Raw genomic sequence first — 72089 nt, 5'->3', positions numbered from 1 at the left:
AGTTCTCAGAAGAAAACTGACGTAGGTGCGCCGGGGCGGGTCTTATGTAACCTCACTGACGTCACGTATGCGGACGACGCCTGGGCGGAGTCGCGTGATGTCTCCCCGCCCCCGGCAGGCAGGGATGCTGCGCTTTCCATTGATGGATAGTAACAGCACACTGCTGTGATTCACTGAAGGATGGTCACTGGGATTGAGCTGCTGTTTTTCACTGAGTGGCGGTAAGTGGGACTACGCTACTGTGCTTTACTATGGGGTGGGGAGAGTATGCTGCTCTGGTTTATTGAGGGGTGGGAACTGGGAGCATGAGGCATAGTCATACGCTAAACTGCTGTGCTTCACTGAGCAGTGGTTACTGAGTATATGAGGGGTGGTTATGGACTACGCTGCTGTGCTGTTTTATTGAGCTCTTTTAACAGAGTACCCTTCTGTTCTTAACTGAAGGGTTGTAACTGAGTACACTGTTGTTCTTCATGGAGGGGTGATAAGTGTGAGAAGGTGGCTTGGTATATGCTGTCCACTAGTTAAAGTGGGCACCTTGTACCAGGCCACACGACCCTTACGATGTCTGTGGTCAAAGATAACCTTACTGAAAGCTTTCCTAGTGGTAGCTATGGAGAGCAGGCTTCATGCTTAATCTTGAAGGAATGTAAAGCAGCTTGTTTGACCAGAATATCACTTCCTAAATGATTACATGAAAGGAGAACCACACAGTGTTTATATAACAATATGTACACAAGACTAAGGCACAAAGCACACAATACTAGATAGAAATGGTATAACAACAACGACTTCAATAGGCACGCAGAATTGCTGGGACCCCAAGGAACCACCCAGAGGAGTGATGCAGGGAGCCCACGGAGGACGTGTGCAGTGAGCAAACTGACGCGTGCTCCGTACAACTCTATGGGAAGGTCTTGTGGTTAATCTACAAGTTAAGGACACTTCTAAGAGGACTTTGAGCAAACCCTTTGGTACTTAGAAGGTTCTATGGCCAACCCACCAGTGAGTGCCGAAGTACCCGTGTTATCTATTCCAGAGGAGCCAGGTGCATAGGGGTGGTTGGTGTCGGAAACCTTCGTCATTTTCAGTGGAGAGCTGCAAAGAAGTCCTGCTGCCAGGAGGGCGAAGAATATTCTGGTGGAATCCAAACCTGGATTCAAGGTGAGAAGAACCTGAAAGCAGAGGAGACAGAGTCTGGGTCACTTGAGGTGACCAGGGGCTCGGTTGTCGAATGCTTACTGATGTGGCTTGCTTCAGGGATGAAGAAGGATTGCTTGACTCTGCAGCCACGGGGACCAGAAGTCGAGGACGACCAAAGTCCGAAGGTGAGCTGTCCCACGAAGGATGTCGAGAGCTGAGGGGTCGATGTCTGACTGGAGCACCAGCAAGCCTTGGCAACTGCAACCCACGTGGTCAGAGGAAACAGGTTACGGTGTGGACCAGCAAGGTTCAGGGGACTCTCCAAGCAATGGAGAGTCAGGGCATGTCTGGAGCAACCAGGTAAGCCCAAGAATTAACAAGGTGACCCTCGCCAGGACCCACAGGCCAACGGACCATGGATCGCGAGGAGACCTCAAGCAAGTCTGCAAAGCACCAGCCCACAGGACCCTCGTGGAGTGGAGGCTGGAAATCTTCAGTGCAAATACTGCTCGGGGTCAGGACTACACGGAGTCCAAAGCACAGGCTCAGGAATCGTCCCTAAGCATATGCAACTGCTAATGTACGTGGTTCACAGGGGTTCGGGTTGCATAGTCCCCACGAGGAATTCTGGTCTCAGAATCACTGAGAGGGCAGATCACCTCGAGGCCCTTCGGGAACCCACCTCCTGTGTTGCTGAAATCTTCGGAGTACTCAGGAGCTTGGGAGAAGCAAACCGGTGAGATGCGTTTAGGTGCCTGCTTTTGCAGGGGAGTAACTCCTGTGCTGCAAGGGAGATTCTTCAGTCGTCCAGTGTCGTGCAGGCAGTCGCAGTACTTGGTTTCTTCTTGGCAAAATGTTGTTGACGAGGTAAAATTTAAAGTCCTGTGATCAGGTAACCCACTTTATACCTATGGGAAGGGGTTGGAAAGATTCTGTGCACCCTCTCAGGGGAGGGGCAGGACAGATGGGTGGCTACTCCCATGTCCTTTGTCCCGTTTTGCACCAGTGCAGGAGCAAATGGCTCCTGGAACTGGTTTGAGCTGGACGATGCACCAGGACACCAAATGTGCCCCCAGTGCAGACTTTCTGGCTCTCTTAGTGTACCTACCCAGCCCCAATCCACTAAATCCCATCTGGGAGGTGGTTACACCTCCCTGTGACAGGATGCCTATTGTCATGCCTTCCTCTGCGCGAGCTTGGCTCAGCAGCAGGTGTGCAGAATCGTGTCTGTGGCTGGCAGCATCTATTTTGTGCTGCCCAGGTCGAGAATGATGGTACCGGGTATACCGGTAACCCACATGTGTCCCTTCAGAAGGGTGGAATCATACCTTTCCCCCCCAGATACCGGTGGGGAGGTATGATTCCAAGGTGTTTGACACTAAATACTATCTGTTTCTAAGCAGACATTTTAAAGTTAGCATTTGCCGCAAGGTTATAATGCACTGAAACATATATGTCTGGCTGCATCAGATACAACCCCGGAGAATGGTCTCCGATGGCTGCAGAGGGGCTCTGCTCATGCAGGGGCACCCTCTCACGTAAAACCCAGCACCCTGCCTTCAGGGTTGTTAAGGCCTGCCATAGGGGTGACTGATAGGTTTTTGAGTGTAGTGATTTAGATAGATCTAGTGAAACTATATCTTAAGTAAGTGGGGCAAGCACCAGCTTACACAGTCTGCTGTAACAGGCAGGTCATGTCAATTTGGATGGCCTCTCAGGGGTGGCATAATACATGCTTCAGCCCATGGGAGGCCTCTGGGGTACGTATGCCCTGGGTACATGGTGTACCATATACTAGGGACTGATAAGGTTACCCTAGAATCAATCTGAAGTGTCCCTAAAGTACATGCATAACAATTTACAGGAGAAAGCAGATAGACTGGGGTCCTGGATAGCAGGATCCCAGTCAGACTAGGCCAGAAAGAGTGTGACATCAGCAAAAAGTGGGGGTAACCATAAGAAGCAGATACTACTTTCCTATGGTAAGAGTATGCTGTTGTGCTTCAGGAGGGGTGGTAACAGAGTATGTTGCTGTGCTTCATTGAGGAGTGATAACTAGCAATACACAACTGTTTCATAAAGGAGTGTTACTTCGAGTATGATACACTGGTGTCTTTATGAGGCAATCTTGCATACTTCTGACTTACTCTGTGCATTTGACTTCTCAGTACATGATACAGTAGTGTTTCCATTTTGCAATTTAGCATACTTCCGACTTACTCTGTGTAATTGACTTCTCACTTTGCTCTCTTCTACAGTGTTTCAAAGATAATGAGTGGAAGGCAGCTGAGTCCATACAAGTTCTCAACCAGAGAAATAGATAGAAATTAGGTGTTCCTGGAAAAATGCTGGTGAGTTGGATCTGTACCCCTTCCTCTCTTGGAACTTGCATCTAGCATTTACTTGAAGTGGACAGACTCATGCTGATGGTTCTGAGCTCGCTTGTCTCGTCAGCAACTGTATGTTTAGGGCTCCCTGTTTTATGGTATTTAAAATTTTTTTCACAATTGTCGGTATTTACCCATATTTATTTTTTGACCCTCTGATTAGTAGTTATCCATATTTATTTGGTGTTTTGAGGATTAAGGCATTCGTAAGAAGGTATAAATCCATATCTATTTAACTGATTAAGATGCACTCAAACAATGACGCCGACCACATTTTAGAAAACTGAGAAGCAAATATACCAAAACACTACATCCACAGATAAATATTAACAGTATATACAAGTGCATATTAAATGCCTATATTTAAGAAAAATGCCATACTGCGTTTTAACTACCCATGCTATCTATCTTTGCAGCAGTCAGCCTGGAATCCATAAATGACAGTGTGGAGAGTCTCTCACAAAAGGACAACTTTTCCTGAATTTTTCTGCTTCTAAATATACAAATAAGCATTTTTTTCTGTCTTTTTCTGTAAAAATCAGTAACAAAAGAAAACTGGGAGCCTTGCTTATGTTTTAGAGTGCTTAGAAGATCCTTTACGTTTTCATGCTCTAAATCGGGGTAAATACATGCTTTAGAGTAGGAACAAATGTCTATAAAATGGTAAATTTGTTCACTGAAAGGTCTTAAAAAGTGGTTATTCAACATGAGGAACTGTAAAAATGACTCTTTGAATGATTTTTTGTACAATCCCAAAAATCCAATTTCGAATGAAAAACAGTGACCTCGGACCTGAGAAACTTTCTCTGAATGGTTGGTAATGATTAGTTTTTATTCTTTCAACTACAAATGGCTGTCGGATGTGAATCATCAGTTTTGGAACTAAAAGGAGTGTGTTTAGTTATTTTCATGCTCGAAACCGGGCTAAATGACATGCTTTCGAGTAGGAAGAAAAGTCGATAAAACTTGCACTTTTGGTCACTGGGAGGCCTTAAATAGTAGTTATTCAACATAAGGCGTGATACAGTTGACATTTTGAATCATTTTTTGTACAGTCCATAAAATCAATTTTCTGATGGAAAAACAATGATCCTGGACCTGAGAAACTTTCTCTGAATGATCAGTAAAGGTGTTTTTTTAAAAGTTTTATTCTTTCGATTGTAAATGACTGTCGGTGTCATAAAATGTACCTCCTGTGTATCACGCTGTCCTGAGGGTCGTGCAGTATAATGCGGAAGACTGGAAACCTGGAAATGGGTTTCTAGAACTACAATTCCCATGATGCCGTAGGTAATTTCGATTCCTTTGATTTTCATTTGTGGAAGGATTGGCTGGGACTAGAAGGGGAATGACCGCGTGTCCACCCGCTGCAGATTATTCCTTAGCAGTGAGTGGAAGCGGAGCGGCAGTGCAACTTGTAGTTTGGTTGAGCAGAGAGACGTGGTATTTGCTGGAGTACAATCTCATGGGAGTTCGTGTTTGCGCATTCTTCTGGGATCCAGTAAGGCTGCCTGCACCGTGCTGTGAACAGTGTATTACTCGCTTTGGATTCGCGAGTAAAACTATTCAATAGAGCGTATGAATCAATCCCTTGCCTGTGAACTTGATTTTGACGTCCACGGCGGCGTTGTACTTGTTTGATTGCTGACGGCAACGTGGAGTTTGCCTTTTCAGCAGAGAAAGAAGTTGTGTCTGAATTGGCTTCTCTCAGGGTGTGGTGATTAACTGTCTAATTGGAATTGAAAATACTATTATTTGAGATAAGGAATGAAGGAGGGTGAAGTTTAACCTTCCTTCTTCTGAGCAACTGATGTTCATTATGTTTGGAGGTGTTTGTTAAAAGATGGCATTACAAAGTTAAACTCTTGTTTGATGTTCTGGAGTGATTCAGAACTTTAAGGATACACTAAAGACATGTTTAGTTAAGTAATTCTCTGCTGTTCTCATGTTTGCCTATTCACAGGGGGTCAGGACCCAGAGGTATTCTTCTCTACCCCAGTGAAGCTGGGCTTAACTAAGTTGTTGGTAGGTACTTTTTCAGGTATTGAGGGTAGGCTAACATATTCTATGTCCGCTCTTATGTGATGTTTACATTGAAGATAATGTCAACATTTTCTGTTTAGGTCTCCTTTACAGCTGTTCCCTTCCCGTCCTTCCCTCGCTTGATCTGATCATCATTCTGTGTTATTTACAATCAGAAGTGAAACGATCAAGAGGTGGATCAATTTTGAGCATCAACTCCGAGGTATCTACAAGCTGACAGTCGGATGTGAATCATCACTTTTGGAACTAAAATAAGTGTGTATATAGTCATTTTCATGCTTGAAATAAGGGCAAATACAAGCTTCTGAGTAGGATTAAAAGTATATAAAAATGGCAATTTGGTTCACAGGGAGGCCTCAAAAAGTGGTTATTCAACAAGCGGGGTGATACAATTGATATTTTGAATCATTTTTTGTACAGTCCAAAATATTAATTTTCTGATGAAAAACGATGACCCCGGACCGGAGTAGCTTTCTCCGCATGGTCAGTAAGGATGAATTTTTAATTTTTATTGTTTGGACTGTAAATGACTGTTGGATGTGAAGGATCACTTCTGGAACTGAAATCAGTGTGTTTATAGTCCTTTTCATGTCCGACATCAGGGAAAATACAAGCTTCTCAATAGGAGCAGAAGTCAGTGAAAATGGTAATTTTTGATTCTGGGAGGCCTTGAAAAGTGGTTATTCAACATAAGGCGTAATCAAATTGACATTTTGAATCATTGTTTGTACAATCCAAAAAAATCAATTTTCTAATGGAAAAACAATGACCCCGACGTTACGAACCTTCTCCAGATGGTCAGTAATAGTGATTATTGAATGTTTAATCCTTTGACTGTAAATGACTATTGCATGTGAATTATCACTTTTGGAACTAAAATAAGTGTATTTAGCGTCATTTTAATGCCTGAAATTGATCGAAATAGAAGCTTCTGAGTATGAAAAAATGTCTGTAAAAATGGCAATTTTGGTCACATTGAGGCTTTAAAAATAGTTATTCAAAATGAGGCACAATCCAAATGACATTTTGAATCAATTTTTCTACAGTCCAAAAATTCCATTTTCTGATGAAAAACGATGATCCGTGACCTGTCGAACTTTCTCCAGATGGTCAGAAATGGTAATTTTTTAATGTTTAATTTTTTGACTGTAAATGACTATTGCATGCGAATTATCTCTTTTGGAACTAAAACAAGTGTGTTTAGAGTCATTTTAATGCCTGAAATTGGATGAAATAGAAGTTTCAGAGTAGAAGAAAAAGTCTGTAAAAATGGCAATTTTGTTCACATTAAGGCTTTAAAAAGTAGTTATTCAACATGAAGCACAATCCAAATGACATTTTCAATCAATTTTTCTACAGAACAAAAAAACAATTTTCTGATGAAAAACGAGGACCCGTGACCTGTCGAACTTTCTCCAGATGGTCAGAAATGGTAATTTTTTAATGTTTAATTTTTTGACTGTAAATGACTATTGCATGCAAATGATCTCTTTTGGAACTAAAACAAGAGTGTTTAGAGTCATTTAATGCCTGAAATTGGTCGAAATAGAAGCTTCTGAGAAGAAGAAAAAGTCTGTCAAAATGGCAATTTTGGTCACATTGATGCTTTACAAAGGAGTTATTCAACATGAGGCACAATCCAAATGACATTTTCAATCAATTTTTCTACAGAACAAAAAAGCAATTTTCTGATGAAAAATGAGGACCTGTCGAACTTTCTCCAGATGGTCAGAAATGGTAATTTTTTAATGTTTAATTTTTTGACTGTAAATGACTATTGCATGCGAATTATCTCTTTTGGAACTAAAACAAGAGTGTTTAGAGTCATTTTAATGCCTGAAATTGGTTGAAATAGAAGCTTCTGAGAAGAAGAAAAAGTCTGTCAAAATGGCAATTTTGGTCACATTGAGGCTTTAAAAAGGAGTTATTCAACATGAGGCACAATCCAAATGACATTTTCAATCAATTTTTCTACAGAACAAAAAAGCAATTTTCTGATGAAAAACGAGGACCCGTGACCTGTCGAACTTTCTCCAGATGGTCTGGAATGGTAATTTTTTAATGTTTAATTTTTTGACTGTAAATGACTATTGCATGCGAATTATCTCTTTTGGAACTAAAACAAGAGTGTTTAGAGTCATTTTAATGCCTGAAATTGGTTGAAATAGAAGCTTCTGAGAAGAAGAAAAAGTCTGTCAAAATGGCAATTTTGGTCACATTGAGGCTTTAAAAAGGAGTTATTCAACATGAAGCACAATCCAAATGACATTTTCAATCAATTTTTCTACAGTCCAAAAAATCAATTTTCTGATGAAAAACGAGGACCCGTGACCTGTCGAACTTTCTCCAGATGGTCAGAAATGGTAATTTTTTAATGTTTAATTTTTTGACTGTAAATGACTATTGCATGCGTATTATTTCTTTTGGAACTAAAACAAGAGTGTTTAGGGTCATTTTAATGCCTGAAATTGGTTGAAATAGAAGCTTCTGAGAAGAAGAAAAAGTCTGTTAAAATGGCAATTTTGGTCACATTGAGGCTTTAAAAAGTAGTTATTCAACATGAGGCACAATCCAAATGACATTTTCAATCAATTTTTCTACAGTCCAAAAAATCAATTTTCTGATGAAAAACGAGGACCCGTGACCTGTCGAACTTTCTCCAGATGGTCAGAAATGGTAATTTTTTAATGTTTAATTTTTGGACTGTAAATGACTATTGCATGCGAATTATCACTTTTGGAACTAAAACAAGTGTGTTTAGAGTCATTTTAATGCCTGAAATTGGTTGAAATAGAAGATTCTGAGAAGAAGAAAAAGTCTGTAAAAATGGCAATTTTGGTCACATTGAGGCTTTAAAAAGGAGTTATTCAACATGAGGCACAATCCAAATGACAGTTTCAATCAATTTTTCTACAGAACAAAAAAGCAATTTTCTGATGAAAAATGAGGACCTGTCGAACTTTCTCCAGATGGTCAGAAATGGTAATTTTTTAATGTTTAATTTTTTGACTGTAAATGACTATTGCATGCAAATTATTACTTTTGGAACTAAAACAAGATTGTTTAGAGTCATTTAATGCCTGAAATTGGTCGAAATAGAAGCTTCTGAGTAGGAGAAAAAGTCTGTCAAAATGGCAATTTTGGTCACATTGATGCTTTACAAAGGAGTTATTCAACATGAGGTACAATCAACATGACATTTTCAAACAATTTTTCTACAGTCCAAAAAAACAATTTTCTGATGAAAAACGAGGACCCGTGACCTGTCAAACTTTCTCCAGATGGTCAGAAATGGTAATTTTTTAATGTTTAATTTTTGGACTGTAAATGACTATTGCATGCGAATTATCACTTTTGGAACTAAAACAAGTGTGTTTAGAGTCATTTTAATGCCTGAAATTGGTTGAAATAGAAGATTCTGAGAAGAAGAAAAAGTCTGTAAAAATGGCAATTTTGGTCACATTGAGGCTTTAAAAAGGAGTTATTCAACATGAGGCACAATCCAAATGACAGTTTCAATCAATTTTTCTACAGAACAAAAAAGCAATTTTCTGATGAAAAATGAGGACCTGTCGAACTTTCTCCAGATGGTCAGAAATGGTAATTTTTTAATGTTTAATTTTTTGACTGTAAATGACTATTGCATGCAAATTATTACTTTTGGAACTAAAACAAGAGTGTTTAGAGTCATTTTAATGCCTGAAATTGGTTGAAATAGAAGCTTCTGAGAAGAAGAAAAAGTCTGTCAAAATGGCAATTTTGGTCACATTGATGCTTTAAAAAGGAGTTATTCAACATGAGGCACAATCCAAATGACATTTTCAATCAATTTTTCTACAGAACAAAAAAACAATTTTCTGATGAAAAACGAGGACCCGTGACCTGTCGAACTTTCTCCAGATGGTCAGAAATGGTAATTTTTTAATGTTTAATTTTTTGACTGTAAATGACTATTGCATGCGAATTATCACTTTTGGAACTAAAACAAGATTGTTTAGAGTCATTTAATGCCTGAAATTGGTCGAAATAGAAGCTTCTGAGTAGGAGAAAAAGTCTATAAAAATGGCAATTTTGGTCACATTGATGCTTTACAAAGGAGTTATTCAACATGAGGCACAATCCAAATGACATTTTGAATCAATTTTTCTACAGTCCAAAAAATCAATTTTCTGATGAAAAACGAGGACCCGTGACCTGTCGAACTTTCTCCAGATGGTCAGAAATGGTAATTTTTTAATGTTTAATTTTTTGACTGTAAATGACTATTGCATGCAAATTATCTCTTTTGGAACTAAAACAAGAGTGTTTAGAGTCATTTTAATGCCTGAAATTGGTTGAAATAGAAGCTTCTGAGAAGAAGAAAAAGTCTTTCAAAATGGCAATTTTGGTCACATTGATGCTTTACAAAGGAGTTATTCAACATGAGGTACAATCAACATGACATTTTCAAACAATTTTTCTACAGTCCAAAAAAACAATTTTCTGATGAAAAACGAGGACCCGTGACCTGTCAAACTTTCTCCAGATGGTCAGAAATGGTAATTTTTTAATGTTTAATTTTTGGACTGTAAATGACTATTGCATGCGAATTATCACTTTTGGAACTAAAACAAGTGTGTTTAGAGTCATTTTAATGCCTGAAATTGGTTGAAATAGAAGCTTCTGAGAAGAAGAAAAAGTCTGTCAAAATGGCAATTTTGGTCACATTGATGCTTTAAAAAGGAGTTATTCAACATGAGGCACAATCCAAATGACATTTTCAATCAATTTTTCTACAGAACAAAAAAACAATTTTCTGATGAAAAATGAGGACCCGTGACCTGTCGAACTTTCTCCAGATGGTCAGAAATGGTAATTTTTTAATGTTTAATTTTTTGACTGTAAATGACTATTGCATGCAAATTATTACTTTTGGAACTAAAACAAGATTGTTTAGAGTCATTTAATGCCTGAAATTGGTCGAAATAGAAGCTTCTGAGAAGAAGAAAAAGTCTGTCAAAATGGCAATTTTGGTCACATTGATGCTTTACAAAGGAGTTCTTCAACATGAGGCACAATCCAAATGACATTTTCAATCAATTTTTCTACAGTCCAAAAAATCACTTTTCTGATGAAAAACGAGGACCCGTGACCTGTCGAACTTTCTCCAGATGGTCAGAAATGGTAATTTTTTAATGTTTAATTTTTTGACTGTAAATGACTATTGCATGCGAATTATCACTTTTGGAACTAAAACAAGATTGTTTAGAGTCATTTAATGCCTGAAATTGGTCGAAATAGAAGCTTCTGAGTAGGAGAAAAAGTCTGTCAAAATGGCAATTTTGGTCACATTGATGCTTTACAAAGGAGTTATTCAACATGAGGTACAATCAACATGACATTTTCAAACAATTTTTCTACAGTCCAAAAAAACAATTTTCTGATGAAAAACGAGGACCCGTGACCTGTCAAACTTTCTCCAGATGGTCAGAAATGGTAATTTTTTAATGTTTAATTTTTGGACTGTAAATGACTATTGCATGCGAATTATCACTTTTGGAACTAAAACAAGTGTGTTTAGAGTCATTTTAATGCCTGAAATTGGTTGAAATAGAAGATTCTGAGAAGAAGAAAAAGTCTGTAAAAATGGCAATTTTGGTCACATTGAGGCTTTAAAAAGGAGTTATTCAACATGAGGCACAATCCAAATGACAGTTTCAATCAATTTTTCTACAGAACAAAAAAGCAATTTTCTGATGAAAAATGAGGACCTGTCGAACTTTCTCCAGATGGTCAGAAATGGTAATTTTTTAATGTTTAATTTTTTGACTGTAAATGACTATTGCATGCAAATTATTACTTTTGGAACTAAAACAAGAGTGTTTAGAGTCATTTTAATGCCTGAAATTGGTTGAAATAGAAGCTTCTGAGAAGAAGAAAAAGTCTGTCAAAATGGCAATTTTGGTCACATTGATGCTTTAAAAAGGAGTTATTCAACATGAGGCACAATCCAAATGACATTTTCAATCAATTTTTCTACAGAACAAAAAAACAATTTTCTGATGAAAAACGAGGACCCGTGACCTGTCGAACTTTCTCCAGATGGTCAGAAATGGTAATTTTTTAATGTTTAATTTTTTGACTGTAAATGACTATTGCATGCGAATTATCACTTTTGGAACTAAAACAAGTGTGTTTAGAGTCATTTTAATGCCTGAAATTGGTTGAAATAGAAGCTTCTGAGAAGAAGAAAAAGTCTGTCAAAATGGCAATTTTGGTCACATTGAGGCTTTAAAAAGGAGTTATTCAACATGAAGCACAATCCAAATGACATTTTCAATCAATTTTTCTACAGTCCAAAAAATCAATTTTCTGATGAAAAACGAGGACCCGTGACCTGTCGAACTTTCTCCAGATGGTCAGAAATGGTAATTTTTTAATGTTTAATTTTTTGACTGTAAATGACTATTGCATGTGAATTATCACTTTTGGAACTAAAACAAGATTGTTTAGAGTCATTTAATGCCTGAAATTGGTCGAAATAGAAGCTTCTGAATAGGAGAAAAAGTCTATAAAAATGGCAATTTTGGTCACATTGATGCTTTACAAAGGAGTTATTCAACATGAGGCACAATCCAAATGACATTTTCAATCAATTTCTCTACAGAACAAAAAAACAATTTTCTGATGAAAAACGAGGACCCGTGACCTGTCGAACTTTCTCCAGATGGTCAGAAATGGTAATTTTTTAATGTTTAATTTTTTGACTGTAAATGACTATTGCATGCGAATTATCACTTTTGGAACTAAAACAAGTGTGTTTAGAGTCATTTTAATGCCTGAAATTGGTTGAAATAGAAGCTTCTGAGAAGAAGAAAAAGTCTGTCAAAATGGCAATTTTGGTCACATTGATGCTTTAAAAAGGAGTTATTCAACATGAGGCACAATCCAAATGACATTTTCAATCAATTTTTCTACAGAACAAAAAAACAATTTTCTGATGAAAAATGAGGACCCGTGACCTGTCGAACTTTCTCCAGATGGTCAGAAATGGTAATTTTTTAATGTTTAATTTTTTGACTGTAAAGGACTATTGCATGCGAATTATCACTTTTGGAACTAAAACAAGTGTGTTTAGAGTCATTTTAATGCCTGAAATTGGTTGAAATAGAAGCTTCTGAGAAGAAGAAAAAGTCTGTCAAAATGGCAATTTTGGTCACATTGATGCTTTAAAAAGGAGTTATTCAACATGAGGCACAATCCAAATGACATTTTCAATCAATTTTTCTACAGAACAAAAAAACAATTTTCTGATGAAAAATGAGGACCCGTGACCTGTCGAACTTTCTCCAGATGGTCAGAAATGGTAATTTTTTAATGTTTAATTTTTTGACTGTAAATGACTATTGCATGCAAATTATTACTTTTGGAACTAAAACAAGATTGTTTAGAGTCATTTAATGCCTGAAATTGGTCGAAATAGAAGCTTCTGAGAAGAAGAAAAAGTCTGTCAAAATGGCAATTTTGGTCACATTGATGCTTTACAAAGGAGTTCTTCAACATGAGGCACAATCCAAATGACATTTTCAATCAATTTTTCTACAGTCCAAAAAATCACTTTTCTGATGAAAAACGAGGACCCGTGACCTGTCGAACTTTCTCCAGATGGTCAGAAATGGTAATTTTTTAATGTTTAATTTTTTGACTGTAAATGACTATTGCATGCGAATTATCACTTTTGGAACTAAAACAAGATTGTTTAGAGTCATTTAATGCCTGAAATTGGTCGAAATAGAAGCTTCTGAGTAGGAGAAAAAGTCTATAAAAATGGCAATTTTGGTCACATTGATGCTTTACAAAGGAGTTATTCAACATGAGGCACAATCCAAATGACATTTTCAATCAATTTCTCTACAGAACAAAAAAACAATTTTCTGATGAAAAACGAGGACCCGTGACCTGTCGAACTTTCTCCAGATGGTCAGAAATGGTAATTTTTTAATGTTCAATTTTTGGACTGTAAATGACTATTGCATGCGAATTATCACTTTTGGAACTAAAACGAGTGTTTAGAGTCATTTTAATGCCTGAAATTGGATGAAATAGAAGCTTCAGAGTAGAAGAAAAAGTCTGTAAAAATGGCAATTTTGTTCACATTGAGGCTTTAAAAAGGAGTTATTCAACATGAGGCACAATCCAAATGACATTTTCAATCAATTTTTATACAGTCCAAAAAATCAATTTTCTGATGAAAAACGAGGACCCGTGACCTGTCGAACTTTCTCCAGATGGTCAGAAATGGTAATTTTTTAATGTTTAATTTTTTGACTGTAAATGACTATTGCATGCAAATTATCTCTTTTGGAACTAAAACAAGAGTGTTTAGAGTCATTTTAATGCCTGAAATTGGTTGAAATAGAAGCTTCTGAGAAGAAGAAAAAGTCTATCAAAATGGCAATTTTGGTCACATTAAGGCTTTAAGAAGTAGTTATTCAACATGAGGCACAATCCAAATGACATTTTGAATCAATTTTTCTACAGTCCAAAAAATCAATTTTCTGATGAAAAACGAGGACCCGTGACCTGTCGAACTTTCTCCAGATGGTCAGAAATGGTAATTTTTTAATGTTTAATTTTTTGACTGTAAATGACTATTGCATGCAAATTATCACTTTTGGAACTAAAACAAGTGTGTTTAGAGTCATTTTAATGCCTGAAATTGGTTGAAATAGAAGCTTCTGAGAAGAAGAAAAAGTCTGTCAAAATGGCAATTTTGGTCACATTGAGGCTTTAAAAAGGAGTTATTCAACATGAAGCACAATCCAAATGACATTTTCAATCAATTTTTCTACAGTCCAAAAAATTAATTTTCTGATGAAAAACGAGGACCCGTGATCTGTCGAACTTTCTCCAGATGGTCAGAAATGGTAATTTTTTAATGTTTAATTTTTTGACTGTAAATGACTATTGCATGCGAATTATCTCTTTTGGAACTAAAACAAGAGTGTTTAGAGTCATTTTAATGCCTGAAATTGGTTGAAATAGAAGCTTCTGAGAAGAAGAAAAAGTCTGTCAAAATGGCAATTTTGGTCACATTGATGCTTTACAAAGGAGTTCTTCAACATGAGGCACAATCCAAATGACATTTTCAATCAATTTTTCTACAGAACAAAAAAGCAATTTTCTGATGAAAAACGAGGACCCGTGACCTGTCGAACTTTCTCCAGATGGTCAGAAATGGTAATTTTTTTAATTTTTAATTTTTTGACTGTAAATGACTATTGTATGTGAATTATCACTTTCGAAACTAAAACAAGAGTGTTTAGTGTCATTTTAATGCCTGAAATTGGTTGAAATAGAAGCTTCTGAGAAGAAGAAAAAGTCTGTCAAAATGGCAATTTTGGTCACATTGAGGCTTTAAAAAGGAGTTATTCAACATGAGGCACAATCCACATGACATTTTCAAACCATTTTTCTACAGTCAAAAAAAACAATTTTCTGATGAAAAACGAGGACCCGTGACCTGTCAAACTTTCTCCAGATGGTCAGAAATGGTAATTTTTTAATGTTTAATTTTTGGACTGTAAATGACTATTGCATGCGAATTATCACTTTTGGAACTAAAACAAGTGTGTTTAGAGTCATTTTAATGCCTGAAATTGGTTGAAATAGAAGCTTCTGAGAAGAAGAAAAAGTCTGTAAAAATGGCAATTTTGGTCACATTGAGGCTTTAAAAAGGAGTTATTCAACATGAGGCACAATCCAAATGACATTTTCAATCAATTTTTCTACAGAACAAAAAAGCAATTTTCTGATGAAAAATGCGGACCTGTCGAACTTTCTCCAGATGGTCAGAAATGGTAATTTTTTATTGTTTAATTTTTTGACTGTAAATGACTATTGCATGCGAATTATCTCTTTTGGAACTAAAACAAGAGTGTTTAGAGTCATTTTAATGCCTGAAATTGGTTGAAATAGAAGCTTCTGAGAAGAAGAAAAAGTCTGTCAAAATGGCAATTTTGGTCACATTGAGGCTTTAAAAAGGAGTTATTCAACATGAAGCACAATCCAAATGACATTTTCAATCAATTTTTCTACAGTCCAAAAAATCAATTTTCTGATGAAAAACGAGGACCCGTGACCTGTCAAACTTTCTCCAGATGGTCAGAAATGGTAATTTTTTAATGTTTAATTTTTTGACTGTAAATGACTATTGCATGCGAATTATCACTTTTGGAACTAAAACAAGATTGTTTAGAGTCATTTAATGCCTGAAATTGGTCGAAATAGAAGCTTCTGAGTAGGAGAAAAAGTCTGTCAAAATGGCAATTTTGGTCACATTGATGCTTTACAAAGGAGTTATTCAACATGAGGTACAATCAACATGACATTTTCAAACAATTTTTCTACAGTCCAAAAAAACAATTTTCTGATGAAAAACGAGGACCCGTGACCTGTCAAACTTTCTCCAGATGGTCAGAAATGGTAATTTTTTAATGTTTAATTTTTGGACTGTAAATGACTATTGCATGCGAATTATCACTTTTGGAACTAAAACAAGTGTGTTTAGAGTCATTTTAATGCCTGAAATTGGTTGAAATAGAAGATTCTGAGAAGAAGAAAAAGTCTGTAAAAATGGCAATTTTGGTCACATTGAGGCTTTAAAAAGGAGTTATTCAACATGAGGCACAATCCAAATGACAGTTTCAATCAATTTTTCTACAGAACAAAAAAGCAATTTTCTGATGAAAAATGAGGACCTGTCGAACTTTCTCCAGATGGTCAGAAATGGTAATTTTTTAATGTTTAATTTTTTGACTGTAAATGACTATTGCATGCAAATTATTACTTTTGGAACTAAAACAAGAGTGTTTAGAGTCATTTTAATGCCTGAAATTGGTTGAAATAGAAGCTTCTGAGAAGAAGAAAAAGTCTGTCAAAATGGCAATTTTGGTCACATTGATGCTTTAAAAAGGAGTTATTCAACATGAGGCACAATCCAAATGACATTTTCAATCAATTTTTCTACAGAACAAAAAAACAATTTTCTGATGAAAAACGAGGACCCGTGACCTGTCGAACTTTCTCCAGATGGTCAGAAATGGTAATTTTTTAATGTTTAATTTTTGGACTGTAAATGACTATTGCATGCGAATTATCACTTTTGGAACTAAAACAAGTGTGTTTAGAGTCATTTTAATGCCTGAAATTGGTTGAAATAGAAGCTTCTGAGAAGAAGAAAAAGTCTGTCAAAATGGCAATTTTGGTCACATTGAGGCTTTAAAAAGGAGTTATTCAACATGAAGCACAATCCAAATGACATTTTCAATCAATTTTTCTACAGTCCAAAAAATCAATTTTCTGATGAAAAACGAGGACCCGTGATCTGTCGAACTTTCTCCAGATGGTCAGAAATGGTAATTTTTTAATGTTTAATTTTTTGACTGTAAATGACTATTGCATGCGAATTATCTCTTTTGGAACTAAAACAAGAGTGTTTAGAGTCATTTTAATGCCTGAAATTGGTTGAAATAGAAGCTTCTGAGAAGAAGAAAAAGTCTGTCAAAATGGCAATTTTGGTCACATTGATGCTTTACAAAGGAGTTCTTCAACATGAGGCACAATCCAAATGACATTTTCAATCAATTTTTCTACAGAACAAAAAAGCAATTTTCTGATGAAAAATGCGGACCTGTCGAACTTTCTCCAGATGGTCAGAAATGGTAATTTTTTATTGTTTAATTTTTTGACTGTAAATGACTATTGCATGCGAATTATCTCTTTTGGAACTAAAACAAGAGTGTTTAGAGTCATTTTAATGCCTGAAATTGGTTGAAATAGAAGCTTCTGAGAAGAAAAAAAAGTCTGTCAAAATGGCAATTTTGGTCACATTGAGGCTTTAAAAAGGAGTTATTCAACAGGAAGCACAATCCAAATGACATTTTCAATCAATTTTTCTACAGTCCAAAAAATCAATTTTCTGATGAAAAACGAGGACCCGTGACCTGTCGAACTTTCTCCAGATGGTCAGAAATGGTAATTTTTTAATGTTTAATTTTTTGACTGTAAATGACTATTGCATGCGAATTATCACTTTTGGAACTAAAACAAGATTGTTTAGAGTCATTTAATGCCTGAAATTGGTCGAAATAGAAGCTTCTGAGTAGGAGAAAAAGTCTATAAAAATGGCAATTTTGGTCACATTGAGGCTTTAAAAAGGAGTTATTCAACATGAGGCACAATCCAAATGACATTTTCAATCATTTTTTCTACAGAATAAAAAAGCAATTTTCTGATGAAAAATGAGGACCTGTTGAACTTTCTCCAGATGGTCAGAAATGGTAATTTTTTAATGTTTAATTTTTTGACTGTAAATGACTATTGCATGCGAATTATCTCTTTTGGAACTAAAACAAGTGTGTTTAGTGTCATTTTAATGCCTGAAATTGGTTGGAATAGAAGCTTCTGAGAAGAAGAAAAAGTCTATAAAAATGGCAATTTTGGTCACATTGAGGCTTTAAAAAGGAGTTATTCAACATGAGGCACAATCCAAATGACATTTTCAATCAATTTTATCTACAGAACAAAAAAGCAATTTTCTGATGAAATATGAGGAGCTGTCGAACTTTCTAAAGATGGTCAGAAATGGTAATTTTTTAATGTTTAATTTTTTGACTGTAAATGACTATTGCATGCGAATTATCACTTTTGGAACTAAAACAAGTGTGTTTAGAGTCATTTTAATGCCTGAAATTGGATGAAATAGAAGCTTCAGAGTAGAAGAAAAAGTCTGTAAAAATGGCAATTTTGTTCACATTGAGGCTTTAAAAAGTAGTTATTCAACATGAGGCACAATCCAAATGACATTTTCAATCAATTTTTCTACAGTCCAAAAAATCAATTTTCTGATGAAAAACGAGGACCCGTGATCTGTCGAACTTTCTCCAGATGGTCAGAAATGGTAATTTTTTAATGTTTAATTTTTTGACTGTAAATGACAATTGCATGCGAATTATCTCTTTTGGAACTAAAACAAGAGTGTTTAGAGTCATTTTAATGCCTGAAATTGGTTGAAATAGAAGCTTCTGAGAAGAAGAAAAAGTCTGTCAAAATGGCAATTTTGGTCACATTGAGGCTTTAAAAAGGAGTTATTCAACATGAGGCACAATCCAAATGACATTTTCAATCAATTTTTCTACAGAACAAAAAAGCAATTTTCTGATGAAAAATGAGGACCTGTCGAACTTTCTCCGGATGGTCAGAAATGGTAATTTTTTAATGTTTAATTTTTTGACTGTAAATGACTATTGCATGCGAATTATCTCTTTTGGAACTAAAACAAGAGTGTTTAGAGTCATTTTAATGCCTGAAATTGGTTAAAATAGAAGCTTCTGAGAAGAAGAAAAAGTCTGTCAAAATGGCAATTTTGGTCACATTGATGCTTTACAAAGGAGTTATTCAACATGAGGCACAATCCAAATGACATTTTCAATCAATTTCCCTACAGAACAAAAAATCAATTTTCTGATGAAAAACCAGGACCCGTGACCTGTCGAACTTTCTCCAGATGGTCAGAAATGGTAATTTTTTAATGTTTAATTTTTTGACTGTAAATAACTATTGCATGCGAATTATCACTTTTGGAACTAAAACAAGTGTGTTTAGAGTCATTTTAATGCCTGAAATTGGTTGAAATAGAAGCTTCTGAGAAGAAGAAAAAGTCTGTCAAAATGGCAATTTTGGTCACATTGATGCTTTAAAAAGGAGTTATTCAACATGAGGCACAATCCATATGACATTTTCAATCAATTTTTCTACAGAACAAAAAAACAATTTTCTGATGACAAACGAGGACCTGTCGAACTTTCTCCAGATGGTCAGAAATGGTAATTTTTTCATGTTTAATTTTTGGACTGTAAATGTAAATGTAAATGTAAATGTTGTAGACTTGTGAAGCGCACAGCTGCCCCAGCAACGGGTCGTCCCGGCGCTGTAGACCGCTGGGGAACCCGTCCTGGCTATCCCTATGAGATGGTCCCTTTCTGGGTATCTCCAAGGTGCAACCAGGCATCCCTGGCGTCTGTGGGGGGCCGTTGTAGAGATGAGGCAAGCTTAATGCCCAGAGTTGCCGAGTGTGTTCCTGGTTAGAGTAGGTACCGAGGCGAGAATTATCGAGTCCGTTTTGACCCTGGTCCACGACCCTGCCGCGTCGGGAATTGAACCCTGGTCACTGGCCGATTCTCTGCTTACGGGTCTGCCGCCTCTAACCAGTGAGCCACACCTCTCCACAAATGACTATTGCATGCGAATTATCTCTTTTGGAACTAAAACGAGAGTGTTTAGAGTCATTTTAATGCCTGAAATTGGTTGAAATAGAAGCTTCTGAGAAGAAGAAAAAGTCTGTCAAAATGGCACTTTTGGTCACATTGAGGCTTTAAAAAGGAGTTATTCAACATGAGGCACAATCCAAATGACATTTTCATTCAATTTTTCTACAGAACAAAAAAACAATTTTCTGATGAAAAACGAGGACCCGTGACCTGTCGAACTTTCTGCAGATGGTCAGAAATGGTAATTTTTTAATGTTTAATTTTTTGACTGTAAATGACTATTGCATGCGAATTATCTCTTTTGGAACTAAAACAAGAGTGTTTAGAGTCATTTAATGCCTGAAATTGGTCGAAATAGAAGCTTCTGAGTAGGAGAAAAAGTATAAAAAAATGGCAATTTTGTTCACATTAAGGCTTTAAAAAGGAGTTATTCAACATGAAGCACAATCCAAATGACATTTTCAATCAATTTTTCTACAGTCCAAAAAATCAATTTTCTGATGAAAAACGAGGACCCGTGACCTGTCGAACTTTCTCCAGATGGTCAGAAATGGTAATTTTTTTAATGTTTAATTTTTTGACTGTAAATGACTATTGCATGCGAATTATCACTTTTGGAACTAAAACAAGTGTGTTTAGAGTCATTTTAATGCCTGAAATTGGTTGAAATAGAAGCTTCTGAGAAGAAGAAAAAGTCTGTAAAAATGGCAATTTTGCTCACATTGAGGCTTTAAAAAGGAGTTATTCAACATGAGGCACAATCCAAATGACATTTTCAATCATTTTTTCTACAGAATAAAAAAGCTATTTTCTGATGAAAAATGAGGACCTGTTGAACTTTCTCCAGATGGTCAGAAATGGTAATTTTTTAATGTTTAATTTTTTGACTGTAAATGACTATTGCATGCGAATTATCTCTTTTGGAACTAAAACAAGTGTGTTTAGTGTCATTTTAATGCCTGAAATTGGTTGGAATAGAAGCTTCTGAGAAGAAGAAAAAGTCTATAAAAATGGCAATTTTGGTCACATTGAGGCTTTAAAAAGGAGTTATTCAACATGAGGCACAATCCAAATGACATTTTCAATCAATTTTATCTACAGAACAAAAAAGCAATTTTCTGATGAAATATGAGGACCTGTCGAACTTTCTAAAGATGGTCAGAAATGGTAATTTTTTAATGTTTAATTTTTTGACTGTAAATGACTATTGCATGCGAATTATCACTTTTGGAACTAAAACAAGTGTGTTTAGAGTCATTTTAATGCCTGAAATTGGATGAAATAGAAGCTTCAGAGTAGAAGAAAAAGTCTGTAAAAATGGCAATTTTGTTCACATTGAGGCTTTAAAAAGTAGTTATTCAACATGAGGCACAATCCAAATGACATTTTCAATCAATTTTTCTACAGTCCAAAAAATCAATTTTCTGATGAAAAACGAGGACCCGTGATCTGTCGAACTTTCTCCAGATGGTCAGAAATGGTAATTTTTTAATGTTTAATTTTTTGACTGTAAATGACTATTGCATGCGAATTATCTCTTTTGGAACTAAAACAAGTGTGTTTAGAGTCATTTTAATGCCTGAAATTGGATGAAATAGAAGCTTCAGAGTAGAAGAAAAAGTCTGTCAAAATGGCAATTTTGGTCACATTGAGGCTTTAAAAAGGAGTTATTCAACATGAGGCACAATCCAAATGACATTTTCAATCAATTTTTCTACAGAACAAAAAAGCAATTTTCTGATGAAAAATGAGGACCTGTCGAACTTTCTCCGGATGGTCAGAAATGGTAATTTTTTAATGTTTAATTTTTTGACTGTAAATGACTATTGCATGTGAATTATCACTTTTGGAACTAAACCACGTGTGTTTAGAGTCATTTTAATGCCTGAAATTGGTCGAAATAGAAGATTCTGAGTAGAAGAAAAAGTTTGTAAAAATTGCAATTTTGTTCACATTAACGCTTTAAAAAGGAGTTATTCAACATGAGGCACAATCCAAATGACATTTTCAATCAATTTTTCTACAGTCCAAAAAATCAATTTTCTGATGAAAAACGAGGACCCGTGACCTGTCGAACTTTCTCCAGATGGTCAGAAATGGTAATTTTTTAATGTTTAATTTTTTGACTGTAAATGACTATTGCATGCGAATTATCTCTTTTGGAACTAAAACAAGAATTTTTAGAGTCATTTTAATGCCTGAAATTGGTTGAAATAGAAGCTTCTGAGAAGAAGAAAAAGTCTGTCAAAATGGCAATTTTGGTCACATTGATGCTTCACAAAGGAGTTATTCAACATGAGGCACAATCCACATGACATTTTCAAACAATTTTTCTACAGTCCAAAAAATCTATTTTCTGATGAAAAACGAGGACCCGTGACCTGTCGAACTTTCTCCAGATGGTCAGAAATGGTAATTTTTTAATGTTTAATTTTTTGACTGTAAATGACTATTGCATGCGAATTATCACTTTTGGAACTAAAACAAGATTGTTTAGAGTCATTTAATGCCTGAAATTGGTCGAAATAGAAGCTTCTGAGTAGGAGAAAAAGTCTATAAAAATGGAAATTTTGGTCACATTGAGGCTTTAAAAAGGAGTTATTGAACATGAGGCACAATCCAAATGAGATTTTCAATCAATTTTATCTACAGAACAAAAAAGCAATTTTCTGATGAAAAATGAGGACCTGTCGAACTTTCTCCAGATGGTCAGAAATGGTAATTTTTTAATGTTTAAGTTTTTTGACTGTAAATGACTATTGCATGCGAATTATCACTTTTGGAACTAAAGCAAGTGTGTTTAGAGTCATTTTAATGCCTGAAATTGGTTGAAATAGAAGCTTCTGAGAAGAAGAAAAAGTCTGTCAAAATGGCAATTTTGGTCACATTGATGCTTTAAAAAGGAGTTATTCAACATGAGGCACAATCCAAATGACATTTTCAATCAATTTCTCTACAGAACAAAAAAAACATTTTTTGATGAAAAACGAGGACCCGTGACCTGTCGAACTTTCTCCAGATGGTCAGAAATGGTAATTTTTTAATGTTTAATTTTTTGACTGTAAATGACTATTGCATGCGAATTATCTCTTTTGGAACTAAAACAAGAGTGTTTAGAGTCATTTTAATGCCTGAAATTGGTTAAAAAGAAGCTTCTGAGAAGAAGAAAAAGTCTGTCAAAATGGCAATTTTGGTCACATTGATGCTTTACAAAGGAGTTATTCAACATGAGGCACAATCCAAATGACATTTTCAATCAATTTCCCTACAGAACAAAAAATCAATTTTCTGATGAAAAACGAGGCCCCGTGACCTGTCGAACTTTCTCCAGATGGTCAGAAATGGTAATTTTTTAATGTTTAATTTTTTGACTGTAAATGACTATTGCATGCAAATTATCACTTTTGGAACTAAAACAAGATTGTTTAGAGTCATTTAATGCCTGAAATTTGTCGAAATAGAAGCTTCTGAGTAGGAGAAAAAGTCTATAAAAATGGCAATTTTGGTCACATTGAGGCTTTAAAAAGGAGTTATTCAACATGAGGCACAATCCAAATGACATTTTCAATCAATTTTTCTACAGAACAAAAAAGCAATTTTCTGATGAAAAATGAGGACCTGTCGAACTTTCTCCAGATGGTCAGAAATGGTAATTTTTTAATGTTTAATTTTTGGACTGTAAATGTAAATGTAAATGTTGTAGACTTGTAAAGCGCACAGCTGCCCCAGCAACGGGTCGTCCCGGCGCTGTAGACCGCTGGGGAACCCGTCCTGGCTATCCCTGTGAGATGGTCCCTTTCTGGGTATCTCCAAGGTGCAACCAGGCATCCCTGGCGTCTGTGGGGGGCCGTTGTAGAGATGAGGCAAGCTTGATGCCCAGAGTTGCCGAGTGTGTTCCTGGTTAGAGTAGGTACCGAGGCGAGAATTATCGAGTCCGTTTTGACCCTGGTCCACGACCCTGTCGCGTCGGGAATTGAACCCTGGTCCCTGGCCGATTCTCTGCTTACGGGTCTGCCGCCTCTAACCAGTGAGCCACACCTCTCCACAAATGACTATTGCATGCAAATTATCTCTTTTGGAACTAAAACGAGAGTGTTTAGAGTCATTTTAATGCCTGAAATTGGTTTAAAAAGAAGCTTCTGAGAAGAAGAAAAAGTCTGTAAAAATGGCAATTTTGGTCACATTGATGCTTTAAAAAGGAGTTATTCAACATGAGGCACAATCCAAATGACATTTTCTTTTTTTTTTTTTTAAACCTTTATTTTCAAAAGTCTGGACACAGCTATTCAGCCGACAACCCGGAGGTTCGGCAGCTTCGATAAAGAGGAACAGAGACGCGTCCACAGTACAGTGAAGGAGGAGTGCAAAGGTTCCATTTTTAAAAACACAAAACACACAACAACCCCCAGCAAGGCAAGAACACTGAATGCCCATGGTGATAGCCCCCCAGGGGAGGCGGGACCCCAATCATCTACCATTTACAGTACTGTGAAAAGAGGAAGAAGGGGGACAGCAGAGGCCAAAGAAGTCCATTAACCATACTGAGCTGGAAAGAAGGTTAGGAGGAAAGCTGTTCCTCGGGGGGATCCAAATCAGGGGCAAGACAGATTCCCCCCCTGTATTGATTCCACCGCCCCCGGATGGCGTGCCACTTCCGAGGGCGGCCTCTAGCGCAATATACCGTCTTCTCCCTTAGCATACTCCAGTCCATATTTTCTTTCCACGCGGTCAATGTGGGGAGCCCCACGGATCCCCACAATCGCGCTATATCTCTCTTAGCGACCATATTACCCAGAGTCACTCATTGGGTCTGCGCCGCATTATGATCAGTGGGCCCCCAGACATTCAGGAGACAACACCGCGCTTCCGGCTGCATAGCAATGCCCATCACCTCCCCCATCACTGCATGGACTCTCCGCCAGAATTCCGTGATGACACCACATTCCCAAATGATATGCAGGAAAGTACACACCATACCACATCCCCTCCTGCATAGGCCATCCTCCGAGAATCCCATGTGTACCAGCCTTGGCCCCGTCACATACACTCGATGCAGTATTTTAAGCTGCACCAGCCTCAGACGCGACGGGATCGCAACCTCCTTAGGAGAGGAAACAGCAGACTGCCAATCCTCGTCATCCAACTCGAGGCCATCCCTAGACCACTGGTCCCTCAACCCCAGAAGCATATCAGCCCGGACGTTGATCAGTTTCTTACAGATGAGCGAGATCGTGCTCTCGGGCATATGGCCATCAAGGACCCGGTCCTCCAAAAGAGAGGACTCAGGCACCTTCTCACCCTCTATGAGGACTGATCGGAGGGCGTGACGCACCTGAATATAGCGGAAAAACTCAGATGGCCCCAGCTCATATTCCTTCTGCAACTCTTCAAAGGACTTCACCCTCCCCTTAATCAGGACATCTCCGACCCTGGAGATGCCGATCAAGTCCCATTTGTCAAAGCCTTTTGTGTGCCAAAGCCTACCAAGTCTCTCAGATTCAAACAGCGGGGTAGCGAGGGTGAGCCTATCCTTCCAGCCCAGCGAGTCAGTTGCCATCTTCCACACATGCACCGCCACACCAGTGGGCCCCGTGAGGGACGAGTCCAGGGACCGCGAATACAACGCCCTGTAATAGTTACCACCACGCAGCAACCACCTGTCCATGGCATACCCAGGGCTGAGGGCAGGGCCATAAAACCCATGATTAATCGCACTCAGCTGGGTGGCCCAATAGTACCGTCGGATGTCTGGAAGCGCAATACCCCCGTCGTACCATGGAAGCGTCAATTTTGCAATAGCTATTCGCGGCCGCCCGTCCCACAGCAACGTTCGTTGGAGGCCTTCAAACTCCCGAAAGTAGTTGGCCGGTACCCAATCCAAAGTATTCTGCAGTGCGTAGAGGAACCGGGGAAGAGACATCATTTTGAACAGGGCCGCGCGCCCAACGAGGGAGAGCGGCAGCCTCCGCCAGCCCTCCACATCCCGCCTCAGGCGCGCTAGGGGGGGGAGCAGGTTCCTCTCATATCGCACGGCAGAGTCCATGGAGATAAAGATCCCCAGATACACGAAGCCCTGCTGAGCAACCTTGATCGAACAAGTTCGAGGGATCTGTGGAACCTCGCCACTAAGAACATATAAATACGATTTACTCCAGTTGATAACGAGACCCGAGTTCCTACCGAAAGATGTGAGTACGTCACAGACCACTATAAGTGACTTCTTGGGTGAGGCAAGATACAGCAGGATGTCATCAGCATAGAGCGATATACGGTCCTCGTGTTCAGGCGACCATCTAAGTCCCCGTATATCCGGGTGCCAGCGTATCCACGCAGCCAGCGGCTCAAGGGCGAGGGCAAACAACAATGGCGACAGGGGACAACCTTGCCGAGTACCCCTCCCAAGCTGAAACGGAGTCGACGCCCGGCCATTTACCACCACACTCGCGAGAGGGCCCTCATACAGCAACCTCACCCAGCTCACAAAACCGTGGCCAAAGCCGAACTTGGTCAACACGGCCCACAAATATGCCCATTCCACCGTGTCAAAGGCCATCGTGGCATCGAGAGACGCCACAATAGCTGGTTCACGCAGCGTGCCCGCCCTGGCGATTACACCATGAAGGCGCCGAAGATTTAACGCTGTTACGGTGCGGGATGAATCCGGATTGATCCGGGTGGACCAAGTCACCGAGTACCCTAATCAAACGGGCCGCCAGGATTTTAGCCAGAATTTTCGGCTCTGCGTTAAGGAGTGACATAGGCCTATATGAGGCGCACTTATCTCGGGGTTTGCCCTCTTTGTGTATAACCACAATCGTCGCCAGTCGCTGATCCAACGGGAGGGCCCCACTCCCCCGCGCCTCCACGAACATGGCGCGCAGGTGAGGGGCAACCCTATCCGGAAACAGCTTGTACAGGTCGACCGGCAAGCCGTTCGGACCCGAGGCCTTGCCCGAGTTCAACGCGCGGATAGCCCCTGCCACCTCATCGACCGTTATGTCACCATCTAGATCGTCCCTATCTATATCAGAGAGACAGGGCAATGCGATATCACGCAGGAGGTCACGCGAGTCCTCGGGCGGCCTGTCCGACACTGAGGCATAAACCATACGGAAATAGTCCGAGAAACACTGCACTATCCTCTCAGGTTCCACAATCACCTCTCCCCCCTCTCCCGTCAACTCCGGCACTACTCTATTGACCCGTTCTTTTTTGTCCAGCCAAGCCAGGAGTTTCCCGGCCTTGTCACCAACATCATACAGACGGCCCTGCTGTTCCCTACCGAGGGTCTTAGTGGCATTCGTCACCAGGTCCTTATACTCGGATTGCTTCAAGCACAGCTCATGCAGTGAGACCTCTGTAACCTCCTCCTCCAGCGCTCCCTCCAAAGCCGCGATCTCCTCCTCAACCTGCAAAACCTCGCCATCTCTCCGCCGCTTGGCAGCCACTACAAGGGAGAGGGCTTCCCCTCGCAGCACGGTCTTAAATGCTTCCCACAGCGACACTGCCGAGTCCACGGATCCCTGATTGTCCTTGAAAAAATTATCTACTGTCTTTACCAGCGCGCTGCGCATCTTGGGGTCTCGGAAATACCAAGGGTTGATAGGGGCCACCCTTCCCCCTCCCTCTCGACCCAGATCCAGCCTGACCCACACCGGCGAATGGTCAGATATTTCACGCGCCATGTGCCTGGCCTCAGACACCAATGAGGCATGCGCAGCCAGAGTGAGTAGGTAGTCAATCCTGGAAAGGCTACCATGCGCCCCGGAGTGGAAAGTGTATTGGCTCTGTGTGGGGTGCCGGAGCCTCCAGCAGTCTATCAGGCCAAGCGTATCTAGAAAGTCTGGAAGCCACTTCTGAGCCCCCCAGTGTCTCTGGGCGGGTATCTATCCAGCAGACCGGAGCCAACAGCGTTGAAATCACCTCCCACCACAAGCATACCCCCCGGGAGATCCAGCAGGGCCCTACCCAGATCTGTGAACGTGGAGGCCTGCAGGGCCGGCGGGACATAAACCGAAACTAAAACCAAAGTTCTTCCTTCCCACCGCCCCGCCACCGCCACAAACCTCCCCCTATCATCAACAATGGTGGAGTCCACCTCAAATGGTAGCGAGGCTCTGACGAGGATGCCCACACCCCTGGACCCAGAGGAGAATCCCGAATGAGCTATGAATTTATAACCCTTCCTATTCAGGGCATAGCACGTATTACCTCTAAGATGCGTCTCCTGCAGCAGGGCAACATCCGGCAATGACCGTTTCAAGAATTGCAAAACAATCCCACGCTTAATGCAATCCCCCAAACCATTAACATTCCAGCTTATAACACTTAAACCCCTACCCCCCATCCCCAAACGTAAAGAGGCCCACCCCACACCCGAAGAGCCACCGTGGAACCGTCCTGGAAATAATCACTATGCCTTGCGAAAACAAACCCCCCAACAACAAACCCAAAATCCCAGAAACCCCCCCACCCTGCACCCCTGCTGCAGCTTACAAAGCCCCCCCAACTTGCAGTGTGCCTGTCGCCCTACCAAACCCAAAATCTACAAAAAGTACCCTAAGGGAGGAAAGAGCTCCCCTCGTCCTCCCACAACCTCCGTATTTACTGCAAGTCATTATATAAAGTCAGTCCGAGTCAGTCCGGTTCCGAAGACATCAACCTTGTTCATCCCGGCCACTGTCCCCGTCTACGGCAGTGTCCTCTTCCGTGCGGCGTCGAGGCAGAGCGTCCAGCCATTCATCCGCCATGGCAGGCGACTCAAACAAGAATGTGCGGTCTTCAAACACCACACGTAGTCTGGCAGGGAAGAGCATGGCGTATTTCAGTTCCCTCTCCCGAAGCCTCCTTTTCACCCCCAGGAAGCCCTGCCGCTGCCTCTGCACCTGCTGGGTGAAGTCAGGATAGAAATTCACCGACGCGTTCTGGAAGGGGACCGGGCCCGTTACCCTCGAGGCCTGCAGGATAGCGTCCCGGTCTCGAAAATGAAAGAGCCGGGCGACAATCGGCCTCGGCGGGGTTCCCACCTTGGGCCGCCCACCCGGCACTCTATGGGCCCTCTCAACTGCGAAGAACTTCCCTAGACCCTTAGGCTGCAGATGATTAAGCACCAAGTCCTCCACGAGCAGGTCCACTGAAGTCTCGTCCGAGGACTCCGGGACCCCGATAACGCGCACGTTGTTGCGCCTGGCCCGGCTCTCGAAGTCGTCCAGCCGACGGGTGGCGAGATCACTCTCGGTCCGCAACTTACGGACCTCGGTCTGCAGGTCCGAGACATCATTGGCGAGGCCCGTGGTCTTGATGTCCAGGGATTTGACCCGTTCATTTGTTTTGCCCAAATCCGCGCGGATCAGATTAACATCCACCAAGATGGTATCCACTTTGTGCGCCAGGGCATCAAACTGTCTCCCAATCGAAGTCTGCAGCCCGTCGAGTGCACCCATGACATCCTGCAGTGAAAGCTCCGGGGCCAAGGGTGAGGCAGTCTTCTGTGTGTCCAGGGACTGGCTCGGTGCACCCGGTGACCCCTTCTGCTGGGCATAGCGGTCCATGTTATTGGCTTGAGTGTAGGCTCCCCGCCTGGTGGCCTTGGGCTTCGGCCGGTCCACCTCCGCTTTGCCCGACATGGTGGGCTCAAGCAAGTCGGTTCAAACAGGACTGCCCTCTCTCAGCGAGAGAGATCAGGAGTGCTCCGTCTTACGATGGGTCGCCAGTGTGGCATGCAGAGCATCCAAATGAGAATAAAGCAGACGCGAGCACTCCCTGGGCTGGGCAGACAAAGGGCGAGAAAGTGAAAGTGAAAGGATAGGGACCTCCGTCCGGCAGTTCACACCTCGCCTGGCCGCTGTTGTTCAATTAGAGGTCGGGCATCCTGCCAACTCGAGCCCCTGGCATCCCTCGGAGATGGGCCTCAATCTTCCGCCATGCATAACTCCGGTTCCCGGTGGGCGATTCGACCTCGGGTGGCATCGATCGCCTCCCTGACAAGTCATCTACACGATGCCATGCATACAAACAGGATTATATACAGGATAGACGACGGAGGGCACGAGGGTCTCGGGAGCTCAAAGCTCACACGGCCATCTTGGTCAAGCGCTAGGCTCCTCCCCAAATGACATTTTCAATCAATTTCTCTACAGAACAAAAAAAACAATTTTCTGATGAAAAACGAGGACCCATGACCTGTCGAACTTTCTCCAGATTGTCAGAAATGGTAATTTTTTAATGTTTAATTTTTTGACTGTAAATGACTATTGCATGCGAATTATCACTTTTGGAACTAAAACAAGTGTGTTTAGAGTCATTTTAATGCCTAAAATTGGTTGAAATAGAAGCTTCTGAGAAGAAGAAAAAGTCTGTAAAAATGGCAATTTTTGTCACATTGAGGCTTTAAAAAGGAGTTATTCAACATGAGGCACAATCCAAATGACATTTTGAATCAATTTTTCTACAGAACAAAAAATCAATTTTCTGATGAAAAACCAGGACCCGTGACCTGTCGAACTTTCTCCAGATGGTCAGAAATGGTAATTTTTTAATGTTTAATTTTTTGACTGTAAATGACTATTGCATGCGAATTATCTCTTTTGGAACTAAAACAAGAGTGTTTAGAGTCATTTTAATGCCTCAAATTGGTTGAAATAGAAGCTTCTGAGAAGAAGAAAAAGAGAAGAAGAAAAAGTCTGTCAAAATGGCAATTGTAGTCACATTGATGCTTTACAAAGGAGTTATTCAACATGAGGCATAATCCAAATGACATTTTCAATCAATTTTTCTACAGAACAAAAAAACAATTTTCTGATGAAAAACGAGGACCCGTGACCTGTCGAACTTTCTCCAGATGGTCAGAAATGGTAATTTTTTAATGTTTAATTTTATGACTGTAAATGACTATTGCATGTGAATTATCACTTTTGGAACTAAAACAAGAGTGTTTAGAGTCATTCAATGCCTGAAATTGGTCGAAATAGAAGCTTCTGAGTAGCAGAAAAAGTCTATAAAAATGGCAATTTTGGTCACATTGAGGCTTTAAAAAGTAGTTATTCAACATGAGGCACAATCAAAATGACATTTTCAATCAATTTTTCTACAGTCCAAAAAATCCATTTTCTGATGACGTGACCTGTCGAACTTTCTCCAGATGGTCAGAAATGGTAATTTTTTATTGTTTAATTTTTTGACTGTAAATGACTTGCATGCGAATTATCACTTTTGGAACTAAAACAAGATTGTTTAGAGTCATTTAATGCCTGAAATTGGTCGAAATAGAAGCTTCTGAGTAGGAGAAAAAGTCTATAAAAATGGCAATTTTGGTCACATTGAGGCTTTAAGAAGTAGTTATTCAACATGAGGCACAATCCAAATGACATTTTCAATCAATTTTTCTACAGCCCAAAAAATCAATTTTCTGATGAAAAACGAGGACCCGTGACCTGTCGAACTTTCTCCAGATGGTCAGAAATGGTAATTTTTTAATGTTTAATTTTTTGACTGTAAATGACTATTGCATGCGAATTATCACTTTTGGAACTAAAACAAGTGTATTTAGAGTCATTTTAATGCCTGAAATTGGTTGAAATTGAAGCTTCTGAGAAGAAGAAAAAGTCTGTAAAAATGGCAATTTTTGTCACATTGATGCTTTAAAAAGGAGTTATTCAACATGAGGCACAATCCAAATGACATTTTCAATCAATTTTTCTACAGAACAAAAAAACAATTTTCTGATGAAAAACGAGGACCTGTCGAACTTTCTCCAGATGGTCAGAAATGGTAATTTTTTTATGTTTAATTTTTTGACTGTAAATGACTATTGCATGCGAATTATCTCTTTTGGAACTAAAACAAGATTGTTTAGAGTGATTTAATGCCTGAAATTGGTCGAAATAGAAGCTTCTGAGAAGAAGAAAAAGTCTGTCAAAATGGCAATTTTGCTCACATTGAGGCTTTAAAAAGGAGTTATTCAACATGAGGCACAATCCAAATGACATTTTCAATCAATTCTTCTACAGAACAAAAAAACAATTTTCTGATGAAAAACGAGGACCTGTCGAACTTTCTCCAGATGGTCAGAAATGGTCATTTTTTAATGTTTTGACTGTAAATGACTATTGCATGCGAATTATCTCTTTTGGAATTAAGCAAGTGTGTTTAGAGTCCTTTTAATGCCTGAAATTGGTTGAAATAGAAGCTTCTGAGAAGAAGAAAAAGTCTGTCAAAATGGCAATTTTGGTCACATGGATGCTTTAAAAAGCAGTCATTCAACATGAGGCACAATCCAAATGACATTTTCAATCAATTTTTCTACAGAACAAAAAAGCAATTTTCTGATGAAAAATGAGGACCTGTCGAACTTTCTCCAGATGGTCAGAAATGGTAATTTTTTAATGTTTAATTTTTTGACTGTAAATGACTATTGCATGCGAATTATCTCTTTTGGAACTAAAACAAGAGTGTTTAGAGTCATTTTAATGCCTGAAATTGGTTGAAATAGAAGCTTCTGAGAAGAAGAAAAAGAGAAGAAGAAAAAGTCTGTCAAAATGGCAATTGTGGTCACATTGATGCTTTACAAAGGAGTTATTCAACATGAGGCACAATCCAAATGACATTTTCAATCAATTTTTCTACAGAACAAAAAAACAATTTTCTGATGAAAAACGAGGACCCGTGACCTGTCGAACTTTCTCCAGATGGTCAGAAATGGTAATTTTTTAATGTTTAATTTTTTGACTGTAAATGACTATTGCATGCGAATTATCACTTACGGAACTAAAACAAGATTGTTTAGAGTCATTTAATGCCTGAAATTGGTCAAAATAGAAGCTTCTGAGTAGGAGAAAAAGTCTATAAAAATGGCAATTTTGGTCACATTGAGGCCTTAAAAAGTAGTTATTCAACATGAGGCACAATCCAAATGACATTTTCAATCACTTTTCTACAGAACAAAAAAACAATTTTCTGATGAAAAACGAGGACCCGTGACCTGTCGAACTTTCTCCAGATGGTCAGAAATGGTAATTATTTAATGTTTAATTTTTTGACTGTAAATGACTATTGCATGCGAATTATCACTTACGGAACTAAAACAAGATTGTTTAGAGTCATTTAATGCCTGAAATTGGTCAAAATAGAAGCTTCTGAGTAGGAGAAAAAGTCTATAAAAATGGCAATTTTGGTCACATTGAGGCTTTAAAAAGTAGTTATTCAACATGAGGCACAATCAAAATGACATTTTCAATCAATTTTTCTACAGTCCAAAAAATCCATTTTCTGATGACGTGACCTGTCGAACTTTCTCCAGATGGTCAGAAATGGTAATTTTTTATTGTTTAATTTTTTGACTGTAAATGACTTGCATGCGAATTATCACTTTTGGAACTAAAACAAGATTGTTTAGAGTCATTTAATGCCTGAAATTGGTCGAAATAGAAGCTTCTGAGTAGGAGAAAAAGTCTATAAAAATGGCAATTTTGGTCACATTGAGGCTTTAAGAAGTAGTTATTCAACATGAGGCACAATCCAAATGACATTTTCAATCAATTTTTCTACAGCCCAAAAAATCAATTTTCTGATGAAAAACGAGGACCCGTGACCTGTCGAACTTTCTCCAGATTGTCAGAAATGGTAATTTTTTAATGTTTAATTTTTTGACTGTAAATGACTATTGCATGCGAATTATCACTTTTGGAACTAAAACAAGTGTATTTAGAGTCATTTTAATGCCTGAAATTGGTTGAAATTGAAGCTTCTGAGAAGAAGAAAAAGTCTGTAAAAATGGCAATTTTTGTCACATTGATGCTTTAAAAAGGAGTTATTCAACATGAGGCACAATCCAAATGACATTTTCAATCAATTTTTCTACAGAACAAAAAAACAATTTTCTGATGAAAAACGAGGACCTGTCGAACTTTCTCCAGATGGTCAGAAATGGTAATTTTTTTATGTTTAATTTTTTGACTGTAAATGACTATTGCATGCGAATTATCTCTTTTGGAACTAAAACAAGATTGTTTAGAGTCATTTAATGCCTGAAATTGGTCGAAATAGAAGCTTCTGAGAAGAAGAAAAAGTCTGTCAAAATGGCAATTTTGCTCACATTGAGGCTTTAAAAAGGAGTTATTCAACATGAGGCACAATCCAAATGACATTTTCAATCAATTCTTCTACAGAACAAAAAAACAATTTTCTGATGAAAAACGAGGACCTGTCGAACTTTCTCCAGATGGTCAGAAATGGTCATTTTTTAATGTTTTGACTGTAAATGACTATTGCATGCGAATTATCTCTTTTGGAATTAAGCAAGTGTGTTTAGAGTCCTTTTAATGCCTGAAATTGGTTGAAATAGAAGCTTCTGAGAAGAAGAAAAAGTCTGTCAAAATGGCAATTTTGGTCACATGGATGCTTTAAAAAGCAGTCATTCAACATGAGGCACAATCCAAATGACATTTTCAATCAATTTTTCTACAGAACAAAAAAGCAATTTTCTGATGAAAAATGAGGACCTGTCGAACTTTCTCCAGATGGTCAGAAATGGTAATTTTTTAATGTTTAATTTTTTGACTGTAAATGACTATTGCATGCGAATTATCACTTACGGAACTAAAACAAGATTGTTTAGAGTCATTTAATGCCTGAAATTGGTCAAAATAGAAGCTTCTGAGTAGGAGAAAAAGTCTATAAAAATGGCAATTTTGGTCACATTGAGGCCTTAAAAAGTAGTTATTCAACATGAGGCACAATCCAAATGACATGTTCAATCATTTTTCTACAGAAAAAAAAAACAATTTTCTGATGAAAAACGAGGACCTGTCGAACTTTCTCCAGATGGTCAGAAATGGTAATTTTTTAATGTTTAATTTTTTGACTGTAAATGACTATTGCATGCGAATTATCACTTTTGGAACTAAAACACGATTGTTTAGAGTCATTTAATGCCTGAAATTGGTCGAAATAGAAGCTTCTGAGTAGGAGAAAAAGTCTATAAAAATGGCATTTTTGGTCACATTGAGGCTTTAAAAAGTAGTTATTCAACATGAGGCACAATCCAAATGACATTTTCAATAAATTTTTCTACAGTCCAAAAAATCAATTTTCTGATGAAAAACGAGGACCCGTGACCGGTCGAAGTTTCTCCAGATGGTCAGAAATGGTAATTTTTTAATGTTTAATTTTTTGACTGTAAATGACTATTGCATGCGAATTATCTCTTTTGGAACTAAAACAAGAGTGTTTAGAGTCATTTTAATGCCTGAAATTGGTTGAAATAGAAGCTTCTGAGAAGAAGAAAAAGAGAAGAAGAAAAAGTCTGTCAAAATGGCAATTGTGGTCACATTGATGCTTTACAAAGGAGTTATTCAACATGAGGCACAATCCAAATGACATTTTCAATCAATTTTTCTACAGAACAAAAAAACAATTTTCTGATGAAAAACGAGGACCCGTGACCTGTCGAACTTTCTCCAGATGGTCAGAAATGGTAATTTTTTAATGTTTAATTTTTTGACTGTAAATGACTATTGCATGCGAATTATCACTTACGGAACTAAAACAAGATTGTTTAGAGTCATTTAATGCCTGAAATTGGTCAAAATAGAAGCTTCTGAGTAGGAGAAAAAGTCTATAAAAATGGCAATTTTGGTCACATTGAGGCCTTAAAAAGTAGTTATTCAACATGAGGCACAATCCAAATGACATTTTCAATCATTTTTCTACAGAACAAAAAAACAATTTTCTGATGAAAAACGAGGACCTGTCGAACTTTCTCCAGATGGTCAGAAATGATAATTTTTTATTGTTTCATTTTTTGACTGTAAATGACTATTGCATGCGAATTATCTCTTTTGGAACTAAAACAAGATTGTTTAGAGTCATTCAATGCCTGAAATTGGTCGAAATAGAAGCTTCTGAGTAGCAGAAAAAGTCTATAAAAATGGCAATTTTGGTCACATTGAGGCTTTAAAAAGTAGTTATTCAACATGAGGCACAATTAAAATGACATTTTCAATCAATTTTTCTACAATCCAAAAAATCAATTTTCTGATGACGTGACCTGTCGAACTTTCTCCAGATGGTCAGAAATGGTAATTTTTTATTGTTTAATTTTTTGACTGTAAATGACTATTGCATGCGAATTATCACTTTTGGAACTAAAACAAGATTGTTTAGTCATTTAATGCCTGAAGTTGGTCGAAATAGAAGCTTCTGAGTAGGAGAAAAAGTCTATAAAAATGGCAATTTTGGTCACATTGAGGCTTTAAGAAGTAGTTATTCAACATGAGGCACAATCCAAATGACATTTTCAATCAATTTTTCTACAGCCCAAAAAATCAATTTTCTGATGAAAAACGAGGACCCGTGACCTGTCGAACTTTCTCCAGATGGTCAGAAATGGTAATTTTTTAATGTTTAATTTTTTGACTGTAAATGACTATTGCATGCGAATTATCTCTTTTGGAACTAAATCAAGAGTGTTTAGAGTCATTTTAATGCCTGAAATTGGTTGAAATAGAAGCTTCTGAGAAGAAGAAAAAGTCTGTCAAAATGGCAATTTTGGTCACATTGAGGCTTTAAAAAGGAGTTATTCAACATGAGGCACAATCCAAATGACATTTTCAATCAATTTTTCTGCAGAACAAAAAAACAATTTTCTGATGAAAAACGAGGACCTGTCGAACTTTCTCCAGATGGTCAGAAATGGTAAGTTTTTTAATGTGTAATTTTTTGACTGTAAATGACTATTGCATGCGAATTATCTCTTTTGGAACTAAATCAAGAGTGTTTAGAGTCATTTTAATGCCTGAAATTGGTTGAAATAGAAGCTTCTGAGAAGAAGAAAAAGTCTGTCAAAATGGCAATTTTGGTCACATTGAGGCTTTAAAAAGGAGTTATTCAACATGAGGCACAATCCAAATGACATTTTGAATCAATTTTTCTACAGAACAAATAAACAATTTTCTGATGAAAAACGAGGACCTGTCGAACTTTCTCCAGATGGTCAGAAATGGTAATTTTTTAATGTTTAAGTCTTTTGACTGTAAATGACTATTGCATGCGAATTATCACTTTTGGAACTAAAACAAGAGTGTTTAGAGTCATTCAATGCCTGAAATTGGTCGAAATAGAAGCTTCTGAGTAGGAGAAAAAGTCTATAAAAATGGCAATTTTGGTCACATTGAGGCTTTAAAAAGGAGTTATTCAACATGAGGCACAATCCAAATGACATTTTCAATCAATTTTTCTACAGAACAAAAAAACAATTATCTGATGAAAAACGAGGACCCGTGACCTGTCGAACTTTCTCCAGATGGTCAGAAATGGTAATTTTTTAATGTTTAATTTTTTGACTGTAAATGACTATTGCATGCGAAATATCTCTTTTGGAACTAAAACAAGAGTGTTTAGAGTCATTCAATGCCTGAAATTGGTCGAAATAGAAGCTTCTGAGTAGCAGAAAAAGTCTATAAAAATGGCAATTTTGGTCACATTGAGGCTTTAAAAAGTAGTTATTCAACATGAGGCACAATCCAAATGACATTTTCAATCAATTTTTCTACAGCCCAAAAAATCAATTTTCTGATGAAAAACGAGGACCCGTGACCTGTCGAACTTTCTCCAGATGGTCAGAAATGGTAATTTTTTAATGTTTAATTTTTTGACTGTAAATGACTATTGCATGCGAATTATCACTTTTGGAACTAAAACAAGAGTGTTTAGAGTCATTTTAATGCCTGAAATTGGTCAAAATAGAAGCTTCTGAGTAGGAGAAAAAGTCTGTCAAAATGGCAATTTTGGTCACATTGAGGCTTTAAAAAGGAGTTATTCAACATGAGGCACAATCCAAATGACATTTTCAATCAATTTTTCTACAGAACAAAAAAACAATTTTCTGATGAAAAACGAGGACCTGTCGAACTTTCTCCAGATGGTCAGAAATGGTAATTTTTTTATGTTTAATTTTTTGACTGTAAATGACTATTGCATGCGAATTATCTCTTTTGGAACTAAAACAAGATTGTTTAGAGTCATTTAATGCCTGAAATTGGTCGAAATAGAAGCTTCTGAGAAGAAGAAAAAGTCTGTCAAAATGGCAATTTTGCTCACATTGAGGCTTTAAAAAGGAGTTATTCAACATGAGGCACAATCCAAATGACATTTTCAATCAATTCTTCTACAGAACAAAAAAACAATTTTCTGATGAAAAACGAGGACCTGTCGAACTTTCTCCAGATGGTCAGAAATGGTCATTTTTTAATGTTTTGACTGTAAATGACTATTGCATGCGAATTATCTCTTTTGGAATTAAGCAAGTGTGTTTAGAGTCATTTTAATGCCTGAAATTGGTTGAAATAGAAGCTTCTGAGAAGAAGAAAAAGTCTGTCAAAATGGCAATTTTGGTCACATTGATGCTTTAAAAAGGAGTTATTCAACATGAGGCACAATCCATATGACATTTTCAATCAATTTTTCTACAGAACAAAAAAACAATTTTCTGATGAAAAACGAGGACCTGTCGAACTTTCTCCAGATGGTCAGAAATTGTAATTTTTTAATCTTTAATTTTTTTACTGTAAATGACTATTGCATGCGAATTATCACTTTTGGAATTAAGCAAGTGTGTTTAGAGTCATTTTAATGCCTGAAATTGGTTGAAATAGAAGCTTCTGAGAAGAAGAAAAAGTCTGTCAAAATGGCAATTTTGGTCACATTGATGCTTTAAAAAGCAGTCATTCAACATGAGGCACAATCCAAATGACATTTTCAATCAATTTTTCTACAGAACAAAAAAGCAATTTTCTGATGAAAAATGAGGACCTGTCGAACTTTCTCCAGATGGTCAGAAATGGTAATTTTTTAATGTTTAATTTTTTGACTGTAAATGACTATTGCATGCGAATTATCTCTTTTGGAACTAAAACAAGAGTGTTTAGAGTCATTTTAATGCCTGAAATTGGTTGAAATAGAAGCTTCTGAGAAGAAGAAAAAGAGAAGAAAAAGTCTGTCAAAATGGCAATTGTGGTCACATTGATGCTTTACAAAGGAGTTATTCAACATGAGGCACAATCCAAATGACATTTTCAATCAATTTTTCTACAGAACAAAAAAACAATTTTCTGATGAAAAACGAGGACCCGTGACCTGTCGAACTTTCTCCAGATGGTCAGAAATGGTAATTTTTTAATGTTTAATTTTTTGACTGTAAATGACTATTGCATGCGAATTATCACTTACGGAACTAAAACAAGATTGTTTAGAGTCATTTAATGCCTGAAATTGGTCAAAATAGAAGCTTCTGTGTAGGAGAAAAAGTCTATAAAAATGGCAATTTTGGTCACATTGAGGCCTTAAAAAGTAGTTATTCAACATGAGGCACAATCCAAATGACATTTTCAATCATTTTTCTACAGAACAAAAAAACAATTTTCTGATGAAAAACGAGGACCTGTCGAACTTTCTCCAGATGGTCAGAAATGGTAATTTTTTAATGTTTAATTTTTTGACTGTAAATGACTATTGCATGCGAATTATCTCTTTTGGAACTAAATCAAGAGTGTTTAGAGTCATTTTAATGCCTGAAATTGGTTGAAATAGAAGCTTCTGAGAAGAAGAAAAAGTCTGTAAAAATGGCAATTTTGGTAACTTGCTGCTTTAAAAAGGAGTTATTCAACATGAGGCACAATCAAAATGACATTTTCAATCAATTTTTCTACAGTCCAAAAAATCAATTTTCTGATGACGTGACCTGTCGAACTTTCTCCAGATGGTCAGAAATGATAATTTTTTATTGTTTCATTTTTTGACTGTAAATGACTATTGCATGCGAATTATCTCTTTTGGAACTAAAACAAGATTGTTTAGAGTCATTCAATGCCTGAAATTGGTCGAAATAGAAGCTTCTGAGTAGCAGAAAAAGTCTATAAAAATGGCAATTTTGGTCACATTGAGGCTTTAAAAAGTAGTTATTCAACATGAGGCACAATTAAAATGACATTTTCAATCAATTTTTCTACAGTCCAAAAAATCAATTTTCTGATGACGTGACCTGTCGAACTTTCTCCAGATGGTCAGAAATGGTAATTTTTTATTGTTTAATTTTTTGACTGTAAATGACTATTGCATGCGAATTATCACTTTTGGAACTAAAACAAGATTGTTTAGAGTCATTTAATGCCTGAAATTGGTCGAAATAGAAGCTTCTGAGTAGGAGAAAAAGTCTATAAAAATGGCAATTTTGGTCACATTGAGGCCTTAAAAAGTAGTTATTCAACATGAGGCACAATCCAAATGACATTTTCAATCATTTTTCTACAGAACAAAAAAACAATTTTCTGATGAAAAACGAGGACCTGTCGAACTTTCTCCAGATGGTCAGAAATGATAATTTTTTATTGTTTCATTTTTTGACTGTAAATGACTATTGCATGCGAATTATCTCTTTTGGAACTAAAACAAGATTGTTTAGAGTCATTCAATGCCTGAAATTGGTCGAAATAGAAGCTTCTGAGTAGCAGAAAAAGTCTATAAAAATGGCAATTTTGGTCACATTGAGGCTTTAAAAAGTAGTTATTCAACATGAGGCACAATTAAAATGACATTTTCAATCAATTTTTCTACAATCCAAAAAATCAATTTTCTGATGACGTGACCTGTCGAACTTTCTCCAGATGGTCAGAAATGGTAATTTTTTATTGTTTAATTTTTTGACTGTAAATGACTATTGCATGCGAATTATCACTTTTGGAACTAAAACAAGATTGTTTAGTCATTTAATGCCTGAAGTTGGTCGAAATAGAAGCTTCTGAGTAGGAGAAAAAGTCTATAAAAATGGCAATTTTGGTCACATTGAGGCTTTAAGAAGTAGTTATTCAACATGAGGCACAATCCAAATGACATTTTCAATCAATTTTTCTACAGCCCAAAAAATCAATTTTCTGATGAAAAACGAGGACCCGTGACCTGTCGAACTTTCTCCAGATGGTCAGAAATGGTAATTTTTTAATGTTTAATTTTTTGACTGTAAATGACTATTGCATGCGAATTATCTCTTTTGGAACTAAATCAAGAGTGTTTAGAGTCATTTTAATGCCTGAAATTGGTTGAAATAGAAGCTTCTGAGAAGAAGAAAAAGTCTGTCAAAATGGCAATTTTGGTCACATTGAGGCTTTAAAAAGGAGTTATTCAACATGAGGCACAATCCAAATGACATTTTCAATCAATTTTTCTGCAGAACAAAAAAACAATTTTCTGATGAAAAACGAGGACCTGTCGAACTTTCTCCAGATGGTCAGAAATGGTAAGTTTTTTAATGTGTAATTTTTTGACTGTAAATGACTATTGCATGCGAATTATCTCTTTTGGAACTAAATCAAGAGTGTTTAGAGTCATTTTAATGCCTGAAATTGGTTGAAATAGAAGCTTCTGAGAAGAAGAAAAAGTCTGTCAAAATGGCAATTTTGGTCACATTGAGGCTTTAAAAAGGAGTTATTCAACATGAGGCACAATCCAAATGACATTTTGAATCAATTTTTCTACAGAACAAAAAAACAATTTTCTGATGAAAAACGAGGACCTGTCGAACTTTCTCCAGATGGTCAGAAATGGTAATTTTTTAATGTTTAAGTCTTTTGACTGTAAATGACTATTGCATGCGAATTATCACTTTTGGAACTAAAACAAGAGTGTTTAGAGTCATTCAATGCCTGAAATTGGTCGAAATAGAAGCTTCTGAGTAGGAGAAAAAGTCTATAAAAATGGCAATTTTGGTCACATTGAGGCTTTAAAAAGGAGTTATTCAACATGAGGCACAATCCAAATGACATTTTCAATCAATTTTTCTACAGAACAAAAAAACAATTATCTGATGAAAAACGAGGACCCGTGACCTGTCGAACTTTCTCCAGATGGTCAGAAATGGTAATTTTTTAATGTTTAATTTTTTGACTGTAAATGACTATTGCATGCGAAATATCTCTTTTGGAACTAAAACAAGAGTGTTTAGAGTCATTCAATGCCTGAAATTGGTCGAAATAGAAGCTTCTGAGTAGCAGAAAAAGTCTATAAAAATGGCAATTTTGGTCACATTGAGGCTTTAAAAAGTAGTTATTCAACATGAGGCACAATCCAAATGACATTTTCAATCAATTTTTCTACAGCCCAAAAAATCAATTTTCTGATGAAAAACGAGGACCCGTGACCTGTCGAACTTTCTCCAGATGGTCAGAAATGGTAATTTTTTAATGTTTAATTTTTTGACTGTAAATGACTATTGCATGCGAATTATCACTTTTGGAACTAAAACAAGAGTGTTTAGAGTCATTTTAATGCCTGAAATTGGTCAAAATAGAAGCTTCTGAGTAGGAGAAAAAGTCTGTCAAAATGGCAATTTTGGTCACATTGAGGCTTTAAAAAGGAGTTATTCAACATGAGGCACAATCCAAATGACATTTTCAATCAATTTTTCTACAGAACAAAAAAACAATTTTCTGATGAAAAACGAGGACCTGTCGAACTTTCTCCAGATGGTCAGAAATGGTAATTTTTTTATGTTTAATTTTTTGACTGTAAATGACTATTGCATGCGAATTATCTCTTTTGGAACTAAAACAAGATTGTTTAGAGTCATTTAATGCCTGAAATTGGTCGAAATAGAAGCTTCTGAGAAGAAGAAAAAGTCTGTCAAAATGGCAATTTTGCTCACATTGAGGCTTTAAAAAGGAGTTATTCAACATGAGGCACAATCCAAATGACATTTTCAATCAATTCTTCTACAGAACAAAAAAACAATTTTCTGATGAAAAACGAGGACCTGTCGAACTTTCTCCAGATGGTCAGAAATGGTCATTTTTTAATGTTTTGACTGTAAATGACTATTGCATGCGAATTATCTCTTTTGGAATTAAGCAAGTGTGTTTAGAGTCATTTTAATGCCTGAAATTGGTTGAAATAGAAGCTTCTGAGAAGAAGAAAAAGTCTGTCAAAATGGCAATTTTGGTCACATTGATGCTTTAAAAAGGAGTTATTCAACATGAGGCACAATCCATATGACATTTTCAATCAATTTTTCTACAGAACAAAAAAACAATTTTCTGATGAAAAACGAGGACCTGTCGAACTTTCTCCAGATGGTCAGAAATTGTAATTTTTTAATCTTTAATTTTTTTACTGTAAATGACTATTGCATGCGAATTATCACTTTTGGAATTAAGCAAGTGTGTTTAGAGTCATTTTAATGCCTGAAATTGGTTGAAATAGAAGCTTCTGAGAAGAAGAAAAAGTCTGTCAAAATGGCAATTTTGGTCACATTGATGCTTTAAAAAGCAGTCATTCAACATGAGGCACAATCCAAATGACATTTTCAATCAATTTTTCTACAGAACAAAAAAGCAATTTTCTGATGAAAAATGAGGACCTGTCGAACTTTCTCCAGATGGTCAGAAATGGTAATTTTTTAATGTTTAATTTTTGGACTGTAAATGACTATTGCATGCGAATTATCTCTTTTGGAACTAAAACAAGAGTGTTTAGAGTCATTTTAATGCCTGAAATTGGTTGAAATAGAAGCTTCTGAGAAGAAGAAAAAGAGAAGAAAAAGTCTGTCAAAATGGCAATTGTGGTCACATTGATGCTTTACAAAGGAGTTATTCAACATGAGGCACAATCCAAATGACATTTTCAATCAATTTTTCTACAGAACAAAAAAACAATTTTCTGATGAAAAACGAGGACCCGTGACCTGTCGAACTTTCTCCAGATGGTCAGAAATGGTAATTTTTTAATGTTTAATTTTTTGACTGTAAATGACTATTGCATGCGAATTATCACTTACGGAACTAAAACAAGATTGTTTAGAGTCATTTAATGCCTGAAATTGGTCAAAATAGAAGCTTCTGAGTAGGAGAAAAAGTCTATAAAAATGGCAATTTTGGTCACATTGAGGCCTTAAAAAGTAGTTATTCAACATGAGGCACAATCCAAATGACATGTTCAATCATTTTTCTACAGAACAAAAAAACAATTTTCTGATGAAAAACGAGGACCTGTCGAACTTTCTCCAGATGGTCAGAAATGGTAATTTTTTAATGTTTAAGTTTTTTGACTGTAAATGACTATTGCATGCGAATTATCTCTTTTGGAACTAAAACAAGAGTGTTTAGAGTCATTTTAATGCCTGAAATTGGTTGAAATAGAAGCTTCTGAGAAGAAGAAAAAGAGAAGAAGAAAAAGTCTGTTAAAATGGCAATTGTGGTCACATTGATGCTTTACAAAGGAGTTATTCAACATGAGGCACAATCCAAATGACATTTTCAATCAATTTTTCTACAGAACAAAAAAACAATTTTCTGATGAAAAACGAGGACCCGTGACCTGTCGAACTTTCTCCAGATGGTCAGAAATGGTAATTTTTTAATGTTTAATTTTTTGACTGTAAATGACTATTGCATGCGAATTATCACTTGCGGAACTAAAACAAGATTGTTTAGAGTCATTTAATGCCTGAAATTGGTCAAAATAGAAGCTTCTGTGTAGGAGAAAAAGTCTATAAAAATGGCAATTTTGGTCACATTGAGGCCTTAAAAAGTAGTTATTCAACATGAGGCACAATCCAAATGACATTTTCAATCATTTTTCTACAGAACAAAAAAACAATTTTCTGATGAAAAACGAGGACCTGTCGAACTTTCTCCAGATGGTCAGAAATGGTAATTTTTTAATGTTTAATTTTTTGACTGTAAATGACTATTGCATGCGAATTATCTCTTTTGGAACTAAATCAAGAGTGTTTAGAGTCATTTTAATGCCTGAAATTGGTTGAAATAGAAGCTTCTGAGAAGAAGAAAAAGTCTGTAAAAATGGCAATTTTGGTAACTTGCTGCTTTAAAAAGGAGTTATTCAACATGAGGCACAATCAAAATGACATTTTCAATCAATTTTTCTACAGTCCAAAAAATCAATTTTCTGATGACGTGACCTGTCGAACTTTCTCCAGATGGTCAGAAATGATAATTTTTTATTGTTTCATTTTTTGACTGTAAATGACTATTGCATGCGAATTATCTCTTTTGGAACTAAAACAAGATTGTTTAGAGTCATTCAATGCCTGAAATTGGTCGAAATAGAAGCTTCTGAGTAGCAGAAAAAGTCTATAAAAATGGCAATTTTGGTCACATTGAGGCTTTAAAAAGTAGTTATTCAACATGAGGCACAATTAAAATGACATTTTCAATCAATTTTTCTACAGTCCAAAAAATCAATTTTCTGATGACGTGACCTGTCGAACTTTCTCCAGATGGTCAGAAATGGTAATTTTTTATTGTTTAATTTTTTGACTGTAAATGACTATTGCATGCGAATTATCACTTTTGGAACTAAAACAAGATTGTTTAGAGTCATTTAATGCCTGAAATTGGTCGAAATAGAAGCTTCTGAGTAGGAGAAAAAGTCTATAAAAATGGCAATTTTGGTCACATTGAGGCTTTAAGAAGTAGTTATTCAACATGAGGCACAATCCAAATGACATTTTGAATCAATTTTTCTAAGGAACAAAAAAACAATTTTCTGATGAAAAACGAGGACCTGTCGAACTTTCTCCAGATGGTCAGAAATGGTAATTTTTTAATGTTTAATTTTTTGACTGTAAATGACTATTGCATGCGAATTATCTCTTTTGGAACTAAAACAAGAGTGTTTAGAGTCATTTTAATGCCTGAAATTGGTCGAAATAGAAGATTCTGAGTAGAAGAAAAAGTTTGTAAAAATGGCATTTTTGTTCACATTAAGGCTTTAAAAAGTAGTTATTCAACATGAAGCACAATCCAAATGACATTTTCAATAAATTTTTCTACAGTCCAAAAAATCCATTTTATGATGAAAAAGGAGGACCCGTGACCTGTCGAACTTTCTTCAGATGGTCAGAAATGGTAATTTTTTAATGTTTTGACTGTAAATGACTATTGCATGCGAATTATCTCTTTTGGAACTAAAACAAGTGTGTTTAGAGTCATTTTAATGCCTGAAATTGGTTGAAATAGAAGCTTCTGAGAAGAAGAAAAAGTGTGTCAAAATGGCAATTTTGGTCACATTGAGGCTTTAAAAAGGAGTTATTCAACATGAGGCACAATCCAAATGACATTTTCAATCATTTTTCTACAGAACAAAAAAACAATTTTCTGATGAAAAACGAGGACCTGTCGAACTTTCTCCAGATGGTCAGAAATGGTAAGTTTTTTAATGTTTAATTTTTTGACTGTAAATTACTATTGCATGCGAATTATCACTTTTGGAACTAAAACAAGATTGTTTAGAGTCATTTAATGCCTGAAATTGGTCGAAATAGAAGCTTCTGAGTAGGAGAAAAAGTCTATAAAAATGGCAATTTTGGTCACATTGAGGCTTTAAAAAGGAGTTATTCAACATGAGGCACAATCCAAATGACATTTTCAATCAATTTTTCTGCTGAACAAAAAAATAATTTTCTGATGAAAAACGAGGACCTGTCGAACTTTCTCCAGATGGTCAGAAATGGTAAGTTTTTTAATGTTTAATTTTTTGACTGTAAATGACTATTGCATGCGAATTATCTCTTTTGGAACTAAATCAAGAGTGTTTAGAGTCATTTTAATGCCTGAAATTGGTTGAAATAGAAGCTTCTGAGAAGAAGAAAAAGTCTGTAAAAATGGCAATTTTGGTCACATTGCTGCTTTAAAAAGGAGTTATTCAACATGAGGCACAATCCAAATGACATTTTGAATCAATTTTTCTACAGAACAAAAAAACAATTTTCTGATGAAAAACGAGGACCTGTCGAACTTTCTCCAGATGGTCAGAAATGGTAATTTTTTAATGTTTAATTTTTTGACTGTAAATGACTATTGCATGCGAATTATATCTTTTGGAACTAAAACAAGTGTGTTTAGAGTCATTTTAATGCCTGAAATTGGATGAAATAGAAGCTTCTGAGAAGAAGTAAAAGTCTGTCAAAATGGCAATTTTGTTCACATTAAGGCTTTAAAAAGTAGTTATTCAACATGAAGCACAACCCAAATGACATTTTCAATCAATTTTTCTATAGTCCAAAAAATCAATTTTCTGATGAAAAACGAGGACCGGTGACCTGTCGAACTTTCTCCAGATGGTCGGAAATGGTAATTTTTTAATCTTTAATTTTTTTACTGTAAATGACTATTGCATGCGAATTATCACTTTTGGAACTAAAACAAGTGTGTTTAGAGTCATTTTAATGCCTGAAATTGGATGAAATAGAAGCTTCAGAGTAGAAGAAAAAGTCTGTAAAAATGGCAATTTTGTTCACATTTAGGCTTAAAAAGTAGTTATTCAACATGAAGCACAATCCAAATGACATTTTCAATCAATTTTTCTACAGTCCAAAAAATCAATTTTCTGATGAAAAACGAGGACCACCTGTCGAACTTTCTCCAGATGGTCAGAAATGGTAATTTTTTAATGTTTCATTTTTTGACTGTAAATGACTATTGCATGTGAATTATCTCTTTTGGAACTAAAACGAGTGTTTAGAGTCATTCAATGCCTGAAATTGGTCGAAATAGAAGCTTCTGAGTAGGAGAAAAAGTCTATAAAAATGGCAATTTTGGTCACATTGAGGCTTTAAAAAGTAGTTATTCAACATGAGGCACAATCCAAATGACAATTTCAATCAATTTTTCTACAGAACAAAAAAACAATTTTCTGATGAAAAACGAGGACCACCTGTCGAACTTTCTCCAGATGGTCAGAAATGGTAATTTTTTAATGTTTAATTTTTTGACTGTAAATGACTATTGCATGCGAATTATCACTTTTGGAACTAAAACAAGTGTGTTTAGAGTAATTTTAATGCCTGAAATTGGTTGAAATAGAAGCTTCTGAGAAGAAGAAAAAGTCTGTAAAAATGGCAATTTTTGTCACATTGATGCTTTAAAAAGGAGTTATTCAACATGAGGCACAATCCAAATGACATTTTCAATCAATTTTTCTACAGAACAAAAAAACAATTTTCTGATGAAAAACGAGGACCCGTGACCTGTCAAACTTTCTCCAGATGGTCAGAAATGGTAAGTTTTTTAATGTTTAATTTTTTGACTGCAAATGACTATTGCATGTGAATTATCACTTTTGGAACTTAAACAAGAGTGTTTAGAGTCATTTTAATGCCTGAAATTGGTTGAAATAGAAGCTTCTGAGAAGAAGAAAAAGTCTGTCAAATGGCAATTTTGGTCACATTGAGGCTTTAAAAAGTAGTTATTCAACATGAGGCACAATCCACATGACATTTTCAATCAATTGTTCTACAATTATCACTTTTGGAACTAAAACAAGAGTGTTTAGAGTCATTTTAATGCCTGAAATTGGTTGAAATAGAAGATTCTGAGTAGAAGAAAAAGTTTGTAAAAATGGCAATTTGGTTCACATTAAGGCTTTAAAAAGTAGTTATTCAACATGAAGCACAATCCAAATGACATTTTCAATCAATTTTTCTACAGAACAAAAAAACTATTTTCTGATGAAAAATGAGGACCTGTGACCTGTCGAACTTTCTCCAGATGGTCAGAAATGGTAATTTTTTAATGTTTTGACTGTAAATGACTATTGCATGCAAATTATCTGTTTTGGAACTAAAACAAGAGTGTTTAGAGTCATTTTATTGCCTGAAATTGGTTGAAATAGAAGCTTCTGAGAAGAAGAAAAAGTCTGTCAAAATGGCAATTTTGGTCACATCAAGGCTTTAAAGAGGAGTTATTCAACATGAGGCACAATCCAAATGACATTTTCAATCAATTTTTCTACAGAACAAAAAAACAATTTTCTGATGAAAAATGAGGACCTGTCGAACTTTCTCCAGATGGTCAGAAATGGTAATTTTTTAATGTTTAATTTTTTGACTGTAAATGACTATTGCATGTGAATTATCTCTTTTGGAACTAAAACAAGAGTGTTTAGAGTCATTTTAATGCCTGAAATTGGTTGAAATAGAAGCTTCTGAGAAGAAGAAAAAGTCTGTCAAAATGGCAATTTTGGTCACATTGAGGCTTTAAAAAGGAGTTATTCAACATGAGGCACAACCCAAATGACATTTTCAATCAATTTTTCTACAGAACAAAAAAACAATTTTCTGATGAAAAACGAGGACCTGTCGAACTTTCTCCAGATGGTCAGAAATGGTAATTTTTAATGTTTTGACTGTAAATGACTATTGCATGCGAATTATCACTTTTGGAACTAAAACAAGTGTGTTTAGAGTAATTTTAATGCCTGAAATTGGTCGAAATAGAAGATTCTGAGTAGAAGAAAAAGTCTGTCAAAATGGCAATTTTGGTCACATTGCGGCTTTAAAAAGTAGTTATTCAACATGAGGCAAAATCCACATGACATTTTCAATCAATTTTTCTACAGAACAAAAAAACAATTTTCTGATGAAAAACGAGGACCCGTGACCTGTCGAACTTTCTCCAGATGGTCAGAAATGGTAATTTTTTAATGTTTAATTGTTTGACTGTAAATGACTATTGGTTGCGAATTATCTCTTTTGGAGCTAAAACAAGAGTGTTTAGAGTCATTTTAATGCCTGAAATTGGTTGAAATAGAAGCTTCTGAGAAGAAGAAAAAGTCTGTCAAAATGGCAATTTTGGTCACATCGAGGCTTTAAAAAGGAGTTATTCAACATGAGGCACAATCCAAATGACATTTTCAATCAATTTTTCTATAGAAAAAAAAAAACAATTTTCTGATGAAAAATGAGGACCTGTCGAACTTTCTCCAGATGGTCAGAAATGGTAATTTTTTAATGTTTAATTTTTTGACTGTAAATGACTATTGCATGCGAATTATCTCTTTTGGAACTAAAACAAGAGTGTATAGAGTCATTTTAATGCCTGAAATTGGTTGAACTAGAAGCTTCTGAGAAGAAGAAAAAGTCTGTCAAAATGGCAATTTTGGTCACATTGAGGCTTTAAAAAGGAGTTATTCAACATGAGGCACAATCCAAATGACATTTTCAATCAATTTTTCTACAGAACAAAAAAACAATTTTCTGATGAAAAACGAGGACCACCTGTCGAACTTTCTCCAGATGGTCAGAAATGGTAATTTTTTAATGTTTAATTTTTTGACTGTAAATGACTATTGCATGCGAATTAACTCTTTTGGAACTAAAACAAGAGTGTTTAGAGTCATTTTAATGCCTGAAATTGGTTGAAATAGAAGCTTCTGAGAAGAAGAAAAAGTCCGTCAAAATGGCAATTTTGGTCACATTGATGCTTTACAAAGGAGTTATTCTACATGAGGCACAATCCAAATGACATTTTCAATTAATTTTTCTAAAGAACAAAAAAACAATTTTCTGATGAAAAACGAGGACCCGTGACCAGTCAAACTTTCTCCAGATGGTCAGAAATGGTAATTTTTTAATGTTTAATTTTTTAACTGTAAATGACTATTGCATGCGAATTGTCACTTTTGGAACTAAAACAAGTGTGTTTAGAGTCATTTTAATGCCTGAAATTGGTTGAAATAGAAGATTCTGAGTAGAAGAAAAAGTTTGTAAAAATGGCAATTTGGTTCACATTAAGGCTTTAAAAAGTAGTTATTCAACATGAAGCACAATCCAAATGACATTTTCAATCAATTTTTCTACAGAACAAAAAAACAATTTTCTGATGAAAAACGAGGACCACCTGTCGAACTTTCTCCAGATGGTCAGAAATGGTAATTTTTTAATGTTTAATTTTTTGACTGTAAATGACTATTGCATGCAAATTATCACTTTTGGAACTAAAACAAGATTGTTTAGAGTCATTTAATGCCTGATATTGGTCGAAATAGAAGCTTCTGAGTGAGAGAAAAAGTCTATAAAAATGGCAATTTTGGTCACATTGCGGCTTTAAAAAGTAGTTATTCAACATGAGGCAAAATCCACATGACATTTTCAATCAATTTTTCTACAGAACAAAAAAACTATTTTCTGATGAAAAACGAGGACCCGTGACCTGTCGAACTTTCTCCAGATGGTCAGAAATAGTAATTTTTTAATGTTTAATTTTTTGACTGTAAATGACTATTGCATGCGAATTATCACTTTTGGAACTAAAACAAGTGTGTTTAGAGTCATTTTAATGCCTGAAATTGGTTGAAATAGAAGCTTCTGAGAAGAAGAAAAAGTCTGTAAAAATGGCAATTTTGGTCACATTGAGGCTTTAAAAAGGTGTTATTCAACATAAGGCACAATCCAAATGACATTTTCAATCAATTTTCCTACAGTCCAAAAAATCAATTTTCTGATAAAAAACGAGGACCCTTGATCTGTAGAACTTTCTCCAGATGGTCAGAAATGGTAGTTTTTTAATGTTTAATTTTTTGACTGTAAGACTGTAAATGACTATTGCATGTGAATTATCACTTTTGGAACTAAAATAAGTGTGTTTAGAGTCATTTTAATGCCTCAAATTGGTCGAAATAGAAGATTCTGAGTAGAAGAAAAAGTTTGTAAAAATTGCAATTTTGTTCACATTAAGGCTTTAAAAAGTAGTTATTCAACATGAGGCACAATCCAAATGACATTTTCAATCAATTTTTCTACAGTCCAAAAAATCAATTTTCTGATAAAAAACGAGGACCCTTGATCTGTAGAACTTTCTCCAGATGGTCAGAAATGGTCATTTTTTAATGTTTTGACTGTAAATGACTATTGCATGCGAATTATCTCTTTTGGAACTAAAACAAGAGTGTTTAGAGTCATTTTAATGCCTGAAATTGGTTGAAATAGAAGCTTCTGAGTAGGAGAAAAAGTCTATAAAAATGGCAATTTTGGTCACATTGAGGCTTTAAAAAGGAGTTATTCAACATGAGGCACAATCCAAATGACATTTTCAATCAATTTTTCTGCAGAACAAAAAAACAATTTTCTGATGAAAAACGAGGACCTGTCGAACTTTCTCCAGATGGTCAGAAATGGTAATTTTTTAATGTTTAATTTTTTGACTGTAAATGACTATTGCATGCGAATTATCACTTTTGGAACTAAAACAAGTGTGTTTAGAGTCATTTTAATGCCTGAAATTGGTTGAAATAGAAGCTTCTGAGAAGAAGAAAAAGTCTGTAAAAATGGCAATTTTGGTCACATTGCTGCTTTAAAAAGGAGTTATTCAACATGAGGCACAATCCAAATGACATTTTGAATCAATTTTTCTAAGGAACAAAAAAACAATTTTCTGATGAAAAACGAGGACCTGTCGAACTTTCTCCAGATGGTCAGAAATGGTAATTTTTTAATGTTTAATTTTTTGACTGTAAATGACTATTGCATGCGAATTATCTCTTTTGGAACTAAAACAAGAGTGTTTAGAGTCATTTTAATGCCTGAAATTGGTCGAAATAGAAGATTCTGAGTAGAAGAAAAAGTTTGTAAAAATGGCATTTTTGTTCACATTAAGGCTTTAAAAAGTAGTTATTCAACATGAAGCACAATCCAAATGACATTTTCAATAAATTTTTCTACAGTCCAAAAAATCCATTTTATGATGAAAAAGGAGGACCCGTGACCTGTCGAACTTTCTTCAGATGGTCAGAAATGGTAATTTTTTAATGTTTTGACTGTAAATGACTATTGCATGCGAATTATCTCTTTTGGAACTAAAACAAGTGTGTTTAGAGTCATTTTAATGCCTGAAATTGGTTGAAATAGAAGCTTCTGAGAAGAAGAAAAAGTGTGTCAAAATGGCAATTTTGGTCACATTGAGGCTTTAAAAAGGAGTTATTCAACATGAGGCACAATCCAAATGACATTTTCAATCATTTTTCTACAGAACAAAAAAACAATTTTCTGATGAAAAACGAGGACCTGTCGAACTTTCTCCAGATGGTCAGAAATGGTAAGTTTTTTAATGTTTAATTTTTTGACTGTAAATTACTATTGCATGCGAATTATCACTTTTGGAACTAAAACAAGATTGTTTAGAGTCATTTAATGCCTGAAATTGGTCGAAATAGAAGCTTCTGAGTAGGAGAAAAAGTCTATAAAAATGGCAATTTTGGTCACATTGAGGCTTTAAAAAGGAGTTATTCAACATGAGGCACAATCCAAATGACATTTTCAATCAATTTTTCTGCTGAACAAAAAAATAATTTTCTGATGAAAAACGAGGACCTGTCGAACTTTCTCCAGATGGTCAGAAATGGTAAGTTTTTTAATGTTTAATTTTTTGACTGTAAATGACTATTGCATGCGAATTATCTCTTTTGGAACTAAATCAAGAGTGTTTAGAGTCATTTTAATGCCTGAAATTGGTTGAAATAGAAGCTTCTGAGAAGAAGAAAAAGTCTGTAAAAATGGCAATTTTGGTCACATTGCTGCTTTAAAAAGGAGTTATTCAACATGAGGCACAATCCAAATGACATTTTGAATCAATTTTTCTACAGAACAAAAAAACAATTTTCTGATGAAAAACGAGGACCTGTCGAACTTTCTCCAGATGGTCAGAAATGGTAATTTTTTAATGTTTAATTTTTTGACTGTAAATGACTATTGCATGCGAATTATATCTTTTGGAACTAAAACAAGTGTGTTTAGAGTCATTTTAATGCCTGAAATTGGATGAAATAGAAGCTTCTGAGAAGAAGTAAAAGTCTGTCAAAATGGCAATTTTGTTCACATTAAGGCTTTAAAAAGTAGTTATTCAACATGAAGCACAACCCAAATGACATTTTCAATCAATTTTTCTATAGTCCAAAAAATCAATTTTCTGATGAAAAACGAGGACCGGTGACCTGTCGAACTTTCTCCAGATGGTCGGAAATGGTAATTTTTTAATATTTAATTTTTTTACTGTAAATGACTATTGCATGCGAATTATCACTTTTGGAACTAAAACAAGTGTGTTTAGAGTCATTTTAATGCCTGAAATTGGATGAAATAGAAGCTTCAGAGTAGAAGAAAAAGTCTGTAAAAATGGCAATTTTGTTCACATTAAGGCTTAAAAAGTAGTTATTCAACATGAAGCACAATCCAAATGACATTTTCAATCAATTTTTCTACAGTCCAAAAAATCAATTTTCTGATGAAAAACGAGGACCACCTGTCGAACTTTCTCCAGATGGTCAGAAATGGTAATTTTTTAATGTTTCATTTTTTGACTGTAAATGACTATTGCATGTGAATTATCTCTTTTGGAACTAAAACGAGTGTTTAGAGTCATTCAATGCCTGAAATTGGTCGAAATAGAAGCTTCTGAGTAGGAGAAAAAGTCTATAAAAATGGCAATTTTGGTCACATTGAGGCTTTAAAAAGTAGTTATTCAACATGAGGCACAATCCAAATGACAATTTCAATCAATTTTTCTACAGAACAAAAAAACAATTTTCTGATGAAAAACGAGGACCACCTGTCGAACTTTCTCCAGATGGTCAGAAATGGTAATTTTTTAATGTTTAATTTTTTGACTGTAAATGACTATTGCATGCGAATTATCACTTTTGGAACTAAAACAAGTGTGTTTAGAGTAATTTTAATGCCTGAAATTGGTTGAAATAGAAGCTTCTGAGAAGAAGAAAAAGTCTGTAAAAATGGCAATTTTTGTCACATTGATGCTTTCAAAAGGAGTTATTCAACATGAGGCACAATCCAAATGACATTTTCAATCAATTTTTCTACAGAACAAAAAAACAATTTTCTGATGAAAAACGAGGACCCGTGACCTGTCAAACTTTCTCCAGATGGTCAGAAATGGTAAGTTTTTTAATGTTTAATTTTTTGACTGCAAATGACTATTGCATGTGAATTATCACTTTTGGAACTAAAACAAGAGTGTTTAGAGTCATTTTATTGCCTGAAATTGGTTGAAATAGAAGCTTCTGAGAAGAAGAAAAAGTCTGTCAAAATGGCAATTTTGGTCACATCAAGGCTTTAAAGAGGAGTTATTCAACATGAGGCACAATCCAAATGACATTTTCAATCAATTTTTCTACAGAACAAAAAAACAATTTTCTGATGAAAAATGAGGACCTGTCGAACTTTCTCCAGATGGTCAGAAATGGTAATTTTTTAATGTTTAATTTTTTGACTGTAAATGACTATTGCATGTGAATTATCTCTTTTGGAACTAAAACAAGAGTGTTTAGAGTCATTTTAATGCCTGAAATTGGTTGAAATAGAAGCTTCTGAGAAGAAGAAAAAGTCTGTCAAAATGGCAATTTTGGTCACATTGAGGCTTTAAAAAGGAGTTATTCAACATGAGGCACAACCCAAATGACATTTTCAATCAATTTTTCTACAGAACAAAAAAACAATTTTCTGATGAAAAACGAGGACCTGTCGAACTTTCTCCAGATGGTCAGAAATGGTAATTTTTAATGTTTTGACTGTAAATGACTATTGCATGCGAATTATCACTTTTGGAACTAAAACAAGTGTGTTTAGAGTAATTTTAATGCCTGAAATTGGTCGAAATAGAAGATTCTGAGTAGAAGAAAAAGTCTGTCAAAATGGCAATTTTGGTCACATTGCGGCTTTAAAAAGTAGTTATTCAACATGAGGCAAAATCCACATGACATTTTCAATCAATTTTTCTACAGAACAAAAAAACAATTTTCTGATGAAAAACGAGGACCCGTGACCTGTCGAACTTTCTCCAGATGGTCAGAAATGGTAATTTTTTAATGTTTAATTGTTTGACTGTAAATGACTATTGGTTGCGAATTATCTCTTTTGGAACTAAAACAAGAGTGTTTAGAGTCATTTTAATGCCTGAAATTGGTTGAAATAGAAGCTTCTGAGAAGAAGAAAAAGTCTGTCAAAATGGCAATTTTGGTCACATCGAGGCTTTAAAAAGGAGTTATTCAACATGAGGCACAATCCAAATGACATTTTCAATCAATTTTTCTATAGAAAAAAAAAAACAATTTTCTGATGAAAAATGAGGACCTGTCGAACTTTCTCCAGATGGTCAGAAATGGTAATTTTTTAATGTTTAATTTTTTGACTGTAAATGACTATTGCATGCGAATTATCTCTTTTGGAACTAAAACAAGAGTGTATAGAGTCATTTTAATGCCTGAAATTGGTTGAACTAGAAGCTTCTGAGAAGAAGAAAAAGTCTGTCAAAATGGCAATTTTGGTCACATTGAGGCTTTAAAAAGGAGTTATTCAACATGAGGCACAATCCAAATGACATTTTCAATCAATTTTTCTACAGAACAAAAAAACAATTTTCTGATGAAAAACGAGGACCACCTGTCGAACTTTCTCCAGATGGTCAGAAATGGTAATTTTTTAATGTTTAATTTTTTGACTGTAAATGACTATTGCATGCGAATTAACTCTTTTGGAACTAAAACAAGAGTGTTTAGAGTCATTTTAATGCCTGAAATTGGTTGAAATAGAAGCTTCTGAGAAGAAGAAAAAGTCCGTCAAAATGGCAATTTTGGTCACATTGATGCTTTACAAAGGAGTTATTCTACATGAGGCACAATCCAAATGACATTTTCAATTAATTTTTCTAAAGAACAAAAAAACAATTTTCTGATGAAAAACGAGGACCCGTGACCAGTCAAACTTTCTCCAGATGGTCAGAAATGGTAATTTTTTAATGTTTAATTTTTTAACTGTAAATGACTATTGCATGCGAATTGTCACTTTTGGAACTAAAACAAGTGTGTTTAGAGTCATTTTAATGCCTGAAATTGGTTGAAATAGAAGATTCTGAGTAGAAGAAAAAGTTTGTAAAAATGGCAATTTGGTTCACATTAAGGCTTTAAAAAGTAGTTATTCAACATGAAGCACAATCCAAATGACATTTTCAATCAATTTTTCTACAGAACAAAAAAACAATTTTCTGATGAAAAACGAGGACCACCTGTCGAACTTTCTCCAGATGGTCAGAAATGGTAATTTTTTAATGTTTAATTTTTTGACTGTAAATGACTATTGCATGCAAATTATCACTTTTGGAACTAAAACAAGATTGTTTAGAGTCATTTAATGCCTGATATTGGTCGAAATAGAAGCTTCTGAGTGAGAGAAAAAGTCTATAAAAATGGCAATTTTGGTCACATTGCGGCTTTAAAAAGTAGTTATTCAACATGAGGCAAAATCCACATGACATTTTCAATCAATTTTTCTACAGAACAAAAAAACTATTTTCTGATGAAAAACGAGGACCCGTGACCTGTCGAACTTTCTCCAGATGGTCAGAAATAGTAATTTTTTAATGTTTAATTTTTTGACTGTAAATGACTATTGCATGCGAATTATCACTTTTGGAACTAAAACAAGTGTGTTTAGAGTCATTTTAATGCCTGAAATTGGTTGAAATAGAAGCTTCTGAGAAGAAGAAAAAGTCTGTAAAAATGGCAATTTTGGTCACATTGAGGCTTTAAAAAGGTGTTATTCAACATAAGGCACAATCCAAATGACATTTTCAATCAATTTTCCTACAGTCCAAAAAATCAATTTTCTGATAAAAAACGAGGACCCTTGATCTGTAGAACTTTCTCCAGATGGTCAGAAATGGTAGTTTTTTAATGTTTAATTTTTTGACTGTAAGACTGTAAATGACTATTGCATGTGAATTATCACTTTTGGAACTAAAATAAGTGTGTTTAGAGTCATTTTAATGCCTCAAATTGGTCGAAATAGAAGATTCTGAGTAGAAGAAAAAGTTTGTAAAAATTGCAATTTTGTTCACATTAAGGCTTTAAAAAGTAGTTATTCAACATGAGGCACAATCCAAATGACATTTTCAATCAATTTTTCTACAGTCCAAAAAATCAATTTTCTGATAAAAAACGAGGACCCTTGATCTGTAGAACTTTCTCCAGATGGTCAGAAATGGTCATTTTTTAATGTTTTGACTGTAAATGACTATTGCATGCGAATTATCTCTTTTGGAACTAAAACAAGAGTGTTTACAGTCATTTTAATGCCTGAAATTGGTTGAAATAGAAGCTTCTGAGTAGGAGAAAAAGTCTATAAAAATGGCAATTTTGGTCACATTGAGGCTTTAAAAAGGAGTTATTCAACATGAGGCACAATCCAAATGACATTTTCAATCAATTTTTCTGCAGAACAAAAAAACAATTTTCTGATGAAAAACGAGGACCTGTCGAACTTTCTCCAGATGGTCAGAAATGGTAATTTTTTAATGTTTAATTTTTTGACTGTAAATGACTATTGCATGCGAATTATCACTTTTGGAACTAAAACAAGTGTGTTTAGAGTCATTTTAATGCCTGAAATTGGTTGAAATAGAAGCTTCTGAGAAGAAGAAAAAGTCTGTAAAAATGGCAATTTTGGTCACATTGCTGCTTTAAAAAGGAGTTATTCAACATGAGGCACAATCCAAATGACATTTTGAATCAATTTTTCTAAGGAACAAAAAAACAATTTTCTGATGAAAAACGAGGACCCGTGACCTGTCAAACTTTCTCCAGATGGTCAGAAATGGTAATTTTTTAATGTTTAATTTTTTAACTGTAAATTACTATTGCATGTGAATTATAACTTTTGGAGCTAAAACAAGTGTGTTTAGAGTCATTTTAATGCCTGAAATTGGATGAAATAGAAGATTCTGAGTAGAAGAAAAAGTTTGTAAAAATGGCACTTTTGTTCACATTAAGGTGCCGATTACGATCCTGTAAAAACCGGGTACGAACCGTCGGACGGAGCATATTCTCCGTCCGACGCGTACCCGGTTGTAGCAATATACAAACATGGAATTACGATTCGCACGGAAACACCATTTCCGTACGATTCGTACAAAACCCCGACCGACCAAAATAAACATACAAGTGCGATCCGGGAAAGCGCCGACGTGACGTCGGGACGCACGCAGCCTGCCATTCACGAACCAGGAATTACGATTCGCACCGACGTCATCCCGCACGGACAATATTTTCCGGCTGCCAAAAACTGCCGGGAAATCAGGACGACGCGAACAAGGAGGACCTGTACGCGACGGACAGACATGGACCCGAACCTACGTGTCATCCCGGCCCTCATAGCAGTCGACCTCCTCTACAGGTTTAGATGCCGCAGAAGGTCAGAACAACTAAGGGAGGGGGGAAAGGGGGGGGCAGGACCAGTGGGAGGGCCACAACGACCCGTACCCCACCCGCGTACGCGTGGAGCGTACTCCCACCCCAACAGTGTAAGTACGACCCGTACCCCCACCCCAACCGTGTAAGTACGACCCGTACCCCCACCCGCGTATACATGGAGCGTACACCAACCCCAACAGTGTAAGTACGACCCGTACCCCCACCTCTTATGCATGGGGCGTACCCCAACCCCAACAGTGTAAGTACGACCCATACCCCCACCTCGTATGCATGGAGCATACCCCAACCCCAACAGTGTATGTACGGACCGTACCACTACCACAACAGTGTAAGTACGACCCGTACCCCACCTGCGTACATATGGAGCGTACTCCCACCCCAACAGTGTAAGTACGAACCGTACCCCCATGGAGCGAACCCACACACGTGTATGTTCTAAGCGCACATATTGTTAAATAGGAGGGGTGTGTGCCTATCACTCCCAGCAGTGCCCAGAGACAGGAGGGGTGTGTGCAGAGTCCTCCCAGCAGTGCCCAGAGACAGGAGGGGTGTGTGCAGAGTCCTCCCAGCAGTGCCCAGAGACAGGAGGGTTGTGTGCAGAGTGCTCCCAGCAGTGCCCAGAAACAGGAGGGGTGGGTGCAGAGTCCTCCCAGCAGTGCCCAGACACAGGAGGGGTGGGTGCAGAGTCCTCCCAGCAGTGCCCAGAGACAGGAGGGGTGGGTGCAGAGTCCTCCCAGCAGTGCCCAGAGACAGGAGGGGTGGGTGCAGAGTCCTCCCAGCAGTGCCCAGAGACAGGAGGGTTGTGTGCAGAGTCCTCCCAGCAGTGCCCAGAGACAGGAGGGGTGGGTGCAGAGTCCTCCCAGCAGTGCCCAGACACAGGAGGGGTGGGTGCAGAGTCCTCCCAGCAGTGCCCAGAGACAGGAGGGGTGGGTGCAGAGTCCTCCCAGCAGTGCCCAGACACAGGAGGGGTGTGTGCCTATCACTCCCAGCAGTGCCCAGACGCAGGAGGGGTGTGTGCCTATCACTCCCAGCAGTGCCCAGAGACAGGAGGGGTGTGTGCCTAACACTCACAGCAGTGCCCATGTAACGCAAAGGGTGGAGTAGCCACAGATACCATGCCCACAAATTTCAGTCAGGTGCACAAAGTCCCTGCAGTACATGTACCACATGTGTGCGAGGCTGGGAGTATACGCATGCATAGCGCAGAAAAGAAAACATGTCCACATGAAGTCATGTCAATAGTCCACATACACAAGTACAATGACTACCAAGGATGCCACGAATGATGCAGGTGGAGACATTGCTCAGCATGCATGTGCAAAGTTGAAGGAGTCCGTCACACACCCAGCTAATGTACACACAGCTCAGCGCTAAATATTGGGAACACCCTGCAGGGAAGATGTCAGGGTACACAGAGCAAGGAATACACCTTTGGACAATTTCACCATGCAGCAACTGCTTACATGAACAGAGAAACCTAGCTAACACCGTGTGATGGCACACAGATCCCAGGGTCCCCCCTATGACCAGCACACTACTACATTTCCCACACATCCAACACATGAACACCACCCAAAACCATGTAGCAGCCCCACCAACAGCAATACCAGCAAAGCAGTAGTGTTCCAAGAGGAAAAAAATAAATTGCTTTATTCAGCATGAACCAAAAAAGTCTTGTTTGTAGGAAGTTCAATATTTACAAAGCCCATAGGGCAGTCCAGAAGTCACAGCTGGATGGGGGACACAGTGGGATGTGTGTCCCCTAGCTTGCCTGCACAGTTAGATTCCGTCGTCTTCCACAGGGGTGAGGGCATCATGTGGGGGGGAAGAACCAGGCACCGCAGGGACAGGAGGGCGAAGGGTAGGCGTCGTGGGTGCAGGGATGGAGGACTCCACCACAGGGGGTGGGGCAGGGCCAAAGGCGGAGGCCAGGATCTCGCTGCACACCTTAGCAAGGTCCTCCAGGGAAACCACAGGCCCCAAGGAGGGGGAGGGTCAGAGGGATGGGTCGCAGCGCCACTTGGGGAGGGTGTAGACAGGGGGGGAATCAACCACCCTGACCGGGGACTCCCTTGACCGCTTGCGGGGTGGTGTCACTGTGGGGCTCAGGGACAGAGCGGCCATGAAGGAGTCTTTGTGTGATATGTGGCCAGGAGAGCTGAGGGGAGGCGATTTGGAGGGAGTGGATTGGGTGGAATGCGGACTCCCACTCTGGCTGCGTGTCTTACGTTTGCCCCCCGACCCAGTGGGTGTGCCTACTTCACCCTGTGTGTGCGTGCCAGGAGGTGTGACCTTCCCTGCTGGTGTGGTGCCTGTGTCTGTTGTGGTGTGTGCATGCGTACATCTGGGTGTACGTGGGACAGGCATGGGAGTGGGAAGTGTGGATGGGGCAGGGGTAGGGGGTGGGACGTAGCGCTGCAGGAGACCCACTGCTGCAGTCAGTGTCGAGTCGATGGACCTCAGCAACTGCCGTTGGTCAGCCTGCGATGAAAAAATGCCCTCCAAGTATGCCTCCATGTTGTGCAGCACTTGGCTGTGGCCATGGAGGACATTAAGGATCGCAGCCTGACCAACCTGCAACTGCCGCTGGATGTCCACAGACTCGGCATTGGCGGCAGCAGTGGAGACAGGGGCAGGGGGTGCGGTGCCTGGCAGGAAGGAGACATGTGGTGACCGTGGACGTTGGGAAGGGACACGAGCAAGTGGGAGGCGGCTGATGGCAATGGAGGGGGGGGTGCGATGTTGTGCCGCTGTCAGCTGGTGGTGCAGCCTCCGCCCACTCAGAGAGATCATCCTCGGACCCGTCGGCTTCATATTCGGTGGTTCCAGTGGACAGGTCCTCGGCCTCACTCTCCTCCGCCTCTGTACCACTCAATGTGCCAGCCACGATGTCAACGCTGGCACTGGTGCTCGGTCCCTCCGCTCCGTCTGTGCTCATGTCTCCCTCCGTGTCCCCCGACAATGCTGTGGGCAAGGTGAAGAGACCGCAATTAATCACACACCTGTATACATATGTCACATGAGTCCAATCTACGTAGGTTACAGTGCATAGCCTGAAAAGTAAGATCAGTAATATCTACAAAACAAGGTACAGATGTAGGGCATGCAACACACAGTTGGTTGACCCACCATGCCAATGAAAATCCATGGAGAGCATGACACAATAGCAAATGACATGAAATGGAGTTTGACAAAGGAGCCAGGCCCTGGGGACAATCCAGCACTGCATCTGCACCACACAGCGTTGCCGACAATAGGGATGAGGAGGGACAAATTCCATGAGCTTGAGGCACATGCTGCATAGGTAATACTGAAAACATGCCCAACATGACTGGCTCACTGCACCTTGAGTGTATGTCCAGACAAACATCACACACTGGCCAGAACTAGCAAGGAGATTTCAGGTTTTGACATGTAGGCTTGCCCAGCACAAACCACCCCCTACATGAGACAATCTGTTGAGACACAGGTGGCACGTACACCTCTTAGTCTGGGTGAAATACACAGGGGATGCATAAATGCAAGATTGGACGCCAAATACCCAAGGTGCGCCTGTCCAAATAATCATATACAAATGGCCAGCATCAGATGATTGTAACAAGACACACAGGCACTGGCCACTGTGACTATGAACAAGGAAAATCAGGTCAGGCTGTACAGTGGACACTTGTACTACATTTCACGTCAATATACATGGTGCCAGGGGACAATGGCACAGAGCACAACCTATGCTGTAGACACTGAGAGAGTCCACGTTTTGTGATGACACACATGACACCTAGGGAAACATGCCCCAGGGGACAGTAGTGGCAACGCAGCTCCATGGTCCTGAATGGGAATGACTGCAACACACCCCACCATCCCTGCACTATGCGTATCGCACACTCATGCACATCATGTCACAGGCCACAACATAGGACATGCGCACTGTAAGGCATGACACTTGTGAGACTAACTCCCATGTCTGGACTCTGCATCAGTGCCAACTGACATAGAACCCACATGTACTGAACTGGACAGGGCACAGGCAAGGTCCCAAAACCGGTTACACACCACCCCCACACATGATGCTACAGGCATAGTTCACGTGGAGAAAGTGCCAGCCTAGATAACCTTGTGAAGGAGTGACTACACACAGACCAGGGAACACATTGCAAGGAGGGGAAGGGAGGCAGGAGAGCACAGCTATACAGTGGGTAACTGGATCTGCACAGCACCTTTAAACCCTGGCAGTGTATCCATGCAACTGTGCACTTACAAATGCTGGTGAAACACAACAAGCACACATGTACCTACCCCCTTCCTGCTGCTGCATCTCCTGTAAGCGCCTCTCCAAGTCTGGAAAGACCACCGGCAGCACACGCTTGTGGATGTGGCTCAGTCGGCGGCGCCTGCGGTTCTTATGGCTCTCAGGTGAGTCCCCCAGCAGGACCCGTGCGATCCTCCGCGTCCAGCACCGGATATCCTGCCAGCGTTTCCTCACCTGGGACAGGCGCCGCTTCCGACCATCCGCACTCCTCACGGCGCTGATGGCGGTCAGCCATATCTGCTCCTTGGCAGAGGCGCCTACCTGTGAGGATGAACAAGTGACACTACATCAATACACCTGGCACATGTCACAGAGACACATATTTGAACACATTTGCTGTTTACAACAAGGCATAGTATGCATCCAATGCATTGCACCTTTGTCATAGGGACATGATCCTCTGGGGAAGGGCAAAAGCAGTACGTGCCATTGAAAGTACACAGGTGGAATGAGGGCAACTACACAATCAATGATCCAGGCTCACACTGTGCATCACAAGCTACACCAGGATAATGTGCAGCACCTCTAAGCAGTCACATGCCACAGGCCACTGACGCTACTGCAGCAGAGTACACAGACACACACAGGCACAGGACATTCACCTGCCATTGCCAAATGCAGTGACAAACCTCACTCTGCACATGTGCCACTAGACTGGGGGGGGGCTCACAGGTGTGGGGCTGGCTCTGCACGTCAGACACACAGCACTGCTCCCTGCTCACATCACATGGCCAGGGTATATCCATCCCTCATGCAGCTGGGGTGCTACACTCCACATATGCACCCACCCACATGACAGGGGACTTACACACACACCGATGTCCAGGGTACGAACACATCATGTGGACACTCTCAGCACAGGTACACAGAACTAACACACATCTGTGGGTACAGTCACCTGTCACACTGGGCTGACCACATAATCACATGAGGACTGTAGAGGCAACATTCCCAGGAGGATAAAACAGGCAGAATGTGGCATGCACCATGCAGTGATTGTCACAGTAAAGACGATGCAAGTGAGGACGGCAGACATGCACCACTGCATGCTCTGGCTGGGAGACATCAGGCATTCCCCCCCCTGGGACCCCCCCTACAGTACATAGCATGTGTGAGACACCTGGACACAATGCCAGAAGCCACAGTCACAAAAAAGGGACACAGTCTGTGCCAGTGGACTCTGCACTCACCTGATACCCTGAACGCCCATACAGCATGGGGTACTGTGGGAGGATCACATCCAGCAAAGCCATGTTCTCCTCCAGGGTGAAGGGCTGTGACCTCTCCACAGACCTTGAGATGGTTCCAGGGAATCAGTAGCAGCAGCTGGGTCGTGGAATCCAGAGATGTGCAGGCAAGTGCTCCCTCATGGGACCTGGCTGCCTTATATCTGCCTTGCTGGCCTGTTTAATGCACAGGAGTACAGAGTGATTGGTCACTCACATTTGCATCCTATGTTTCCTCCAATCCCTTCAAACCTAGCACAGTCAGTGGGTTCTCATTGTGTTTTTTTCTTCAGCATGGTGTCAACCCCACAAACACATTGCAACAAAGTAGATTCATTCCAACTGACTTCTGCTGTGCACCTTCCAGAACAAATTCAAACTTTAAACTTGGTCTCCATGACAACCAGCATGCATGTAGGCCTTAATACTTGTCCCTCATGTGTCCCCTATGTAATTTTGAGCTTCACGCACAGGTACGGTGCGTTACAGGGCCCTAGGGCACCCCAAATGCATAGCAACGGCCCGTACAGGCGTGTGTACGGGCCGTACCACTATGAGTACGCATACGCAAGAACACCCATAGTGGTACGGCCCGTACACACGCCTGTACGTTCACTATCACTATGGGTGCCCTCGCGTATGCGTACTCGTAGTGGTACGGCCCGTACACATGCCTGTACGTTCACTATCACTATGGGTGTTCTCGCGTATGCGTACTCGTAGTGATAGTGAGCGTACAGGCGTGTGTACGGGCTGTACCACTACGAGTATGCATTCACGAGGGCACCCATAGTGATAGTGAACGTACAGGCGTGTGTACGGGCCGTACCACCACGAGTACGCATACGCGAGGACACCCATAGTGATAGTGAACGTACGCACGCGTGTACGGGCCATACCACTATGGGTGTTCTCGCGTATGCGTACTCATGGTGGTACGGACCGTACACACACCTGTACGCTCACCATCACTATGGGTACACATACGGCAGCACTCCCATAGTGATACGGGAACGTACACAGGCCCTCTTAGCAAAAGTACGGTGTTTTTCACACATCACAGTGATGACAGGCAGCACACAGGAAGGAATAGGGCTGACATACTTGTCCATGGATGGACATTAAGGCATTGTCTGGCCAGTACTACATGTGTGGGGCACAGGTGTGAAAGGCTGTGATGTGGCACATTACTCCTGAGTCGAGAAGGCACCAGATGTATGATGAGATGTGTACACATGTAATGTGTGACGGTACAATGTGTGCCAGGCATGCCCTTGACTCCTTTGACATGTGTGCATGTCGTACTGCACACTTGGGATGAGCGTCACTGGCATGGCACGGACACCAACACACGGAAGTGTCCCCTGAGGCCCGGTACAGGGGTTACCACACCTGACATGTCACTACCCATGGTGCACGATGTGACTCTGTCATGTATGTGTGGGGGATTCGTATTAGCTTGATGTTGGAGCTCCCTCAAAAGCTGCAGCTGTTGCAGCAACCAACATGTGTCTGTGTGTAGATTGACATTGCACACTGTTCCGCACACCATGCCACATGTGGTATCGGATGGGAGGTGCGTATGTATGCATGGGACACGGAGTAGCGTAACAAGGACATGTCTGCATCCTCTCTATGAATGTGTGGTGAGTCATCACATGGACACCTTAATGGCAAGGTGTGTGGGCTGTCCTAGTGTAATGTCATGTGACCTGTGGCTCTAGTGTTCTGTTACCAGTCTCTGAAATCGACATCCTACTTCTGCTGATGTGTGGATGTATGTCACTCCTGTCTTGTGTCTGGCTGTTCACTTACACTGGGCCACAGCTAATCCCATGCCATGGCATGTGGAGGTTCACAATCTCCGTGTATAGCTGGGTCTTGGTAGGAGTGTCACCTGGCAGCCATACGTATCCAGGGCACGTGGCACATACCTGACTCCGTATGTAGCATATGTGTATAGACAGATTAACATGTGCTCAGTACAAATAAATTGTTGTTGTGGTGCACTCACTCTTCCTTGTCACTTCCAAATTACTGCAGAGCGCCGCCTCTTCCCCGACCAATTCCGGACTTGGCTGCCATGCGGGAGAATGACTGTATCCGGTGCTACCGCTTCCCACAACGGTTGATTCTGGAGTTGACGGCGAGACTGGCACCACACCTGCAACCGCTGCACCAAGCTGAAGGTAATGGCAGCCCTACATTTTCTTGCCACGGGTACTTTTCAAAATACCATAGCTCATGTTGGTGGCATGTCCCAGAGCATGTTCTGCCGTGTGCTGCATGATTTCTTAGAGGCCATGTTGATTCACCTGGATGAGTTTATCCATTTCCCAACCCCTGAAATGTTGACTGGGGTCAAGCGTGGATTCTATGCCCTGGGAGGGATGCCCCATGTCATTGGGTCCATAGATGGGACACATGTGGCTTTGGTACCACCACAGGCACAGGAGGTAGCGTACAGGAATCGCAAACACTACCACTCCATCAATGCCCTTGTGGTGTGTCTGTCCAACATGGTGATTTCACATGTCTGTGCTCATTTTCCAGGATCAGCACACGATGCCTACATCATGAGGCGTAGCAGGGTGCCTGAAATGATGACGCAGCTGCACAACAAACGAGCATGTGTTGTTGGTGGGTACAGTCTGTCTGTCCTGTATTTTGCGTAGACTTCCAGCACGACCGCTTCTCCTGTCCTACTTATGTCCATGTGCTTTCCATGTAGGGGATGCTGGCTATCCCAACATGCCATGGCTGATCACACCTCTCCGCAAACCCATCACGCTGGCCCAGCTCCGCTACAACACCGCCCATGGCCGGACAAGGCGAGTGATAGAGAGGACGTTTGGCCTCCTGAAGAGCCGATTCCGATGCCTCCACAAGACTGGCGGCACCCTCCCATATGCCCCGGCAAAGGTCTGCAAAATCTTCATGGTCTGCTGCATGCTGCACAACATGGCAGTTGAGAAAGCTGTGCCACTCATCCTGGATCAAGATGATCAGGACCATCCACCCGTGGAGGACGAAGGTCTTGGCAATGGGGCTAGTGATGTGGAGGATGTGGAGCCGCAAGAGGACATCCAGAGTCGTCTCATACGCGACTTCTTTGCTTAGTGGTGAGTACCAGTGTCTGTGTGTGCACGCATTGGTCCCCGTGTGGCATGTGTTGCCATGTGTGTGTCCATCTGCATGTATGCCACGTGAGTCAAAGGTGTGTGTGGATGTGTCACTGGAGTGATGGTGGCAGTGATGTGTATTTCCCCAGTCATAATTGTGACCTGGCATGTTGTCATCCTTACATGTGTCGAGTACATGCACATGCAAGTGGCTGTGCTTTTTGTGGCTGACTTCTTGTGTTTCTCTCATCCCCAGGTACTTGTGCATGCCGTTTTCCTCATGGACACGTCATCGTGTGCTGACTCAGCGTTACACGCACGGACAAGTTTGGAAGTCTCCTTAGGGTAAGGGATGCATCAGGGGTGTATTGGGTGTGGCAGTTGTTCACGATGTATGCACACTGCCCCTGTCTATGTTTGGTTCCTCTGCAGACATGTCGCATCACCATGGTACACATTACATGCAGCTGGGTACACCTGAATAGATCGTCTGACTTGTTGACAGTCATCAGTGATGGGATTGTGGAATGTGATGATGGCATCATTGTGTGTTACACTGCCCTTGGACACATACGGTTTGCCTTGGCTTGACATGCTGTGGGACTTCCACATCAGCGGATCAATGGTGTGTGGCAGTCTCTCCGTGAGCAGCAGGGGGTGTTTAGCTGTTAGCCGACACTTGTGTGCCAGTTCCATGGCTATCACGCATTTGTGCAGCAGAAGGGGGGGGTTCCAGTGTTGGACCCACATGTAACTCCACATGACACGTTCATGTGTACTCCTAGTTGCCTCTGCAATCCCAAATACATGACTAATAAAGGTGTCCCTATGCCTCCAAGGTGCCTCTTCTCAGTCAATGCTGGTGTGTTGCCACGGTGCATCCGGCATGTCTGGCATGGTTTTCCGTGATAGTGGCTACTGTGTCTGTGTCGAGTAGCAAGATGCAGGCTGTTTGTGTGGGATTAGACTGTGTATTGTGCATGATGTCCATGACTGTGTGGGTATTGTGACATGTGCCATCCCCATGCATCCAACGTTGGCCAGGCCAACATTCTCTGCATCCACCTGACTCAAGCTTGCAGGACATGGTTCTGCCACCTGTCTACACATACCTGGGTGCCCCCCAGGACACTCCACATGATCCCTGACCTCTGCGCATGGCTGTCGCTGTACTCAATATGTCTGTCGGCACGGTTGTGCGGCCACCCCCTCAGCTGGTTGGGCCCATCACAGGTGTGTATGGTGCTCCATGTCTGTCTTGCCTAATACACTGTGACCCGTGTGTCCTGTGCCAGACTCAGGCCCCAGGGTGTGGATGGTTGAAGTCAAATGAGAACTCAGGCATGTTTAGACTTTACAAGACACATGTAAGGTAATAATGCAACCAGCAGGCATCTTCTCTTCATGGTGTGACTTTTTATTTTAGTGGGGGGGGGGGGGGGTTGACATGAGGGGCTTTCCGGGTGTGTAGAATCCAAAGTTCACTAGGGGAGTTGGTGTCCTTGCCATTAGAAATCCTCAGAGTCCATGCCACAGTCTTTGTCAACATTGGTCAGAGAGTGACCAGCAAGGCCATGTGGCAGAGAATGTCTTTTGATGCTGTGCCGCTGTTGCTCCAGTGGGCCAGGTGCCAGGCCAGGTGTCCTGGGAGATGGTGCTGTAGCGCCGACCCTCACGGTCTTTTACGTGGACGACCCGCCCTCCTGCGGGGACCCTCAGAAGCAGGCCGTGACGATGTTTGGGATGCTCCATCGGGTGCTTTCTCCTCCTCCTCCTGATCCCTTCCTGTGGGTGGTGATGTTCTACGCCTTCTGGCACAGGGAGGGTTGCCCATGTTGTCGGCCATCCGACGGAGTGTGCTGTGAATTCCCGTGAACACCGTCACGAGCTCAGCCTGTCTGTCCTCCATCCTCCGTTGGTGTTGCAGTAGACAGGCATGTTGCTCCGCATGTTGCTGGGCCTGCTGGGTCTTGATCTCATCGAGGGTCCCCTTCATCTCATTGAGGGGGGACACAACCTGGGCCATGCCCGTGGTGTCCTGCCGGTATGTGTCCAGGATGTTTCGGACATGGGAATATACCGGTTCCCCAGCAAACTGGTCAGGCTGGCGCCTCTGCCGTCCTCCACTCCCACCACCCCTGCCCACTTGCACCTGGCCTGCCCTTGTGGGCACATCGGGTCTCCGGGACCCCTGAGGGGTGGCATTGGCATTGTCGCCTGCCTCCTCCTGGGTGCCCGGGACACCGTGTCCCTCCTGGCCAGCCTGGCTGCTTTGTGGTGGTGGGGCAGGGATCCTGGGTGTCTCCTGGGATGTGGCAGGAGTGGGGGTGGTGGTTGGCCCCGTTGTACCTGACGCAGGTGCTGCAGGTCGTTGGACACCAGAGGGGCCAGGTTGGTCGGGGTCGGGTTGGTCCACAGAGTGGTGAGAGTCGTCGCTGCCGGTGGCTCCTTCATCCCGCCGAGCCGGGTCCTGTGAGTGTTCCCCCCCAGTGTTGGGGGGTGATCCACGACATTGACCTGTGTGTGAGAGAGACAATGTTAATTTTGTTCCATGCAACATCCATGTTTCATTAGTTTCAAAGTTGGAAGATTTCCTCTGGGAATTTGGATATGTCTTGCATTCCACTCACAGTGCACTTGTGCATGGGTATGTCCCTTGGGCACAGCTTTGGCGACTTTACCTATGTGTGGCACAGTCTTACTTGCTGCGTCAAGTGTGACTGCAGTCAGCAGTGGAGTGGGCAGGTGTGGCGAGCCGTGCATTGGCGCCTTCCGTGTAGCACTGTACGTGGGCACATGAAGTTGTTCCACACACTTATATGATGCAGGTAGCTGTCGTTGTGCTCGTGCACAGGTTGTGACATGGCCCTGTGTTTTGCCATGGAGGAGAGGGGGGGTGCTGGCACTGGCCACCCTTGTCTACATGCACGCAGTCCACCTGCTGACGAGCAGACATTCCCACACACCACAAGGCTGATTTGCTCTCCCTGTGTCTCCCTCCCTCTCTGTCCCCCTCTCCCTCCCTCTGTGTGTCAGCTTCCTCCCTCTGTCCGTCTTCCTGTGTCTCCCTCCCTCTCTGTCCCCCTCTCCCTCCCTCTGTGTGTCGGCCTCCTCCCTCTGTCCGTCTCCCTGTGTCTCCCTCCCTCTCTGTCCCCCTCTCCCTCCCTCTGTGTGTCGGCCTACTCCCTCTGTCCGTCTTCCTGTGTCTCCCTCCCTCTCTGTCCCCCTCTCCCTCCCTCTGTGTGTCAGCCTCCTCCCTCTGTCCCTCTCCCTGTGTCTCCCTCCCTCTCTGTCCCCCTCTCCCTCCCTCTGTGTGTCGGCCTCTTCCCTCTGTCTGTCTCCCTGTGTCTCCCTCCCTCTCTGTCCCCCTCTCCCTCCCTCTGTGTGTCGGCCTCCTCCCTCTGTCCGTCTTCCTGTGTCTCCCTCCCTCTCTGTCCCCCTCTCCCTCCCTCTGTGTGTCGGCCTCCTCCCTCTGTCCGTCTTCCTGTGTCTCCCTCCCTGTCTGTCTCCCTCTCCCTCCCTCTGTGTGTCAGCCTCCTCCCTCTGTCCGAGTCCCTGTGTCTCCCTCCCTCTCTGTCCCCTTTCCCTCCCTCTGTGTGTCGGCCTCCTCCCTCTGTCCGTCTTCCTGTGTCTCCCTCCCTCTCTGTCCCCCTCTCCCTCCCTCTGTGTGTCGGCCTCCTCCCTCTGTCCGTCTTCCTGTGTCTCCCTCCCTCTCTGTCCCCCTCTCCCTCCCTCTGTGTGTCAGCCTCCTCCCTCTGTCCGTCTCCCTGTGTCTCCCTCCCTCTCTGTCCCCCTCTCCCTCCCTCTGTGTGTCGGCCTCCTCCCTCTGTCCGTCTCCCTGTGTCTCCCTCCCTCTCTGTCCCCCTCTCCCTCCCTCTGTGTGTCACCCTCTGTCACCTCAGCCCAGCTTACTGTGCACACACTGTTAGCAGATCTTTGAATGGGCCTTGGATTGTTGATGTGAGTTTGTTTCTGATCTCCAGGCACCCATTGGGTGTTGTGTCTGTGTCTGCACTGCTGCTGTGGTGGTGTGTGCTGCCACTCTTTCACAGTGTTGGCTGTTCATTAGCTGCTGTCATGTGCAAGAACGTGCCGTGACCCCCATGTGTTGATGCAAGGCGTCCGCCATTTGCTGGCAAGTCATTCCTGTGTTTGGACACACTGTTTGTCTGGCCGTGACCTAGGCCATATGGGCAGGGGGCATTGTTGTCTGCTTCTGAGTTGCACTATGTGATTTTTGGGGCCCACCCTCCGGCCATCCGGCTTACCGTGTCATGTGTTGGTGTCTTCTGTGGCCTGTGACTTGACATTGTCCAGCTGGGTGCATGGGGGCATGGTGGCGGCAGTGGCATGTGCGTGTTCATGGAGTGTGGTTGAGTCATGCGAAAGCTTGGGGTGGTTGCGTGCCTGTTTGTGAGTTTGGTTGTGGATGACGTTCCCCCCCATGTGAGGTGCGTTGTTTGTGTACTCACCCGGGTCTCGGAGTCCTCCTAATC

Source organism: Triturus cristatus, chromosome 3_1, assembly GCF_964204655.1.
Source record: "Triturus cristatus chromosome 3_1, aTriCri1.1, whole genome shotgun sequence".
Taxonomy (NCBI): Eukaryota; Metazoa; Chordata; class Amphibia; order Caudata; family Salamandridae; genus Triturus; species Triturus cristatus.
The sequence above is the reverse complement of the archived record's forward strand: the minus strand, read 5'-3'. Positions refer to the sequence as shown.